The sequence below is a fragment of the Hibiscus syriacus genome, unplaced genomic scaffold (assembly GCF_006381635.1).
Source record: "Hibiscus syriacus cultivar Baekdansim isolate YM2019G1 unplaced genomic scaffold, ASM638163v2 tig00000003_pilon, whole genome shotgun sequence".
Lineage (NCBI taxonomy): Eukaryota > Viridiplantae > Streptophyta > Magnoliopsida > Malvales > Malvaceae > Hibiscus > Hibiscus syriacus.
Window position 1 is genome coordinate 583,854 of NW_024061753.1, and position 72,089 is coordinate 655,942.

The 72,089-nt window shown below is 35.6% G+C and overlaps 1 protein-coding gene across 1 annotated transcript; it reads left to right on the forward strand.

Moving 5' to 3' along the window:
- Nucleotides 1–28,848: 28,848 nt before the first annotated feature.
- LOC120219397 lies at nt 28,849–31,130 on the forward strand. The gene is made up of 2 exons (XM_039216246.1): nt 28,849–28,885; nt 29,037–31,130. Exon 2 carries the CDS (start codon nt 29,089–29,091, stop codon nt 30,256–30,258), a length of 1,170 nt encoding a protein of 389 aa, XP_039072177.1. The 5' UTR covers nt 28,849–28,885; nt 29,037–29,088; the 3' UTR covers nt 30,259–31,130.
- Nucleotides 31,131–72,089: the final 40,959 nt, after the last annotated feature.

The window sequence follows — 72,089 nt, forward strand, 5'->3', positions numbered from 1 at the left end:
AGTAACCTTCAATTCTTCATTGCCATACAACCATTGCAATTCATATGGGCTGGAATGTTTAATCGTTATAAGCCCCAATTTGTTCACCATGTATGTACTTGCAATGTTTGTACAACTTCCTCCGTCAATAGCTACAAGACACACTTTACCATTTACATGGCAACGAGTGTGAAATGTGTTTGTTCTTTGCTGTTCGTTCTCCATTGTTTGGAAAGATGAAAGATCATAAGACATTGTTATTAGAAAGAAAGAAAAAAAAAACCTTACCAGCACACTCTCAAAGCCTCACAATCTTCACTCCAAAGAAAATTAAGAGATCACTCCACTCAACACTCGTGTTTACTATCGGGAATATAATTTGGCTTTTAACAATTCCCCTTCTGATCTCACTCTCTCAGTTAGCCTTTTTCCACTCAATTACTCTTGTTAAGTCCTTTGAGGAATTTACTCAAGATTATAACAAGTTAATTCTTTCCTTGTGTGCGTCGGCTGCAAATAGGTTAGGGTAGAAAGGAATAGAAATGGAAAGGTAGAAGAAAGGATTCAAAGGTATTTAAAAGAAAGAAATGGTTGAAGACAAGGAAAATAAAAGGATAGAAAAGGAAGAGGTGACTTACAATTCAAGAAACAACACTTACTGCAACCTTTCACAAGAAACAATAAGGTTATCTTCTCTTAGTGTAGATGGCCTCTTTGATGTACTTTGCAATGGTAGAGCACTTTCCTTGGCTTGCTTTATCTTTTTGAACTTCTCTTTTTCTTTTCTTTTCTTTTCTTCTTTTCTGATTTTTCTCTTCTTTTTGCACTCCAATTTGTTGAAGGAGTCTTTTTCTCTTTTGAATTTCTTTTTGCTTTGTACGCCAATGACACTTTTGTTGTCAATCCAACTATGCTCTGATTACCGCTTGATGTAAGGCGAATCTACACACTTTGGTGAGAAGAGTAGATAGCCTTATTGTGTCTCGATCTAGGATTGACAAGTACTGATGTCCTTGAATTAATAAGCTTGGGCTGCAAAATAATAAGACAGAAATATGATTAATAATGGGTTTAAGAAATGAATAATAATATAAGTAATGGAATGAAAGAATAAGAATAGAGATGGCTGCGGAATTATGGTATTGATGATGGTCTTGATGAAGGATGTTGATGATGTTGATGATGAAATGAAGATGGTGGTGATGTTGTATCTCAAACTCGCCAAAGAGGAAACAATGCTAACGAGCACAATCCCGGTCTTCACAAACTAGTTTGAGGGGTGGTGATAGTGTCTTCAACCCACTAGATAATAATCTAGGAATTTAGGAATCAAGTTGGAAAGAATGACGCCACAAGTATAAAATTATACTTGCTTAATCGATAAAGTTCACAAAGAACTTTGAAGAGAAATTAACTCACAAGAGTATGTTTTATATAAGAGATGAGATGAGTACAAATGATGGCAAACCACTCTATTTATAGGAAATGAGAGGGTTGGCCGAATGATTACAAGTTGTTTCGGCTAGATACATGTCTCTAGGAAAAATACATAATGCTTGAGATGAATGAATAAGTCCTTTAGGCTTGTGATGGTTCGGCTAACTCTTCATGAAAGGCCTTAATGATTCGGCTAAGGATGGGAAGACATCTCCCTTGGCCGAATATGTATGTTGGTTCATCTTGGCGCCATTTTCTCCCTTTGGCCGAATGGTTGTGTGTCTCTTCATGCTTGGCGCCAAATGTTCTCATGTGCATGGCATGTGATGTGGCTGAATAGTCATGGAGCTCTATCTCATGTCTTTTGGTGATTTAAGCCTCCATGGATAGCAAACTCTTCACCAACGTGCTCCTAGATGAAAAGGCATCTTTATGGGCAACATCATTCATGAAAGGTCACAATGTTTGAGAAAGGTAACCCTTCATGTTTGAGCTACTTCGGGTGTGAATGAGCTGGTGGTGAGCTGGCCTTAGATGACTTGTAACATGATGGACGTTTGGGCAGCTCCTTGTGAAAAGGTACCTCTTGAGGTGGCAACTATTCGTGAAAAGGTACGATTTCACAAATTTTGACGTAGGACATATTTGAAGTGTCCTAAGTGGTGATGATGATGGTGTAACTCCCCAGCTGAAATGAGTTCATCTTGTAGCTCAAATCTTCAGCTCAATCCAGCTATGAGCTCATGGCCTCAAAAACAACTTTTCATCAATGAATCCTTATGATCTCTTAAGCATCCCTATGTGAGTTTTCTTGTTGTTTCATGCTCCATTTAGCTCTAATGCAGCTCCCAAGTATTGGTCGAATGTGCCCATATGCATAATATAAAGAAATAAACTAAGTAAATGAACTTATACAATGTATTATATAATAATGTGGACTATAGGTTATTTAATATTCAATATGTAACATATTAAACAACCTATTATCTGATGGTTCTTTCTCATTAAAAGATTTAATAACATTAAGGCACTTATGAGAAAGTACTTCCCTGAATTGCTTTGCCTTTGCACGAGTGATAGGTCCAATGGGCATGACTTCAGGATCTATTTGTGTAGTTGGGATTACATCATAAGATAACATGTATATAAGCTAGATAAAAGGCATAGGACGTTTATGAGCTTTAAGAAAACATATATGAGCTAGAAAATAGATGCATGCATGCAAATGAGCTAAAGAATCATGGATTTAAAGCTAGTGAGCTAATGTAAACATAACATGAGCTAGAATAACATGATATGAGTTAATGAATGAATGAATACATGCTGCCATGATATCTAAATGAAATGAAAACATAATAAATTAATCTAAAACATATGTAAACATAATATAAAGCTAAGTAAAGATGTGAAAACATATGTTATGCATGAAAATCATATAGTTGCAAGTGAATGATAACATATGATTATTCAAGCATAGTTTAAGATGCAAATGTATGCTCATAATAATATATAGTGCATAAATGAGTAAATATAATATAAAGTAAGGTATAACTCCCTTATATTGAGCATGATGAATCTTCAATGATGTGAGTGTGTCATGAAGAAAGTTGGTGCAAAACATGATCACATCAATTCTTTAGGGTTTTTTCAAGGCAATAAGATTAGAACAAAATAAACAAAAGATAAAGAAATTGAAAATAAAATAAGATAATAAAGAAATCAAAAGATCTCCCTTACGAAGGTGGACGGTAAAGATGATTGATGGTGCAGATGGATTTGTGGAAAAATAGATGGATAAATGTCCTATCGAACCCTCCTAGTCACAATGAAAAGGCAAACTCGATAAATGACTCTAACCAACCCTCCTAGTCGTAATGAAAAGGCAAATTGGAGTGTGAAGATTAATCTCCCTCACAAGAACTTGAAAGAACCCCAGGAGAAGAAGCTTCGAAGGTACAAGGCAATCAGCACTTGCAAAAATGAACTCTCGTTGTATTATTAATCAAAGAAATCTTGAATTACAAAGTTGAATGAAGCCTCCTTTATATAGGGGCTGAGTTCTAAAGGTCCTAGATAACTAATGAATAAAATAATAATAAACTAAACATGTCTTAACTCTAATTCCTAATAAAATAATAATAACTAAAGATAATATTTTAACCCACCCTTAATTCCTAATAAAATAATAAATCTAATCCTAAAAGATAATGCATCATCCTATATTAAGTTATATTACAAATAATCAATAAAAATATTGAAAATTCGTAATATTTACAAAATCCCGTATAGGATTTTCTGCATGCACCGTCTTCAATAAAATGGCTATATCTTGAGTTCCCGATATCGGATTCATGTGATTCAAGAACCGTTGGAAAGATAAGGGACTTACGGTTGTATATCCATAAGACATGTCGACCAAATAAGATCAGGATCCCATTCAAAAAGTCGTCGCAAGTCTGCTGCTGTTCTGATCTTCTTTTCCAAAGCTTGGACGAGTGGATCATTTGGAAGAGTTATTACTTCTTCATTTGATTTGAACCTTGTGATGTATGTATCATCCTCCCTTTCTTCAAAAAAGATTTGACCTCGAATCTGAAACATTAAAGGGAGCAACATTAGAATAGTTTAATAATTCATTCACATTATGCTTACCGAATAAATATGCTTTGAATCTTCGAGACTTTGTTCTTCTAATAGGTTCGAGTAGAAACATTAGTCCAAAGAAGCATGTATTATGGATTCTGGTGCATGTATCAATAGAAAAATCATGAAAGTTCGTGAATGGAATTTGTCCATTGACATTCTCAAGAATCAAATTAATTGAAACTTCCCTTTTATGAGGTTCTTCGAATGGATGGAATAAACTTGGAATGCAAATGAACATGTCCCTTGGAATTTCAAGCGATTCAATCTTTGAAACTTCAAGTGTCACTCCTTTTGGAACTTAAATGGACATGCTTCATGAATAATAATTTTGTAAAGATATGACTCTTGGAACATCCTGTAAATCAAGAGAATGAGTAGGAAGAAAATATTGGATAGTAGAAAACAAATTTCCAACTTTTCATTTTATTTTCTCTCACTTTCATGCTTCTTTTGACCTATCTCATCAATACCACACTCTTGTTTTTCAATGTGCTCATTTTCACTCTCAATTCTCTTTTCAATGCTCTCAATGTCTTTTTCAACACTCGTTTCTTTTTCTTTTCTGCAAACACTTTCTTTTTGTAGTTGTTCTTGCAATTGTGTTTCATTGATAAAATTATCAAAACAAACTTGAAGACGAGATAGACTTTTCGGATTGAAAGATGAAAAATTCCTTGGCTCACTGCATGTTAAACTTTTGACATTGCTTCTTGTTAGAAAATTGGGGTCGTCCTTGTAAGATCTTCTACTGCAATTAGGTGTACAACTAGAAAATGATCGAGTATCATCTCTCATTTTTAGTTGTGGTTTGATCTTCAATGGACGCGTTTGTGAACAAGAAGGTCATTCGATCATTCGCTCTAATTTCTTTGAGATTGGGTCAAGATGCTTTTGAAAAAAACTCCTTATCTCTAGTGTCATAGATTGCATTTGAAAGTTTGGTGCACTAGCATCATTTTGGTCGTCGCCTCCTGAATTATGAGAATTGTCTCTAGAAGTACGAGACATTATTAGTAATAAAAAATGAAAAATAGACCTCGCAAACAAAAAACCTTACTAATACACTCCAAATAAAAAAAATTAATGTCACTCAACTCGTGTTTCACTCGGGATAGCTTTTACCCTTAATGTACACTCTTGCCTTTTACCGCTCTTTCTTTCTTTTAAAGTTCCTGTGGAACTCCCTTGAGGTTTACAAGGCGTATCATAGACTTTGGCTGAAACAATTGGGGTTTGGTTAGAAAAATGATGTGAGTAAAAAAATGGCTACAAGAAAGAACAAAGATGAGAATAGGCAATGAAATCGTAAAGATAATACAAGAAATGATGAAACGAATATGAAACATTCTTAATTATTTTTTTTCAAAGATGAAAAGAATTGCTCTCGCCCTCTTTAAATTTTCTTTTTTTTATTTTATTTTATTTTTCTTTCTTTTTATTTTTTTTATTTTTTTACTAAGCCGAGAGAGAGAAAACTATAATCTTACTGAATCGGCTCGCTCTGATACCAAATTATATGATCTCGATTATGTGTTCCGAGTCATATACGATGTTGCATGGTCATAATTCTAGTAAGAACTTCGCAATGCTTTGATTGAAGACTGAAAATGCACAAACAACGTTACAAGAAAGAAATTGATATAAGTAAATTAAAAAAATGAAAGGTTCTAGGTTATGATAAAGTGGTTTGAAGGTGATGGAAGAGTGATGGTTGTTGTGGTTTAATGAAATGAAGGAAAGTGGGGAAAGCGTAGAGGTGATAATACTTTATAGTGTGGAAAGAATTGAAGTATGGTGAAGGTAAAATATGTTATGGCGTGGGAGATGAATGATGAAATAAAAGGTATGGATTGTGACCCGCTAGCTATATGGAGCTAGGAACCAACAATATACAAAGATGAAATCGAAGTGATAGAGGGTGGAACGTGACCCACTAGCTATAGGTGAGCTAGGAACCAACGTTATAAAAAAAGGAAAGGGAGGAAGGCTTCAAGACTGACAAAAAACTGATAGAGTTATAATCCAAGAACTAAAATGAAAGCAACCTTTCAAAGAGTATATTATGCAAAAAGTTCTTTCTACAAATGCAATTGAGGTGCCTATTTATAGTGTTGATAGGCACCATATTAAGAGTTTTTATAATTAAAATGAAACAATCACCTAAATGTTATTGAACTCAATTAAATGACTTGTCATTCTTCTTATCCTTTGATGGCTGGCCATGTAGATTGAAAATGGATGAATTAAGCTATAATTCCAGCATTAAATTCGTCCAAAAAGGAGGGGTGATTCTTGGGCTGCCTTGCTTTGCTTGCAAATGGAAGAAAAGAGGATAAATGAATTCATAGGATGAATGTGGACATCCTACATGTCCAAATCAGCTTGTCTCTTCAAATTCCTTGCTTATTTTATCACTTAATTTGGTGGCTAAATGAAATAAAATCAACCTTCATTGTTTGTTCCCTTGAAGAATATGATCAGCCTTCAAAAGATGATAAAGACCTTGAATGCTAAGTTGAATGATGGTTATTGCATGTCCCCTTACTTGAACATGAATGGCCTTCAATGGGTGATAACATCAACCTTGAATGCCTTGAATTAGTGAATTAAGATGGCCATCAATTGCTTGTATCTTGGTAGAAGATTAAAGGACTCTTCCTTTGCTCAAACTTATCCAAATCATCCTTGTATAAAATTCCCGTAATGAAAATTCCAGCCTGCACTGTCTTCAGTAAATCGATCATATCTCAAGCTCCCGATATCAGATTGAGGTGATTCAAAAAGAAATGGAAGGTTAAGAGATAGAGGAATAATTTCCAATTGATTTATGGAATCAAACACGTCTGTATTGAATACATAATTAGAAGACATTCTGACTGATATTCTTGCATCTGTTGAGATTGTTCAGTTCCCTCTTGTACCTAGACACAAATGTGAATTTTATTCAATCTTCAATTGAAACCATGAATGAAACAATTAAGAGTTAGTTAAATAAATGAACTACTTTGATGAATGAACTATTTTAATTAATGAACTAACTTTTTTCAATGAACTAGAACTTTATTCAATGAACTAGATGCATGAATGAAGTAGCTTACTAAATGATCTAAATATGCATAAATGAACTACTTCCTTAAATGAACTAGATGCTTTAAATGCAATGGGTGTTTAAATGAACATCACACTTACTAAATGCAATAAATGTCATACAACTAATAAAACTCATGCAAATTCATGCAATGAATGATATCGTATGATAAACATATCCTAAGAGGTAAATACAAACATATGCTAAAATATAGTGCATAAATGAGCAAGTATATGATGAAGTAAGGTAGATGATACAGTTCAACCTAGCCTCACTTGGATGGATGGTGAAGTTAGGGTTGTACCTTTGATTGTTTCGATCTAGGAAAGCAACAAGGATCCTGCACAAGCAAGAAAGCTCAAAAAAATAGTTAAATGGAAGTAATGAAATGGAAAGATAAATATGGTAGCGGAATATATATATATATATATATATAAGTTGGTGATATGTTTAAAGGAAATGATTAAGTATGGTAATGGAAGTAGAATGAAGGTGATGGATATGAATATTAAAGGTAGTATCTCAAAGAATACTCAAAGAAGAACCAATGTTAAAGAACAAAGACCCAGACTTTATATTGCTTCTTTAAGGGGTGGTAAACAAGGACTTTGACCCAATATCTATAAAGAGACAGGAACCAGAAGTATCAGGGTGAAATAGATAGGGGTGACGCCACAAGCATAATCTTGATAAGTTGATAAAGTTCACTTAAGAACTAAAGAGAGAAACTCTCACAAATATTTGATTAAACAAAAGTTAATTGCCTTTTACAATTGAAATAGAAAGATATTTATAGGCCTAACAGATGACTAGGATGCACATACAAGATTTAATGATTGAACATTCATGGATGAATGTTCATCCTTAAGTAGATACAATGTACGTCCCCTATGCAAGTTCATGGACTAATAAAATAAATGAATGTTCATCCATTTAAGTGAATACATCTTCATAGCCGAATTCATCCTCTCTTAATGTGAACATGTTGGTTCATTTCGTTGCATGAAATTGGAGGAATGTTTCATTTTATGTTCGGCCCCCTTTGGAATGCATGCACCAAGTGTGAACGTGACTCAAAGGCTCCCTTCATGCACTTGGATTTGGTGAATGAGTTTGAAAATAATGCATCCATCTCCCTTAAATGTGAACAAGTCCTTTAGCCTCCTTGTATGATTTTACACGCCATAAATGGATTCATGAAGGTGGAAATGCATCAGGTGTGAACATGGCTCTTCATTTGGTTGTAAATCTCGTACTTATTTCCAGCATGCACTATCTTCAGTAATCTGGGCATATCTTGGGTTCCTAATATCAGATTGATACAATTAAAAGTTTGTTGGAAATATAATAGACAAGGGATTAAATTTTAAGAAGACTTCATCACCCAAAGATGCTTGGAACATGTTCAAAAATGACGATCAATCTGACTGACGTGAACTGTCCATCCAACTCTTCAATTGCCTTTAGTCTACTTAGCATCCAATGTACCTAGACAAAGTATGTAAACAAATAATTAGATAGGAATTGAGCTATTATAATTATGAATGCATTCTGCCACCTATGTTATGAATGCAAATGAGCTAACTATGAATGCATATGCATTGAAAGAGTTATATAAAGATGTGAATTAATAAGTCATGCATGAATATCATATATTATACATATGAATGACAGCATATAACATTCAAGCATAATTAAGAATAAGATAAACATATTCACATGACATGTAATGCATAAATAAGTAAATAAATAATAAAATAAGGCAAGACTCCCTTAGAATCAACAAGGTAGAATGTCCATAAAGTGATCATGTGTTGAAGAAGTTTGGTCCTTGGCATGATCGCATCATTCCCCCCTTCTTTAGAGCGATTTGTCCTAAAATTGAATGCTTCTGTCATTGATTGATTGATTGGTGTAAGAAAGGATGAATGAAGATCATTATGCCTTTTAGGGTATGCATAAATTTCTTTGAATCCTTCAAGTAGGTAAGTCACCCCAACTTTAGTCTTTGTACCCTTCCACATTATGAATCTTGAATAGTTGGATAATGCTCGTTTCTTTTCCTTGAATTGATGATCACAAGCAAGAACACTTCCATGTAAATGATTCAATGTGCTTTAAAATAGAAATAAGTTAGAACATGAAGTATCATTAACAATGTGAATGAACGTACAAGATTCACTAAGGTTCATGAATGGAATTTGGTTCGTTCAAACTTCCCTTTCATAAGGTTCATTGAATATTGAATATGAAGTGAATGTACTTTGAATGTCAAAGAGCACATGCTTTGGAATACCAAATGTTCCAAACTTTGGAACTTCAATAGACAAATGTGATTCACCAATTTGCAATGATATGGGCTTTGGAATAACATGCAAATCAAATGAAAGAATAGGAAGAAAAGATTGATTAGTAGAAAGTAAAACTTCCTTCTCCTCACATTCTTTTCTCTCATGCTCATGTTTGTTTTGAATGCTCTCTTCAATCTCATCTTCAATTACTCTAATGGCTTTCTCACGAAAAATCACACTCTCATTTTCAACTCCAAATGTCTTTTTTTCTCACGATGTTCTTCTTTGATTTGTGCATGTTCAACTCCACCATATCTTTTAACCACAACCTCACTTGGAATCTTTTCATTTTCTCTTCCACACGTACTTCCCAATTTGCTCCCAAATTCAATCTTTTCAACTTTCTCATTTTTGACTCCAACGTTTCTCACATCAATTTTCTCATTTTCATTCTGATCTCCCTCCACTGTTATTTGTTTCTCACGTCAAACTTCTCTTTCAACTTTCTTCATGGCTTTAGTTTTCTTCCATTCCTCTATACGTGATTTGACGATAACTTGGCATTCATGGACTTGATTTGGGCACATTGGAACCAACACGATCTTTCTCCCTTGGTGTTTGAATGAATATTTGTTGGAGAACCCATCATACAATGCTCGTTTATCAAACTGCCAAGGACGTCCAATGAGTATTTGGCTTGAATTCATAGAAACAACATCACACAATACTTCATCTTCATATCTCCCAATTGAAAATGACACAAGTACTTGCTCTATGACTTCTAACTCTTCATCTTCATTTAATCCTTGCAAAACATATAGACTGAGATGTTTGAATGTTATAAGCCCCAAATTCTCAACCATGTATGTGCTTGCAAGATTTGCATAACTACCACCATCAATGGCTACAAGGCATACTTTATCATTCACGTGAAAACGAGTATGAAATGGATTCCTCCTTTGCTGTCCGTATTCCATTCGAAAGATGGGAGAATTGTTAGTGAAAAATTAATAGTTGAAATTGATGAAAGGACCTTCCCAATAATAACTCACAAATCCTCACGATCACTCCAAAAAAAATGATGATGCTCCACTCAACGCTCATATTTGCACTCGGAAATATAAATTGGCTTTTTCAATTCTCCTTCTGATCTCACACCTCGATTTGAATTTTTCCACTCATATCTCTCTTGTAAAGTTCTTAAAAGAACTAACTCGAGACCTTTCAAGTTCTATGGACGTCGGCTGAAAAATTCGTTAGTGTAGAGGGAAAAAATAGAAAGGTAGAAAGATTAAATAATGAATGGTGGACTTATAAAAGGAAGAAAAAGAAGGAAAGGTTCACTTACCATGCAAAGATACTCACCACCTTTCTAGAAAAAACAATAAAAGGTCTTGAAACTTCTTTAGGATCGGTTGGAATAATGATGTTACTTGTCACCTTGGGCACTTCTTTGCATTTTTCTTTCTTTGTTTCCTTTCTTTAGATTTTCTTCACTTGGAATCCCTTGTTGATGTTATCAACTTGCTGATTTTTCCCCTTTTGGTACGCCTCTTTTTTATTCTCTTTTTATTGAATGGTAGGATGTTGCTTTTTCTTGTTCTTGTTGCAATCCACCTTAGCTCTGATTACCATATGATACAGTTCAACCTAGCCTCACTTGGATGGATGGTGAAGTTAATGTTGTACCTTTGATTATTTCGATCTAGGAAAGCAACAAGGATCCTGCACAAATAAGAAAGCTCAAAAAATAGTTAAATGGAAGTAATGAAATGGAAAGATAAATATGGTAGCGGAATATATATATATATATATATATATATATATATATATATATAAGTTGGTGATATGTTTAAAGGAAATGATGAAGTGTGGTAATGGAAGTAGAATGAAGGTGATGGATATGAATATGAAAGGTAGTATCTCAAAGAAGACTCAAAGAAGAACCAATGTTAAAGAACAAAGACCCAGACTTTATATTGCTTCTTTAAGGGGTGGTAAACAAGGACTTTGACCCACTATCTATAAAGAGATAGGAACCATAAGTATCAGGGTGAAATAGATAGGGGTGACACCACAAGCATGAGCTTGATAAGTCGATAAAGTTCGCTTAAGAACTAAAGAGAGAAACTCTAAAAAATATTTGATTAAACAAAAGTTAATTGCCTTTTACAAATGAAATGGAAAGCTATTTATAGGCCTAACAGATGTCTAGGATGCACATACAAGATTTAATAATTGAACATTCATGGATGAATGTTCATCCTTAAGTAGATACAATGTACGTCCCCTATACAAGTTCATGGACTAATAAAATAAATGAATGTTCATCCATTTAAGTGAATACATCTTCATAGCCGAATTCATCCTCTCTTAATGTGAACATGTTGGTTCATTTCCTTGCATGAATTTTGAGGAATGTTTCATTGTATGTTCGGCTCCCTTTGGAATGCATGCACCAAGTGTGAATGTGACTCATTGGCTCCCTTCATACCCTTGGATTTGGTGAATGAGTTTGAAAATAATGCATCCATCTCCCTTGAATGTGAACAAGTCCTTTAGCCTCCTTTTATGATTTTACACACCATAAATGGATTCATGAAGGTGGAAATGCATCAGGTGTGAACATGGCTCTTCATTTGGTTGTAGATCTCGTACTTATTTCCAGCATGACTGTCTTCAGTAATCTAGGCATATCTTGGGCTCTAAATTTTAGATTGACATAACTAAAAGTGTGTTGGAAAGATAAAAGATAGGGGATTAAATGTTAAGAAGACTTCATCATCCAAAGATGATTGGAACATGTTCAAAAATGATGATCAATCTGACTGACGTGAACTGTCCATGCAACTCTTCAATTGCCTTTAGTCTACTTAGCATCCAATGTACCTAGACAAAGTATGTAAACAAATAATTAGATAGGAATTGAGCTATTATAATTATGAATGCATTCTTCCACCTATGTTATGAATGCAAATGAGCTAACTATGAATGCATATGCATTGAAAGAGTTATATAAAGATATGAATTAATAAGTCATGCATGAATATCATATATTACACGTATAAATGACAGCATAAGATAAACATATTCACATGACATGTAATGCATAAATAAGTAAATAAATAATAAAATAAGGCAAGACTCCCTTAGAATCAACAAGGTAGAATGTCCATGAAGTGATCATGTGTTGAAGAAGTTTGGTCCTTGGCATGATCGCATCAGTAGAACTCCCTTTGAATCGACCTTGGTGAACTTCAATGATTTAATAAGATCAAGAAAAAAGTTAGGGCTGATTGGGATCACATCACTTGTCTTTAATATTTAGTTTGTTCTTTCAAAGGACCTAACAAGATAGATTGAGTGGTAAAAGGCATACTGAGAGAGTGAGATCATGAAGGGAATTGATAAAAGCCAAACATATATTCTCGAGAGAAAACATGAGCGTGAGTGGAGTGATCATGTAAACTTTATTTGGAGTGAAGATTGTGAGGTTTTGTGAGTGTGCTAGTAAGGCTTTCTTTAATTATTATTATTACTAACCATGTCTCAAAGTCCTTTAGAAGAAAATATAGGTAGACCAAACTTGCAATTATAAGCATTAATTAGTGAAATGATGCGAATGTTTTGTGAAGAGTTTTATGCTCTTCATAAAAGGATGGATCAACAAGAAGGCTCACAACAAGGATGAAACAATGGTGTCCCCAGGAGATAACTACCTCTTCAAAAGATAACATTCCTGATAATTATGAGGAGGAAGAGCAAGCCTTATTACAAGGGACAAGGCGTGCCAACACAATCACATCAAAGTCAACATTCCATAATTTCAGGGAAAACGGATCCGGAAGCCTATTTAGATTGGGAAAGCAAAATGGAACATATCTTTAGTTTTCACGACTATTCACATTTAAATAAAGTAAGTTTGGCAGTCATGGAGTTCATAGACAATGCATAAATATGGTGGGACCAAGTAACCATGAATCGAATGAGGAATGGTGTGAGACTGATCTCTACTTGGTACAAAATGAAAGGTATAATGAGGAAACATTTCATTATCGTTCATTATCATATAGACTTGTTTCAAAAGTTGCTTAATCCAAACAAGGCAATAGGACCGTGGAGGAATACTATAAAAAAATGGAAGTGGAAATGATCCGAACCATCATTGAGGAGGATCGAGAAGTAACCATGGCAATGTTTCTTGCAAGACTCAATCAAGAGATTGCCAACACCTTTGTGATGCAAGCACGTTTTCACCTACAAAGGGAGTACTCTTGAACATTTTTATGTTATATTTACTTTATACTAGTTTAATGATAAATGCTATTATGATACATCTCATGTTAAGGTTACTGGTTATGTAGTTAATAAATAACTTAGCATGAACACATCTTCAAAATATATGCACTTTGTTATTTAGATATGTTAAGCATGTTAGAATAGTCTTGCAATCATATTAAGCATGATTCATCACATTTATATAATGGCAACATACTTATCATTCATTTTATTAGCTCATATGCATTCGTTTTAGATCTTAGGCTTTAAACACTAGCTCACACATATTATATGATGATATCCTTAGCTCATTACATGCAATAATAGCTCACAATACCATGATCATACATGGAAGAAAGGTAATTAGCTCATACCAGATCAATACCTTTGAATTACATTGTTTCCTTACAAATGTAGGTATATTGGAGCATGACACACGTTGGGGTAGCTTGGTGGATTATTTGGACATCATATGCATGATACAGTTCAACCTAGCCTCACTTAAATGGATGGTGAAGTCAAGGTTGTACCTTTGATTGTTTCGATCTAGGAAAGCAACAAGGATCCTGCACAAACAAGAAAGCTAAAAAAATAGTTAAATGGAAGTAATGAAATGGAAAGATAAATATGGTAGCGGAAAATATATATAAGTTGGTGATATGTTTAAAGGAAATGATGAAGTATGGTAATAGAAGTAGAATGAAGGTGATGGAGATGAATATGAAAAGTAGTATCTCAAAGAAGACTGATGTGAGCACACCAACACCATCTTCAAACGATATGGAAGTAATGCCACATGGACCAATAACTCGATCAAGAGCCAAACTATTCAAGGAAGCTCTTACTACCAAATGCATTAAAACCTTTGAATCATTTAAGAATGCATTCCCAAACAATAGATTATATAATATGTTTTATGTTGATATATAATATAATCTATGAACCACATATTTATATATTTATATTTTATATTACTTAGCTTATAAAAGCTTTCTTTTGTAGGTACATATTCGGCCACATGTTGGGAGCTAATTTAAAGCTAGCATGGGAGTCAATGAGCTAGGAAAACATCCATAAGATGACTCAGGAGATCATGAAGAACAAATGATGAAAAGTTGTCAACTGACCTCCGAGCTAATAGCTCACTTGAGTTGTACTTTTGAGCTAGCTAGAGACTTCTTTTCAGCTGGAGAGTTGCACCATCATCTTCACCACATAGAGCACTACAAATATGGTCTAGGTCGAATTTTGTGAATTCATACTTTTCGCGAAGAGTTTCTAATTCGAGAAGTGGCCTTTCACAAGGAGCTGTCCTAAGACTCATTGACATGTATTGCATCTATGGCCAGCTCATCTTCAGCTCAAACACATGGGAAGTAGCTCAAATGATGAAAGGTTGCCTTCCACAAATGTGACCTTTCATAAATAGTTGCTTCCCCATTGATGCCATGTCACCTATATGCAAGTTTGATGCCAAGTCATGCCTAAGTTGCTGCTCAAATTCACGCCAAGAAGAAGCAACACCATAAGCCCCTATGCCACCCATGTGAGTGCCTCATGAACAGACCACACATGTGCCATGCATGTGGATGAAATGGGCACCAAAATGAAGAGGCTTCTAACCATTCGGCCAAAGCATCATCTTGTTTGAAATTGGCACCAAGATGAAGAGACAAGGGAACCATTCGGTCAAAGACATCTCCCCTCATCCAAGCATCATTTATTTTCGTTTTAAGACATGTACTTTGCAGAAAAGGCATATATCTATTCGGCCAAGCCTTTACAAATCTATAAATAGGCTTTGGCATTCATTTGTAAACAGAACCCTTTTGATAACTAAAAATCCTTTGTGAGATTATTCTCTCTTTAAGTTATTTTTAGAACTATATCGATTAAGCAAGCCTTTCTAAAGCTTGTGGCGTCATTCCTTCACTTTGATACTTCTGGTTCCTATCTCCTATAGATAGAGGGTCAAAGTCCTTAATACCATCCCTTATAACGACTTATAAGAAACAGGTCTTTGCTCCTTTATAGCATTGGTTCCTTCTTAGTCTTATAAGATACTATCTATTCATTACCACCTTCAATCATCATTTTCACGCCAATTCCATCAACATTCCATTACTATTTCCATCACCATTATCCATATCCCTTCACACCCATATAATCATCCTTCATCATCAACAAGGCATTCGTCAATTACCACCATTGGAGGCCGAATCCATCATCACTTGAAGGATCATTCTACAACACTTCCGCAGCCCTTCTTTGATAACTATTCTATCCATTTCAATTCTTTCCATTTCCTTTCTTAATTATTCATTTACTTAACCAATTATTCTTCTTTTGTGCAGATTACTTTTCAATTCAAGGTGTAGCATTTGGTGTCTCTCCTAGATCGGGAAACAACAAGGTTACCAACTTCTCCATTATTGAAGAAGCCTGGTTTGCCTTACATCAAGCGATAATTAGAGCTTTGGTGGATTGACATTCAAAGTGCTATAACAAAAAAAAGCAACGAGAAAGAAGAAAAGAAAAATAAAAAAAAGATTCCTACAATAAAATTGGAGTGCAAAAGAAAGAAAAGAAAAGAAGAAAATCAAAAGCAAAGAAAAAGTGAAGAAAGTTGCAAATACACTCAAAGATAAGCATATTACAATCTGCCCCAACAACAAACTTGACAGTGGTATCCTTGTTGTTTCTTGTGAAGGAAGATAGTAAGTGTTGCAACTTGAGTTGTAAGTTATCTTCATTTTTTATCATTTCATTTCTTTATTCTTTCATCTTTTCTTATTTCATTACCATATCTTTTTCTAAACCTTTTTCTATACTACCCTTATCATAACCATTTTCTATTCCTAACCATTCTAAACCGACACAAACTAAAGAAACTTGCTTAATCTTGAGTTAGTTCTTAAAAATGACCCACAAGAGAGAATTGAGTGGTAAAAGGCAAACGAGAGGGTGAGATCAGAAGGGGGATCAAGAAAAAGCCAAGGAACATATCCCCGAGTGCAAACACAAGAGTGAGTGGAGTGCAATCTCAATTTTCTTGGAGAGATCAAGTGAGGTTTTTGTGAGTGTGTTGGTAAGGTTTTCAATTCATTTTATTTTACTAACCATGCCACAAGAATTGTTTGATTTCCATTTAGTTTCAAGACAAGCTTTTGTCATTAAAAAGGCTTTGAACACTCAAATCATAGAAGATGATCAAAGAGAAAACATATTCCATACTCGTTCTCATGTAAACAACAAAGTTTGTTTTATGATCATCGATGGAGGAAGTTGTACGAATGTTGCAAGCACTCTTATGGTGGAAAAACTTGGCCTGAAGACTTCCAAGCATCCGAATCCATATAAACTTCAATGGTTAAATGACGGAGGAGAAGTAAGAATCACAAAGCAAGTTGTCATTCCATTTTTAATTGGTAAATATCAAGATGAAGTTCTATGTGATGTTGTACCAATGGATGCTGGACATATACTTTTGGGAAGACCATGGCAATTCGACCGAAGAGCAATCCATGATGGTTTTACCAACAGATATACTATCATTCATAATGATAAGAAATTCACTTTGACGCCACTATCTCCTAGTCAAGTGAATGAAGATCAGATTCATTTGAAGAAAAGCATGGATTCATTCAAAAACAATGAAAAAGAGACGACTAAAGCATTGAACATCTATGCTGGAAGAAAGGAGATTCGGAAACACTTGTTGTCACATAAGGCTTTAATTGTACTAATGTACAAGGAAAGTCTATTTTTAACTAATCTCCAAGAAGGTTTGCCTTCTTCTGTTGTTTGTCTTTTACAGGAATTCGAAGCCATGTTTCCAGAAGATATACCAAGAGAACTTCCACCCCTTCAAGGAATTGAACATCAAATCGATTTCATTCCCGGTGCAACCATCCCAAACAAACCAGCCTATAGAAGTAATCCGGAGGAAACAAAGGAACTTCAAAAACAGGTTGGTGAGTTGATGGAAAAGGGGTATATTCGAGAAAGCCTAAGTCCATGCGTTATTCCCATTTTGCTTGTACCAAAGAAGGATGGATCATGGAGAATGTGTAGATTGTCGAGCAGTTAATCATATCACTATCAAATACCAACACCCAATTCCAAGGCTAGACGATATGCTGGATGAACTAAGTGGTGCCACCATCTTCTCCAAAATTGATCTTAAAAGTGGATATCATCAGATTAGGATGCGAGAAGGAGATGAATGGAAAACCTCTTTCAAAACAAAACAAGGATTGTACGAATGATTGGTTATGCCCTTTGGACTAACCAATGCACCTAGTATTTTCATGAGGTTGATGAACCATGTACTCTGAGCTTTTATTGGTAAGTTTTGTGTGGTATATTTTGATGATATTTTGATTTATAGCCATACTTTGGATGATCATGTGTAACATTTGAGGTCAGTACTTGAAACTCTCCAAAAAGAGAAACTTTATGCCAATCTTCAAAAATGTTCTTTTTGCACTAACAATCTTATATTCTTAGGATTTATTGTAAGTTCACAGGGACTTGAAGTAGATCCGAAAAAGATTAAAGCAATTCAAGACTGGCCGAGACCTACATCAATAAGTCAAGTCAAAAATTTCCATGGACTTGCAAGCTTTTACCAGAGATTTGTGCCCAACTTTAGTTTTATTGCCTCTCCCTAATTTTGATTAAGAATTACACCTTTGAATGGGGCAAAGAATAAGAAGAAGCATTCACGGCCATTAAGGAATGCTTGACTAAAGCACCACTTCTGGTACTTCATAATTTTGATAAAACTTTTGAAATAGAATGTGATGCTTCTGGAATTGGTATAGGTGCCGTTTTGATTCAAGAGGGACGACCAGTTGTGATGTAAGGCGAATCTACACACTTTGGTGAGAAGAGTAGATAGCCTTATTGTGTCCCGATCTAGGATTGACAAGTACTGATGTCCTTGAATTAATAAGCTTGGGCTGCAAAATAATAAGACAGAAATATGATTAATAATGGGTTTAAGAAATGAATAATAATATAAGTAATGGAATGAAAGAATAAGAATAGAGATGGCTGCGAAATTGATGGATTGATGGGTGTTGTTGATGATGGAAATGACGAAATGGAGATGGTGGTGATAGTATCCCAAACACGCCAAAGAGGAAACTATGTTATGTAGCACAATCCCGGTCTTTACAAACTTGCTTGAGGGGTGGTGATCGTGTCTTCAACCCACTAGATAACAATCTAGGAATTTAGGAATCAAAATGGAAGGAATGACGCCACAAGTATAGAAATTATACTTGCTTAATCGATAAAGTTCACAAAGAACTTTGAAGAGAAATTAACTCACAAGAGTATGTTTTATATATGAGATGAGATGCTTACAAATGAAATACACTAGCCTATTTATAGTTTTTCAAAGGGTTTAGGCCGAATAGACACATGATGGTTCGGCCAAGGTTGAAACCCCTTTGAAAATACATGATTTTTGATGAAAATACATGATTTTAATGAAGATACATGCTCTTGGCCGAATGGTTATGTGTTGGTTCGGCCCTAAGGATGATTTGAATGCATTTGGAAGTTATTTGGGCGCCAAAATGGAGAGGAAGGAGTATTTGGCCGAATAGGAAGCATCCCTTGGTGTTTTGGCGCCAATTTGATGTCACATGGAGTGCACATGCTTGAATGATGCACATGGCAGCCTACTTGAACGCACATGGGTCTTCTTGCAAGGCTTTGGTGAGGTTGCAACCATAGGATGATGTCTTGAAGTCCATGGGCAGCCTAGAGATGAACTAGCTTCAAGGTAAGCTAGGTGAGTGTCTTGGTAGCTAACTAGGTGAGTTATAGCTTGATGAACTCAAGCTAGTTAGCTTTGGTCTTCTCAGCTCCTCAGCTACTCTCCCAGCTACTTCCAGCTACCTTTAGTCCACTTTTCAACAATTTGGTCCAAAGCTCTCCTCCAACTAGGTTCAGCTACATGCTAGCTCCTCCAGCTAAGTTGAAGCTCCTTAAGTGATGAAATGAGCTGTCATAATGTTCAAGAGCTAGTGTGAGCTGCTATGCTTATCCTTTTAGCTAACCAAGCTACCATAATATGCCTTGCTTTGTGTTTCACCTATAGAAATTAACAAACAAACCAAGTAAGCAATGTGTGAGCTCATTTAAGGTAAAATGCATGCTGTCGTGAGGTGTTTGAATGATATAAGCTATGAATGATCATCTAGAAGCTAAGATAACATGTATATAAGCTAGATAAAAGGCATATGACGTTTATGAGCTTTAAGAAAACATATATGAGCTAGAAAATAGATGCATGCATGCAAATGAGCTAAAGAATCATGGATTTAAAGCTAGTGAGCTAATGTAAACATAACATGAGCTAGAATAACATGATATGAGTTAATGAATGAATGAATACATGCTGCCATGATATCTAAATGAAATGAAAACATAATAAATTAATCTAAAACATATGTAAACATAATATAAAGCCAAGTAAAGATGTGAAAACATATGTTATGCATGAAAATCATATAGTTGCAAGTGAATGATAACATATGATTATTCAAGCATAGTTTAAGATGCAAATGTATGCTCATAATAATATATAGTGCATAAATGAGTAAATATAATATAAAGTAAGGTATAACTCCCTTATATTGAGCATGATTAATCTTCAATGATGTGAGTGTGTCATGAAGAAAGTTGGTGCAAAACATGATCACATCATCCTCCCCTTCTTTTAGGCGATTTGTCCTCAAATCGTAAGGTAACTTCTCCTTAGTGTCTTTCCATTCAAATGTTACTGATTTGACTTCAAAATGTATCCATTCAATACCAAATTGTTCAAGACATTTCCTTTTGAAATGATCTATGAAAGGTTCCTCATGAAAGGTCATGAATCTTGAATAAGTGCTTTGAACCTCCTTGTCCTGAAAAGAAAGAAGACTTTCATAAGTAAGGGAAGTATTAATCATGAGAAAGTTAAAGGTATACTCCCTGTTCATATCTTTTGGATTGCCAAAAGTGATGTCTTTTGAATCACAAGATATGTTCCTTTGAACGACCATGTCCCCAAAAGTCATGTTCCTTGGTCCTCCAATAGGTGTATTCATTGAATCATGAAAGGTTATAACTCTTAGAATGGAAGTTTCCTTAGAATCCTCATAGGACACGTCCTTTGGATGATAAAATGTCTCCCTTTGCCTCGCATCTCTTGGCTCTTTGAATGTCACGTCCCCTAGCCTCCCAATTTGACAAGTTGTGTCGCTTGGAAAATTTGAAACATCAAAGAAAAAATCTATAATTACATGGTTAGAGTAATCATCCTTGATCTTTCGTTTCATCCATAGGCATTCTCGAATGACCTTGCCATCACCAAGTGATAAGATAATACCATAGATATGAATCGAATTTCTGCAAAATAAATCAAAACATGTAAATGAAAAACTATTGACAAGATGAAAGGAAATATCAAACCAGGGTGGATGTTTAATGGGAGTTGGTTGCTGAATTCTTTTCTGGATTGGCAATGTACTTGGAATGTCAACGAACACAACTCTTGGCACTTCAAGTGATACTTTTTTTAGAACTTCGAATGGCATAACCTTTGAAATATCAAGAGACATGTTTTGTGAATCATCTCCTTGAAAAGATATGTCTCTTGAATTATCCTGCAAAACAAAAGAGAGAATATGAGTAGAAGTAAGGTTAGATAAAAATTGTTCTTCACTCTCCTCTTTTCCTCCAAATTCATTCTTTTCAACTCCAACGATTTCTGCATCCACTCTCCGTTCATCATTTTCAACTCCAACATTTTGTTCAACTTCAAAATGCTTTTGTTCATTTGAATTTTTCTCCAAACAGTCTTCAGTTGCATTGTCTTTAAGTTGTTCTTTCATTGCTTCAATGTTCTTCTTCAAGGTGTTTTGATCTTCATTTACTCGGCTAGGAGATAGTGGAGTCAAGATGAGTTTCCTTTCATTGTGAAAGAAGGAGTATTGGTTTGTGAAACCATCATGAACAGTACGCTTGTCAAATTGCCATGGCCTCCCCAAGAGTAAATGACTAGTATTCATATGTACCACGTCACATAGAATCTCTTCTTTGTAACTTCCAAGTGAGAATGGAACAAATACTTGTTCAGTAACCTTCAATTCTTCATTGCCATACAACCATTGCAATTCATATGGGCTGGAATGTTTAATCGTTATAAGCCCCAATTTGTTCACCATGTATGTACTTGCAATGTTTGTACAACTTCCTCCGTCAATAGCTACAAGACACACTTTATCATTTACATGGCAACGAGTGTGAAATGTGTTTGTTCTTTGCTGTTCGTTCTCCATTGTTTGGAAAGATGAAAGATCATAAGACATTGTTAGTAGAAAGAAAGAAAAAATATTAAAAACCTTACCAGCACACTCTCAAAGCCTCACAATCTTCACTCCAAAGAAAATTAAGAGATCACTCCACTCAACACTCGTGTTTACTCTCGGGAATATAATTTGGCTTTTAACAATTCCCCTTCTGATCTCACTCTCTCAGTTAGCCTTTTTCCACTCAATTTCTCTTGTTAAGTCCTTTGAGGAACTTACTCAAGATTATAACAAATTTAATTCTTTCCTTGTGTGTGTCAGCTGCAAATAGGTTAGGGTAGAAGAAATAGAGGATATGGATAGGTGGAAGAAAGGATTAAAAGAATGAAATGGTTGAAGACAAGGAAAATGAAAGTATAAAAAAAGGAAGAGGTGACTTACAATTCAAGAAACAACACTTACTGCAACCTTTCTCAAGAAACAATAAGGTTATCTTCTCTTTAGTGTAGATGACCTCTTTGATGTTCTTGTAATGGTAGAGCACTTTCCTTGGCTTGTTTTCTCTTTTTGAACTTCACTTTTTCTTTTCTTTTCTTTTCTTCTTTTCTGATTTTTCTCTTCTTTTTTCACTCTAATTTGTTGAAGGAGTCTTTTTTTCTTTTGAACTTCTTTTTGCTTTGCACGCCAAATGACACTTTTGTTGTCAATCCAACTATGCTCTGATTACCGCTTGATGTAAGGCGAATCTACACACTTTGGTGAGAAGAGTAGATAGCCTTATTGTGTCCCGATCTAGGATTGACAAGTACTGATGTCCTTGAATTAATAAGCTTGGGCTGCAAAATAATAAGACAGAAATATGATTAATAATGGGTTTAAGAAATGAATAATAATATAAGTAATGGAATGAAAGAATAAGAATAGAGATGGCTGCGGAATTGATGGATTGATGGGTGTTGTTGATGATGGAAATGACGAAATGGAGATGGTGGTGATAGTATCCCAAACACGCCAAAGAGGAAACTATGCTATGTAGCACAATCCCGGTCTTTACAAACTTGCTTGAGGGGTGGTGATCGTGTCTTCAACCCACTAGATAACAATCTAGGAATTTAGGAATCAAAATGGAAGGAATGACGCCACAAGTATAGAAATTATACTTGCTTAATCGATAAAGTTCACAAAGAACTTTGAAGAGAAATTAACTCACAAGAGTATGTTTTATATATGAGATGAGATGCTTACAAATGAAATACACTAGCCTATTTATAGTTTTTCAAAGGGTTTAGGCCGAATAGACACATGATGGTTCGGCCAAGGTTGAAACCCCTTTGAAAATACATGATTTTTGATGAAAATACATGATTTTAATGAAGATACATGCTCTTGGCCGAATGGTTATGTGTTGGTTCGGCCCTAAGGATGATTTGAATGCATTTGGAAGTTATTTGGGCGCCAAAATGGAGAGGAAGGAGTATTTGGCCGAATAGAAAGCATCCCTTGGTGTTTTGGCGCCAATTTGATGTCACATGGAGTGCACATGCTTGAATGATGCACATGGCAGCCTACTTGAACGCACATGGGTCTTCTTGCAAGGCTTTGGTGAGGTTGCAACCATAGGATGATGTCTTGAAGTCCATGGGCAGCCTAGAGATGAACTAGCTTCAAGGTAAGCTAGGTGAGTGTCTTGGTAGCTAACTAGGTGAGTTATAGCTTGATGTGATCATGTTTTGGACCAACTTTCTTCATGACACACTCACATCATTGAAGATTCATCATGCTCAATATAAGGGAGTTATACCTTACTTTATATTATATTTACTCATTTATGCACTATATATTATTATGAGCATACATTTGCATATTAAACTATGCTTGAATAATCATATGTTATCATTCACTTGCAACTATATGATTTTCATGCATAACATATGTTTTCACATCTTTACTTAGCTTTATATTATGTTTACATATGTTTTAGATTAATTTATTATGTTTTCATTTCATTTAGATATCATGGCAGCATGTATTCATTCATTCATTAACTCATATCATGTTATTCTAGCTCATGTTATGTTTACATTAGCTCACTAGCTTTAAATCCATGATTCTTTAGCTCATTTGCATGCATGCATCTATTTTCTAGCTCATATATGTTTTCTTAAAGCTCATAAACGTCATATGCCTTTTATCTAGCTTATATACATGTTATCTTAGCTTCTAGATGATCATTCATAGCTTATATCATTCAAACACCTCACGACAGCATGCATTTTACCTTAAATGAGCTCACACGTTGCTTACTTGGTTTGTTTGTTAATTTCTATAGGTGAAACACAAAGCAAGGCATATTATGGTAGCTTGGTTAGCTAAAAGGATAAGCATAGCAGCTCACACTAGCTCTTGAACATTATGGCAGCTCATTTCATCACTTAAGGAGCTTCAACTTAGCTGGAGGAGCTAGCATGTAGCTGAACCTAGTTGGAGGAGAGCTTTGGACCAAATTGTTGAAAAGTGGACGAAAGGTAGCTGGAAGTAGCTGGGAGAGTAGCTGAGGAGCTGAGAAGACCAAAGCTAACTAGCTTGAGTTCATCAAGCTATAACTCACCTAGTTAGCTACCAAGACACTCACCTAGCTTACCTTGAAGCTAGTTCATCTCTAGGCTGCCCATGGACTTCAAGACATCATCCTATGGTTTCAACCTCACCAAAGCCTTGCAAGAAGACCCATGTGCGTTCAAGTAGGCTGCCATGTGCATCATTCAAGCATGTGCACTCCATGTGACATCAAATTGGCGCCAAAACACCAAGGGATGCTTCCTATTCGGCCAAATACTCCTTCCTCTCCATTTTGGCGCCCAAATAACTTCCAAATGCATTCAAATCATCCTTAGGGCCGAACCAACACATAACCATTCGGCCAAGAGCATGTATCTTCATTAAAATCATGTATTTTCATCAAAAATCATGTATTTTCAAAGGGGTTTCAACCTTGGCCGAACCATCATGTGTCTATTCGGCCTAAACCCTTTGAAAAAACTATAAATAGGCTAGTGTATTTCATTTGTAAGCATCTCATCTCATATATAAAACATACTCTTGTGAGTTAATTTCTCTTCAAAGTTCTTTGTGAACTTTATCGATTAAGCAAGTATAATTTCTATACTTGTGGCGTCATTCCTTCCATTTTGATTCCTAAATTCCTAGATTGTTATCTAGTGGGTTGAAGACACGATCACCACCCCTCAAGCAAGTTTGTAAAGACCGGGATTGTGCTATATAGCATAGTTTCCTCTTTGGCGTGTTTGGGATACTATCACCACCATCTCCATTTCGTCATTTCCATCATCAACAACACCCATCAATCCATCAATTCCGCAGCCATCTCTATTCTTATTCTTTTATTCCATTACTTATATTATTATTCATTTCTTAAACCCATTATTAATCATATTTATGTCTTATTATTTTGCAGCCCAAGCTTATTAATTCAAGGACATCAGTACTTGTCAATCCTAGATCGGGACACAATAAGGCTATCTACTCTTCTCACCAAAGTGTGTAGATTCGCCTTACATCAAGCGGTAATCAGAGCATAGTTGGATTGACAACAAAAGTGTCATTTGGCGTGCAAAGCAAAAAGAAGTTCAAAAGAAAAAAAGACTCCTTCAACAAATTAGAGTGAAAAAAGAAGAGAAAAATCAGAAAAGAAGAAAAGAAAAGAAAAGAAAAAGTGAAGTTCAAAAAGAGAAAACAAGCCAAGGAAAGTGCTCTACCATTACAAGAACATCAAAGAGGTCATCTACACTAAAGAGAAGATAACCTTATTGTTTCTTGAGAAAGGTTGCAGTAAGTGTTGTTTCTTGAATTGTAAGTCACCTCTTCCTTTTTTTATACTTTCATTTTCCTTGTCTTCAACCATTTCATTCTTTTAATCCTTTCTTCTACCTATCCATATCCTCTATTTCTTCTACCCTAACCTATTTGCAGCTGACACACACAAGGAAAGAATTAAATTTGTTATAATCTTGAGTAAGTTCCTCAAAGGACTTAACAAGAGAAATTGAGTGGAAAAAGGCTAACTGAGAGAGTGAGATCAGAAGGGGAATTGTTAAAAGCCAAATTATATTCCCGAGAGTAAACACGAGTGTTGAGTGGAGTGATCTCTTAATTTTCTTTGGAGTGAAGATTGTGAGGCTTTGAGAGTGTGCTGGTAAGGTTTTTAATTTTTTTTCTTTCTTTCTACTAACAATGTCTTATGATCTTTCATCTTTCCAAACAATGGAGAACGAACAGCAAAGAACAAACACATTTCACACTCGTTGCCATGTAAATGATAAAGTGTGTCTTGTAGCTATTGACGGAGGAAGTTGTACAAACATTGCAAGTACATACATGGTGAACAAATTGGGGCTTATAACGATTAAACATTCCAGCCCATATGAATTGCAATGGTTGTATGGCAATGAAGAATTGAAGGTTACTGAACAAGTATTTGTTCCATTCTCACTTGGAAGTTACAAAGAAGAGATTCTATGTGACGTGGTACATATGAATACTAGTCATTTACTCTTGGGGAGGCCATGGCAATTTGACAAGCGTGCTGTTCATGATGGTTTCACAAACCAATACTCCTTCTTTCACAATGAAAGGAAACTCATCTTGACTCCACTATCTCCTAGCCGAGTAAATGAAGATCAAAACACCTTGAAGAAGAACATTGAAGCAATGAAAGAACAACTTAAAGACAATGCAACTGAAGACTGTTTGGAGAAAAATTCAAATGAACAAAAGCATTTTGAAGTTGATGTGAGCACGTTTAGGGCCGGTTTTCTCCATGACGAAAACCCCTCAAGGACGTTCTACCTTATTAACTCTAAGGGAGTAATTCCTTACTTTATTACTTATTTACTTATTTATGCATTACATTGCATATTAGTAATTAAGTTGTTTAGTATGTTAGAGTAGCTTTGCATATCATGTTTCACAATTTCGTTCAAACATCAATTCATGTCATGCATATTATTAGTTTTTGCATTCCATCTTAGCATTTAAAATGTTCACATGTTATGTAGCATGTTTCCATAAACAGCATACACATCATATATATAACTAATGTGCATTCATCTTAGTTCCTAGGTTTTCAACTAAGTTCACGTGTTGTTCACACAATAAACATATCATAGTGCAAATCATTTGCATTCATATTTAATCGTTTGATTAGCTCATTAGCATTATCATATTAACATGTTTCATGTAAATCCATGCATTCATTTTTAATACTTATAGTTTTCACGTGTTTTTCATGTTTTTACTTCCATATGATTGCATAGCATTTATGTTGTTCATTGCATTCAACACTGTTCACGTGTTAAACAGCATATCCTTTATGAAGTTCATCAATTGCATTCATATTTAATTGACAGTACATTTCACTCATATTTACATCCAGCATCTTCACGAGTGGTTAATATAGTTAATAAACATGCACATGGTTTCACAAAACACAAGGTCATACATGGCAGTAAGTGTTTGAGCACTATATCATTATAATACTTGTTTATTCTTGCACTTATAGGGCATGCCCATGCTGGACGGTTTTTGAAGAGCTTTCTAACACATTTCCAGTACAAATACACGGCAACAAGCTATTATATTATGGAACCTATTTGGCAGAATATTGGAGCATTACTTTCAAACAATTCCAGCACAAGACACGACAATATGGGCATCATAAAAAATTCAAAGCATTTGGCAGCATGTTCAGCATTTAAGACATAAACAATTCATCAAGGGAACATCAAGCACATGCCCCATGATGCACGATTTTTAATGGAGAAATATCCAGCATTTCCAACTCACCAAATCACGTAAAAAAACTGGGCAGATTCATGAAACATCTTTGGAGAATCAAATGAGCTGGAAAATTCATCCCACTTGTCCTTATTATATTTCCACTTACTTGGGCATAGGATATAGACTTTTGTTTTAATGATAATTTGAGAGTTTTCTCTTAATTGAGTCCTTCGTGACTTTTATCGACTTATCAAGTAATTCGTTACTTGTGGCGTCATTCCTTTCACCTTGATACTTATGGTTCCTATCTCTTTATAGATAGCGGGTCAAAGTCTGATTTACCATCCCTTATCGAAGCAATATAAAGTCGGGGTCGTTGTTCTTTAACATCGGTTCTTCTTTGAGTCTTCTTTAAGATACTATCGTTTCACCATCCCATAATTCGTTATCCATATTATTACCAAATCCGAGTCTTCCGCTACTATCTCTTAAACCGACCATTTACCATCACATTTACCACCGTAAACTATCCATTTGTTACCATTATCTTATGCAGGTTGTTTCGCTTCCTTCCTAGATCCACAATCGATCGACGAGTCCGGACGTGATCGCGTCATTTGGCATCAGAGCTAGTTGGAAGAAGCACCGTACATCAAGCGAGATTATCGTATCATGCAGTAATCAGAGTTTTTAGTTGGAAGAAGCAACGTACAACGAAAATAAAAAAAATATATACAAAAAGAGAAGTGCAAGTATAGTGCAAAGTGAAAAACGAAAAAAAAATCAGCAAAAGAAGATTAAAACGTTCAACAACAAGACTTATCACCAAGCCATTCAAGTAAGCTTTGATTGATTGTGGTGATAGAAAGGTTGTGAATTAAATTTGTCCGACGCACATCGAGTAAAATCTACTTGATACGGTTTTGAGTAAAGTCATTTTAGGACTTGACATAAAGAGAATTGAGCGGTAAAAGGCAAGAGTGAACACCAAGGGTAAAAGCCATCCCGAGTTAAACACGAGTGTTGAGCGACATTCAAGTTTTCTTTGGAGTGAATTGGTGAGATTCTTTTTATGTTACTAACAGTTATTTTGATTATTTTTATTAATCTTTTTCTTTTCATTATGTCTCGAAAGTACACAAGATCAAATGATTATACAGTAGATGATGAACGAGATTTTTTATCAAATTCTCAATTTCAAGATTTCAGTCGAGAATTGAGGAGTTTGCTCAAAGAAAGTCTCAACCCAATCATAAAGACGATGGATCGTATAATCGAAAAACGTTCTTGTTCACAAACACCTCCGCCGAAGATCAGGGGCCAAATCAAGAGGAGAGACGACACTCGACCCGTTCCTACATCCAATTGGAACGAAAGATCTTACGAAGAGGATTCCAATTTCCGAAGCAATGTCAAAAGTTCAACGAGAAGAGAGCCAAGAAATTTTGCATGTTTTAATCCAGAAAGTCTAGCTCGTCTTCAAGAGTGTGTTGACAATTTCGTCAAAGAAACACAATTGCAAGAACAACTACAAAAAGAAAGTGTTTGCAAAAATAAAGAAGTGAAAGTTGAAAACGACATTGAGAGCAATGAAAATAAGAAAATCGATGTGAGAAATGTTGGAGTCGAAAATGAGAATGAGAGTGAAAATGAAGAATTTGAAAAAGAAATTGTTTGTGCAAAGGAGAAAGAGTGTCAAATTTCAATTTGCACTAACAACCTTAACCATTCTTCTTCTATTTTTGGATCTTCATTGTTGCAGGAGGACAAGACGAGTACTTCCAGAAACATGATAAACACATCGCCAACCCTATTGATGATCGAGCATCGTCCATGCTCTAGCAATGTTTCAAAGAAGGACTTAATGAAAATTTCTATTCCCAAGGAACTGGTACCCAATGATATCATCAAGTATCATCCAAGGTTTAATCTTTCTAACTCTTTTGTTATTGATTTACCTACTAACTTTTATTTACTATTTGGAGGGACGATACAAAAACGTGGAATTGATGTATTGAGTTGCGAGGATAAGTATCTTTGCAATCTTGATAAGAAATTGCCACTCTCCAATTTGCAAATAAACGATTTGAAGGAAAAGCTATCCCACCATCCTCATGATGATTCAAGGAAATATGAAGTTACCAAATATGAAGTCAAGAGGTTGACCATTGGAGAAAGGTATGAGGATTCCATCCATCCTACATCAAGAAGGTCTTCAATGAGAAATCATTTCGATTTGAGGACAAATCGCCAAAAAGAAAGGGAGGATGATGTGAGCACGTTTAGGGCCGGTTTTCTCCATGACGAAAACCCCTCAAGGACGTTCTACCTTATTAACTCTAAGGGAGTAATTCCTTACTTTATTACTTATTTACTTATTTATGCATTACATTGCATATTAGTAATTAAGTTGTTTAGTATGTTAGAGTAGCTTTGCATATCATGTTTCACAATTTCGTTCAAACATCAATTCATGTCATGCATATTATTAGTTTTTGCATTCCATCTTAGCATTTAAAATGTTCACATGTTATGTAGCATGTTTCCATAAACAGCATACACATCATATATATAACTAATGTGCATTCATCTTAGTTCCTAGGTTTTCAACTAAGTTCACGTGTTGTTCACACAATAAACATATCATAGTGCAAATCATTTGCATTCATATTTAATCGTTTGATTAGCTCATTAGCATTATCATATTAACATGTTTCATGTAAATCCATGCATTCATTTTTAATACTTATAGTTTTCACGTGTTTTTCATGTTTTTACTTCCATATGATTGCATAGCATTTATGTTGTTCATTGCATTCAACACTGTTCACGTGTTAAACAGCATATCCTTTATGAAGTTCATCAATTGCATTCATATTTAATTGACAGTACATTTCACTCATATTTACATCCAGCATCTTCACGAGTGGTTAATATAGTTAATAAACATGCACATGGTTTCACAAAACACAAGGTCATACATGGCAGTAAGTGTTTGAGCACTATATCATTATAATACTTGTTTATTCTTGCACTTATAGGGCATGCCCATGCTGGACGGTTTTTGAAGAGCTTTCTAACACATTTCCAGTACAAATACACGGCAACAAGCTATTATATTATGGAACCTATTTGGCAGAATATTGGAGCATTACTTTCAAACAATTCCAGCACAAGACACGACAATATGGGCATCATAAAAAATTCAAAGCATTTGGCAGCATGTTCAGCATTTAAGACATAAACAATTCATCAAGGGAACATCAAGCACATGCCCCATGATGCACGATTTTTAATGGAGAAATATCCAGCATTTCCAACCGGTTCCACTATGCCCATATTTGCCATGAATTAATGCACGAATTTGTGAGCATAATTGATGCCTTCAATTGTTTATGATACCTTTCTCTCCACTCATCCTTGTTTTCCGTGAGGTGTGCTGGAAATGGTTGAAAGAACTCCATTGAAAACCGTCCAGCATGGGGCATTTCCCTTGTGTTCCTACAAGTGCACATAAACAAGTAATTTAATGATCTTGAATCTTTATAATCTGATTACTTGCTGTGTAAACGTCCTTGTGCTTTGTGAACCATGATTGTATGTTTATTTAAATGATATGAGCAACACGTGAAAGTGCCTAGATGAAAATGAATGCATTGAATCAAAAAAAACGAATGCAAATCCGTATTTTTTTCCAGCATGTACTGTCTTCGGTAATCTGTGAATATCTCAAGTTTCCAGTATCGGATTGACACGATTCAAAATGCGTTGGAAAGCTAAGAGATAGGGGTATAAATTTTAAGAGACTACATCACCCAATTATGCTTGTAACATGTTCAAAACTGGAGATTAATATGAGTGACGTGAACTGTCCACTGGAATGAATCAAATACCTTGTTGCTGTGCATGTATGTGTCCTTGTGAGCTATGAATGCATGATATAGTGAACTTTAATATTTAAATATTAAAACTAAAATGAGTGCACATGAATTAATTAAAAATAAATGATAACATGCTGTTATGTTTAATATGAATACAAAAACGTGCTCAACAATATGAATGCACATGAATGGTAATTATAATTAAAAGAAAACATGATGTTGTGCTTAACAATGTGAAAATTACTAGCATTAAAATGGATGCATGGAATCACACGAATGCATGTTGCTTATTATTAAAATATGCTTAGATGAATGCATATGCAAATATAACAATATGGATATGATGATGATAAGTATGCTAAATGATGTTCATTCAAAATTAACATGAAATAATTAATATGCATGAATGATATGCAAAACTTATCCTACATGTTGATCATACTTAAATACTTATATGCAAGACATGTAATGCATAAATAAGTAAATATAAAATAAAATAAGGAAGAGCTCCCTTAGATTGATCTTGATAGAACTTCCTTGACGTGTTTACGTTGTGGAGGAAGTCGGAGCTAAACAGGATCGTATCATCCTCCCTTTCTTTGAAGCGATTTGTCCTCAAATCGAAGGGTGACTTCTCCTTAGCTTCTTCCCATTCAAATGTTGCTGATTCGTCTTGAACCAGCTTGTCGTCTTTTGGTCGGTCAAGAGTGATGTCTTTGGAATCGTCCCAAGGTGGATCTTTAATGAGCGTTGGTTGCATAATGATGGAAAACTCCTTTGGTTGTGGAATTTCCTTCAATATGTGCAATGTACATGGATTGTCAAATATCCCATTCCTTTGCAACTGAAGTGGTATATCCTTTGGAACGTCATAGGGCATAACTGTTGTTTCTTCAAAAGACATGTTTATTGAATCTTCAATTTGGAGTGGCATGTCTATTGGACTGTCCTGCAAAACAAAAGAATTAATTGGAGGAAAAGAGTTGTTAGTTGAATCATGTTCTCCATTCTCCTTTTCTTCTCCATTGTTTCTCGAATCAATCTGATTTTCTGCTTGTTCTTCTTGTTGTTCTTGCAAGACTTCTCTTTCAACACTAACAGTTTTATTTACAATGATTCTTGTCTCCTCGAAACGTTCTTTTTCAAGGATTACTTCCATGGCCTTCGTTTTCTCCCATTCTTCTATGCGTGATTTCAGTTGAATTTGGTCCTCATGCACTTGATTTGGCAACATTGGCGCCAAAGCGATCTTCTTTTCATTATGGATGAATGAAAATCGATTGGTGAAGCAATTATGTGTTGCTCTTTTATCAAACTGCCAAGGTCGACCAAAAAGAAGGTGGCTCGAACTCATGGAGACAACATCGCACAAGACCTCATCTCCATATCTTCCGATTGAGAATGGTACAAGTACTTGCTCTATGACTTCTAACTCTTCATTTTCGTTAAATCCTCGCAAAACATATGGATTGGGATGTTTAATCGTTGTAAGTCCCAACTTCTCGACCATGTATGTGCTAGCCAGATTTGCACAACTTCCACTATCAATGGTTACAAGACATACTTTACCATTGCTTACATGGCAACGAGTATGAAATGTATTCATCCTTTGTTGTTCGTACTCCATGAAAAAAAAAATGTTAGTGAAATAAAGAATGGAAAATGTGTAAAAGGACCTTACCAAGAATGATTTAACAAAATCTTTGGAGTGAATTGGTGAGATTCTTTTTATGTTACTAACAGTTATTTTGATTATTTTTATTAATCTTTTTCTTTTCATTATGTCTCGAAAGTACACAAGATCAAATGATTATACAGTAGATGATGAACGAGATTTTTTATCAAATTCTCAATTTCAAGATTTCAGTCGAGAATTGAGGAGTTTGCTCAAAGAAAGTCTCAACCCAATCATAAAGACGATGGATCGTATAATCGAAAAACGTTCTTGTTCACAAACACCTCCGCCGAAGATCAGGGGCCAAATCAAGAGGAGAGACGACACTCGACCCGTTCCTACATCCAATTGGAACGAAAGATCTTACGAAGAGGATTCCAATTTCCGAAGCAATGTCAAAAGTTCAACGAGAAGAGAGCCAAGAAATTTTGCATGTTTTAATCCAGAAAGTCTAGCTCGTCTTCAAGAGTGTGTTGACAATTTCGTCAAAGAAACACAATTGCAAGAACAACTACAAAAAGAAAGTGTTTGCAAAAATAAAGAAGTGAAAGTTGAAAACGACATTGAGAGCAATGAAAATAAGAAAATCGATGTGAGAAATGTTGGAGTCGAAAATGAGAATGAGAGTGAAAATGAAGAATTTGAAAAAGAAATTGTTTGTGCAAAGGAGAAAGAGTGTCAAATTTCAATTTGCACTAACAACCTTAACCATTCTTCTTCTATTTTTGGATCTTCATTGTTGCAGGAGGACAAGACGAGTACTTCCAGAAACATGATAAACACATCGCCAACCCTATTGATGATCGAGCATCGTCCATGCTCTAGCAATGTTTCAAAGAAGGACTTAATGAAAATTTCTATTCCCAAGGAACTGGTACCCAATGATATCATCAAGTATCATCCAAGGTTTAATCTTTCTAACTCTTTTGTTATTGATTTACCTACTAACTTTTATTTACTATTTGGAGGGACGATACAAAAACGTGGAATTGATGTATTGAGTTGCGAGGATAAGTATCTTTGCAATCTTGATAAGAAATTGCCACTCTCCAATTTGCAAATAAACGATTTGAAGGAAAAGCTATCCCACCATCCTCATGATGATTCAAGGAAATATGAAGTTACCAAATATGAAGTCAAGAGGTTGACCATTGGAGAAAGGTATGAGGATTCCATCCATCCTACATCAAGAAGGTCTTCAATGAGAAATCATTTCGATTTGAGGACAAATCGCCAAAAAGAAAGGGAGGATGATGTGAGCACGTTTAGGGCCGGTTTTCTCCATGACGAAAACCCCTCAAGGACGTTCTACCTTATTAACTCTAAGGGAGTAATTCCTTACTTTATTACTTATTTACTTATTTATGCATTACATTGCATATTAGTAATTAAGTTGTTTAGTATGTTAGAGTAGCTTTGCATATCATGTTTCACAATTTCGTTCAAACATCAATTCATGTCATGCATATTATTAGTTTTTGCATTCCATCTTAGCATTTAAAATGTTCACATGTTATGTAGCATGTTTCCATAAACAGCATACACATCATATATATAACTAATGTGCATTCATCTTAGTTCCTAGGTTTTCAACTAAGTTCACGTGTTGTTCACACAATAAACATATCATAGTGCAAATCATTTGCATTCATATTTAATCGTTTGATTAGCTCATTAGCATTATCATATTAACATGTTTCATGTAAATCCATGCATTCATTTTTAATACTTATAGTTTTCACGTGTTTTTCATGTTTTTACTTCCATATGATTGCATAGCATTTATGTTGTTCATTGCATTCAACACTGTTCACGTGTTAAACAGCATATCCTTTATGAAGTTCATCAATTGCATTCATATTTAATTGACAGTACATTTCACTCATATTTACATCCAGCATCTTCACGAGTGGTTAATATAGTTAATAAACATGCACATGGTTTCACAAAACACAAGGTCATACATGGCAGTAAGTGTTTGAGCACTATATCATTATAATACTTGTTTATTCTTGCACTTATAGGGCATGCCCATGCTGGACGGTTTTTGAAGAGCTTTCTAACACATTTCCAGTACAAATACACGGCAACAAGCTATTATATTATGGAACCTATTTGGCAGAATATTGGAGCATTACTTTCAAACAATTCCAGCACAAGACACGACAATATGGGCATCATAAAAAATTCAAAGCATTTGGCAGCATGTTCAGCATTTAAGACATAAACAATTCATCAAGGGAACATCAAGCACATGCCCCATGATGCACGATTTTTAATGGAGAAATATCCAGCATTTCCAACTCACCAAATCACGTAAAAAAACTGGGCAGATTCATGAAACATCTTTGGAGAATCAAATGAGCTGGAAAATTCATCCCACTTGTCCTTATTATATTTCCACTTACTTGGGCATAGGATATAGACTTTTGTTTTAATGATAATTTGAGAGTTTTCTCTTAATTGAGTCCTTCGTGACTTTTATCGACTTATCAAGTAATTCGTTACTTGTGGCGTCATTCCTTTCACCTTGATACTTATGGTTCCTATCTCTTTATAGATAGCGGGTCAAAGTCTGATTTACCATCCCTTATCGAAGCAATATAAAGTCGGGGTCATTGTTCTTTAACATCGGTTCTTCTTTGAGTCTTCTTTAAGATACTATCGTTTCACCATCCCATAATTCGTTATCCATATTATTACCAAATCCGAGTCTTCCGCTACTATCTCTTAAACCGACCATTTACCATCACATTTACCACCGTAAACTATCCATTTGTTACCATTATCTTATGCAGGTTGTTTCGCTTCCTTCCTAGATCCACAATCGATCGTCGAGGCCCGACGTGATCGCGTCAGAAGTTGAACAAAATGTTGGAGTTGAAAATGATGAACAGAGAGTGGATGCAGAAATCGTTGGAGTTGAAAAGAATGAATTTGGAGGAAAAGAGGAGAGTGAAGAACAATTTTTATCTAACCTTACTTCTACTCCTATTCTCTCTTTTGTTTTGCAGGATAATTCAAGAGACATATCTTTTCAAGGAGATGATTCACAAAACATGTCTCTTGATATTTCAAAGGTTATGCCATTCGAAGTTCTAAAAAGAGTATCACTTGAAGTGCCAAGAGTTGTGTTCGTTGACATTCCAAGTACATTGCCAATCCAGAAAAGAATTCAGCAACCAACTCCCATTAAACATCCACCCTGGTTTGATATTTCCTTTCATCTTGCCAATAGTTTTTCATTTACATGTTTTGATTTATTTTGCAGAAATTCGATTCATATCTATGGTATTATCTTATCACTTGGTGATGGCAAGGTCATTCGAGAATGCCTATGGATGAAACGAAAGATCAAGGATGATTACTCTAACCATGTAATTATAGATTTTTTCTTTGATGTTTCAAATTTTCCAAGCGACACAACTTGTCAAATTGGGAGGCTAGGGGACGTGACATTCAAAGAGCCAAGAGATGCGAGGCAAAGGGAGACATTTTATCATCCAAAGGACGTGTCCTATGAGGATTCTAAGGAAACTTCCATTCTAAGAGTTATAACCTTTCATGATTCAATGAATACACCTATTGGAGGACCAAGGAACATGACTTTTGGGGACATGGTCGTTCAAAGGAACATATCTTGTGATTCAAAAGACATCACTTTTGGCAATCCAAAAGATATGAACAGGGAGTATACCTTTAACTTTCTCATGATTAATACTTCCCTTACTTATGAAAGTCTTCTTTCTTTTCAGGACAAGGAGGTTCAAAGCACTTATTCAAGATTCATGACCTTTCATGAGGAACCTTTCATAGATCATTTCAAAAGGAAATGTCTTGAACAATTTGGTATTGAATGGATACATTTTGAAGTCAAATCAGTAACATTTGAATGGAAAGACACTAAGGAGAAGTTACCTTACGATTTGAGGACAAATCGCCTAAAAGAAGGGGAGGATGATGTGATCATGTTTTGCACCAACTTTCTTCATGACACACTCACATCATTGAAGATTAATCATGCTCAATATAAGGGAGTTATACCTTACTTTATATTATATTTACTCATTTATGCACTATATATTATTATGAGCATACATTTGCATCTTAAACTATGCTTGAATAATCATATGTTATCATTCACTTGCAACTATATGATTTTCATGCATAACATATGTTTTCACATCTTTACTTAGCTTTATATTATGTTTACATATGTTTTAGATTAATTTATTATGTTTTCATTTCATTTAGATATCATGGCAGCATGTATTCATTCATTCATTAACTCATATCATGTTATTCTAGCTCATGTTATGTTTACATTAGCTCACTAGCTTTAAATCCATGATTCTTTAGCTCATTTGCATGCATGCATCTATTTTCTAGCTCATATATGTTTTCTTAAAGCTCATAAACGTCATATGCCTTTTATCTAGCTTATATACATGTTATCTTAGCTTCTAGATGATCATTCATAGCTTATATCATTCAAACACCTCACGACAGCATGCATTTTACCTTAAATGAGCTCACACATTGCTTACTTGGTTTGTTTGTTAATTTCTATAGGTGAAACACAAAGCAAGGCATATTATGGTAGCTTGGTTAGCTAAAAGGATAAGCATAGCAGCTCACACTAGCTCTTGAACATTATGACAGCTCATTTCATCACTTAAGGAGCTTCAACTTAGCTGGAGGAGCTAGCATGTAGCTGAACCTAGTTGGAGGAGAGCTTTGGACCAAATTGTTGAAAAGTGGACTAAAGGTAGCTGGAAGTAGCTGGGAGAGTAGCTGAGGAGCTGAGAAGACCAAAGCTAACTAGCTTGAGTTCATCAAGCTATAACTCACCTAGTTAGCTACCAAGACACTCACCTAGCTTACCTTGAAGCTAGTTCATCTCTAGGCTGCCCATGGACTTCAAGACATCATCCTATGGTTGCAACCTCACCAAAGCCTTGCAAGAAGACCCATGTGCGTTCAAGTAGGCTGCCATGTGCATCATTCAAGCATGTGCACTCCATGTGACATCAAATTGGCGCCAAAACACCAAGGGATGCTTCCTATTCGGCCAAATACTCCTTCCTCTCCATTTTGGCGCCCAAATAACTTCCAAATGCATTCAAATCATCCTTAGGGCCGAACCAACACATAACCATTCGGCCAAGAGCATGTATCTTCATTAAAATCATGTATTTTCATCAAAAATCATGTATTTTCAAAGGGGTTTCAACCTTGGCCGAACCATCATGTGTCTATTCGGCCTAAACCCTTTGAAAAAACTATAAATAGGCTAGTGTATTTCATTTGTAAGCATCTCATCTCATATATAAAACATACTCTTGTGAGTTAATTTCTCTTCAAAGTTCTTTGTGAACTTTATCGATTAAGCAAGTATAATTTCTATACTTGTGGCGTCATTCCTTCCATTTTGATTCCTAAATTCCTAGATTGTTATCTAGTGGGTTGAAGACACGATCACCACCCCTCAAGCAAGTTTGTAAAGACCGGGATTGTGCTACATAGCATAGTTTCCTCTTTGGCGTGTTTGGGATACTATCACCACCATCTCCATTTCGTCATTTCCATCATCAACAACACCCATCAATCCATCAATTCCGCAGCCATCTCTATTCTTATTCTTTCATTCCATTACTTATATTATTATTCATTTCTTAAACCCATTATTAATCATATTTCTGTCTTATTATTTTGCAGCCCAAGCTTATTAATTCAAGGACATCAGTACTTGTCAATCCTAGATCGGGACACAATAAGGCTATCTACTCTTCTCACCAAAGTGTGTAGATTCGCCTTACATCAGGTAATAACTTGAATCTCCATCTCCCATGGATGAATGAATAATGATTTAAAAACCCATCATGCAATGCTCGTTTATCACAGTGCCAAGGACGTCCGAGAAGTAGATGGCTTGAATTCACGGAAGCAAAATCAATGAAGACTTCATCTTCATATCTCCCAATTGAAAAGGGCGCAGGTACTTGATGTAAGGCGAATCTACACACTTTGGTGAGAAGAGTAGATAGCCTTATTGTGTCCCGATCTAGGATTGACAAGTACTGATGTCCTTGAATGATATAAGCTATGAATGATCATCTAGAAGCTAAGATAACATGTATATAAGCTAGATAAAAGGCATATGACGTTTATGAGCTTTAAGAAAACATATATGAGCTAGAAAATAGATGCATGCATGCAAATGAGCTAAAGAATCATGGATTTAAAGCTAGTGAGCTAATGTAAACATAACATGAGCTAGAATAACATGATATGAGTTAATGAATGAATGAATACATGCTGCCATGATATCTAAATGAAATGAAAACATAATAAATTAATCTAAAACATATGTAAACATAATATAAAGCTAAGTAAAGATGTGAAAACATATGTTATGCATGAAAATCATATAGTTGCAAGTGAATGATAACATATGATTATTCAAGCATAGTTTAAGATGCAAATGTATGCTCATAATAATATATAGTGCATAAATGAGTAAATATAATATAAAGTAAGGTATAACTCCCTTATATTGAGCATGATGAATCTTCAATGATGTGAGTGTGTCATGAAGAAAGTTGGTGCAAAACATGATCACATCATCCTCCCCTTCTTTTAGGCGATTTGTCCTCAAATCGTAAGGTAACTTCTCCTTAGTGTCTTTCCATTCAAATGTTACTGATTTGACTTCAAAATGTATCCATTCAATACCAAATTGTTCAAGACATTTCCTTTTGAAATGATCTATGAAAGGTTCCTCATGAAAGGTCATGAATCTTGAATAAGTGCTTTGAACCTCCTTGTCCTGAAAAGAAAGAAGACTTTCATAAGTAAGGGAAGTATTAATCATGAGAAAGTTAAAGGTATACTCCCTGTTCATATCTTTTGGATTGCCAAAAGTGATGTCTTTTGAATCACAAGATATGTTCCTTTGAACGACCATGTCCCCAAAAGTCATGTTCCTTGGTCCTCCAATAGGTGTATTCATTGAATCATGAAAGGTTATAACTCTTAGAATGGAAGTTTCCTTAGAATCCTCATAGGACACGTCCTTTGGATGATAAAATGTCTCCCTTTGCCTCGCATCTCTTGGCTCTTTGAATGTCACGTCCCCTAGCCTCCCAATTTGACAAGTTGTGTCGCTTGGAAAATTTGAAACATCAAAGAAAAAATCTATAATTACATGGTTAGAGTAATCATCCTTGATCTTTCGTTTCATCCATAGGCATTCTCGAATGACCTTGCCATCACCAAGTGATAAGATAATACCATAGATATGAATCGAATTTCTGCAAAATAAATCAAAACATGTAAATGAAAAACTATTGACAAGATGAAAGGAAATATCAAACCAGGGTGGATGTTTAATGGGAGTTGGTTGCTGAATTCTTTTCTGGATTGGCAATGTACTTGGAATGTCAACGAACACAACTCTTGGCACTTCAAGTGATACTTTTTTAGAACTTCGAATGGCATAACCTTTGAAATATCAAGAGACATGTTTTGTGAATCATCTCCTTGAAAAGATATGTCTCTTGAATTATCCTGCAAAACAAAAGAGAGAATAGGAGTAGAAGTAAGGTTAGATAAAAATTGTTCTTCACTCTCCTCTTTTCCTCCAAATTCATTCTTTTCAACTCCAACGATTTCTGCATCCACTCTCCGTTCATCATTTTCAACTCCAACATTTTGTTCAACTTCAAAATGCTTTTGTTCATTTGAATTTTTCTCCAAACAGTCTTCAGTTGCATTGTCTTTAAGTTGTTCTTTCATTGCTTCAATGTTCTTCTTCAAGGTGTTTTGATCTTCATTTACTCGGCTAGGAGATAGTGGAGTCAAGATGAGTTTCCTTTCATTGTGAAAGAAGGAGTATTGGTTTGTGAAACCATCATGAACAGCACGCTTGTCAAATTGCCATGGCCTCCCCAAGAGTAAATGACTAGTATTCATATGTACCACGTCACATAGAATCTCTTCTTTGTAACTTCCAAGTGAGAATGGAACAAATACTTGTTCAGTAACCTTCAATTCTTCATTGCCATACAACCATTGCAATTCATATGGGCTGGAATGTTTAATCGTTATAAGCCCCAATTTGTTCACCATGTATGTACTTGCAATGTTTGTACAACTTCCTCCGTCAATAGCTACAAGACACACTTTATCATTTACATGGCAACGAGTGTGAAATGTGTTTGTTCTTTGCTGTTCATTCTCCATTGTTTGGAAAGATGAAAGATCATAAGACATTGTTAGTAGAAAGAAAGAAAAAAAATTAAAAACCTTACCAGCACACTCTCAAAGCCTCACAATCTTCACTCCAAAGAAAATTAAGAGATCACTCCACTCAACACTCGTGTTTACTCTCGGGAATATAATTTGGCTTTTAACAATTCCCCGTCTGATCTCACTCTCTCAGTTAGCCTTTTTCCACTCAATTTCTCTTGTTAAGTCCTTTGAGGAACTTACTCAAGATTATAACAAATTTAATTCTTTCCTTGTGTGTGTCAGCTGCAAATAGGTTAGGGTAGAAGAAATAGAGGATATGGATAGGTAGAAGAAAGGATTAAAAGAATGAAATGGTTGAAGACAAGGAAAATGAAAGTATAAAAAAAGGAAGAGGTGACTTACAATTCAAGAAACAACACTTACTGCAACCTTTCTCAAGAAACAATAAGGTTATCTTCTCTTTAGTGTAGATGACCTCTTTGATGTTCTTGTAATGGTAGAGCACTTTCCTTGGCTTGTTTTCTCTTTTTGAACTTCACTTTTTCTTTTCTTTTCTTTTCTTCTTTTCTGATTTTTCTCTTCTTTTTTCACTCTAATTTGTTGAAGGAGTCTTTTTTTCTTTTGAACTTCTTTTTGCTTTGCACGCCAAATGACACTTTTGTTATCAATCCAACTATGCTCTGATTACCGCTTGATGTAAGGCGAATCTACACACTTTGGTGAGAAGAGTAGATAGCCTTATTGTGTCCCGATCTAGGATTGACAAGTACTGATGTCCTTGAATTAATAAGCTTGGGCTGCAAAATAATAAGACAGAAATATGATTAATAATGGGTTTAAGAAATAATAATATAAGTAATGGAATGAAAGAATAAGAATAGAGATGGCTGCGGAATTGATGGATTGATGGGTGTTGTTGATGATGGAAATGACGAAATGGAGATGGTGGTGATAGTATCCCAAACACGCCAAAGAGGAAACTATGCTATGTAGCACAATCCCGGTCTTTACAAACTTGCTTGAGGGGTGGTGATCGTGTCTTCAACCCACTAGATAACAATCTAGGAATTTAGGAATCAAAATGGAAGGAATGACGCCACAAGTATAGAAATTATACTTGCTTAATCGATAAAGTTCACAAAGAACTTTGAAGAGAAATTAACTCACAAGAGTATGTTTTATATATGAGATGAGATGCTTACAAATGAAATACACTAGCCTATTTATAGTTTTTCAAAGGGTTTAGGCCGAATAGACACATGATGGTTCGGCCAAGGTTGAAACCCCTTTGAAAATACATGATTTTTGATGAAAATACATGATTTTAATGAAGATACATGCTCTTGGCCGAATGGTTATGTGTTGGTTCGGCCCTAAGGATGATTTGAATGCATTTGGAAGTTATTTGGGCGCCAAAATGGAGAGGAAAGAGTATTTGGCCGAATAGGAAGCATCCCTTGGTGTTTTGGCGCCAATTTGATGTCATATGGAGTGCACATGCTTGAATGATGCACATGGCAGCCTACTTGAACGCACATGGGTCTTCTTGCAAGGCTTTGGTGAGGTTGCAACCATAGGATGATGTCTTGAAGTCCATGGGCAGCCTAGAGATGAACTAGCTTCAAGGTAAGCTAGGTGAGTGTCTTGGTAGCTAACTAGGTGAGTTATAGCTTGATGAACTCAAGCTAGTTAGCTTTGGTCTTCTCAGCTCCTCAGCTACTCTCCCAGCTACTTCCAGCTACCTTTAGTCCACTTTTCAACAATTTGGTCCAAAGCTCTCCTCCAACTAGGTTCAGCTACATGCTAGCTCCTCCAGCTAAGTTGAAGCTCCTTAAGTGATGAAATGAGCTGCCATAATGTTCAAGAGGTAGTGTGAGCTGCTATGCTTATCCTTTTAGCTAACCAAGCTACCATAATATGCCTTGCTTTGTGTTTCACCTATAGAAATTAACAAACAAACCAAGTAAGCAATGTGTGAGCTCATTTAAGGTAAAATGCATGCTGTCGTGAGGTGTTTGAATGATATAAGCTATGAATGATCATCTAGAAGCTAAGATAACATGTATATAAGCTAGATAAAAGGCATATGACGTTTATGAGCTTTAAGAAAACATATATGAGCTAGAAAATAGATGCATGCATGCAAATGAGCTAAAGAATCATGGATTTAAAGCTAGTGAGCTAATGTAAACATAACATGAGCTAGAATAACATGATATGAGTTAATGAATGAATGAATACATGCTGCCATGATATCTAAATGAAATGAAAACATAATAAATTAATCTAAAACATATGTAAACATAATATAAAGCTAAGTAAAGATGTGAAAACATATGTTATGCATGAAAATCATATAGTTGCAAGTGAATGATAACATATGATTATTCAAGCATAGTTTAAGATGCAAATGTATGCTCATAATAATATATAGTGCATAAATGAGTAAATATAATATAAAGTAAGGTATAACTCCCTTATATTGAGCATGATGAATCTTCAATGATGTGAGTGTGTCATGAAGAAAGTTGGTGCAAAACATGATCACATCAAGTTGCATACTTTAGTGAAAAGTTAAGTGGTGCTTCACTAAACTACCCCATTTATGACAAATAGATGTATTCTCTTATAAGGGCTTTAGAAACGTGGTAACACTATCTATGGCCCAAGGAGTTTGTCATCCATACTGATCATGAAGCATTGAAACATATTAAAGGCCAACACAAATGACATGCCAAGTGGGTAGAATTTCTTGAATCCTTTCCATACGTCATTCATTACAAGAAAGGAAAAGAGAATGTTGTTGCAGATGCCCTTTCGCGAAGGTATGTTCTTCTTAACACCTTGAACTCTAAATTACTTGGTTTTTCTTTCCTTAAAGATTGTTATGCTAATGACCATGATTTTGGAGAGAAATACAAGTCTTGTGAAAAAGGTGCAGTGGAGAAATTCTATAGACATGATGGGTACCTATTCAAGGAAGAAAGGCTGTGTATTCCACAAGGTTTCTTTCGAGAAGTATTGGTACGAGAAGCACATGAAGGAGGACTCATGGGGCATTTTGGAATCGGTAAGACATTGGAAATCTTGAAAGAGCATCTCTATTGGCCTAAGATGAAAAGGGATGTTGAACGGGTTTGTAATAGATGCATCGTTTGCAAAAAGGCTAAGTCAAAGGCCATGCCTCATGGACTTTACACACCTCTTCCCATTCCTATAGTACCATGGGTTGATATTTCCATGGATTTTGTTATGGGTCTGCCAAAAACAAGAAATGGGCGAGATTCTATATTTGTGGTGGTTGATCGGTTCTCAAAAATGGCTCATTTTATACCATGTCACAAAACCGATGATGCAACCCATGTGGCTAATCTATTCTTCAAAGAAGTTATGAGATTACACGGCATACCAAGGACCATTGTTTCTGATCGAGATGTTAAGTTCCTTAGCCATTTATGGAGGACATTATGGAACAAAATTGGAACTAAATTGTTGTTTTCAACAACCTGTCACCCCCAAACTGATGGGCAAACGGAGGTAGTCAATAGAGTACTATCAACATTATTGAGAGCCATCATTAAGAAAAACATAAAGACTTGGGAAGACTGCCTACCACATGTTGAATTTGGTTAAAATCGGTCAGTTCATTCAGCCACAAAAACTTCACCATTCGAGGTAGTGTATGGATTCAATCCCTTAACTCCTTTGGATCTTCTCCCTCTACCCCAAGAACAAATGGTTAACAAGGATGGCAAGAACAAGGCTGAGTTCACAAGAAATTACATGAACAAGTTCGGCACAATATTAAGAGAAGAATAAAACAGTATAAGCAACAAGCAAATAACGGACGTAAACCACTCCATTTGGAAGTTGGAGATTGGGTATGGGTGCATTTGCGAAAAGAAAGGTTTCCTGCTAAAAGGAAATCTAAGCTTTTACCAAGAGGAGACAGTCCCTTTCAAATCATTGAGAAAATTAATGACAATGCATACAAGTTGGATCTTCCCGGATAATACAATGTAAGTGCCACCTTCAATATAGTAGATCTATCTCCAATCAAGGATGATGACAATTTGGGGACAAATCGCATAAAAGAAGGGGGGATGATGTGAGCACACCAACACCATCTTCAAAGGATATGGAAGTAATGCCACATGGACCAATAACTCGATCAAGAGCCAAACTATTCAGGGAAGCTCTTACTACCAAATGCATTAAAACCTTTGAATCATTTAAGAATGCATTCCCAAACAATAGATTATATAATATGTTTTATGTTGACATATAATATAATCTATGAACCATATATTTATATATTTATATTTTATATTACTTAGCTTATAAAAGCTTTCTTTTGTAGGTACATGTTCGGCCACATGTTGGGAGCTGATTTAAAGCTAGCATGGGAGTCAATGAGCTAGGAAAACTTCCATAAGATGACTCGGGAGATCATGAAGAACAAATGATGAAAAGTTGTCAGCTGACCTTCGAGCTCATAGCTCACTTGAGCTGGACTTTTGAGCTAGCTAGAGACTTCTTTTCATCTGGAGAGTTGCACCATCATCTTCACCACATAGAGCACTACAAATATGGTCTAGGTCGAATTTATTGAATTCGTAGTTTTTCACGAAGAGTTTCCAATCCGAGAAGTGCCCTTTCAAAAGGAGCTTTCCTAAGACTCATTGACATGTAATGCTTCTATGGCCAGCTCATCTTCAGCTCAAACACATGCGAAGTAGCTCAAATGATAAAAGGTTTCCTTCCACAAATGTGACCTTTCATAAATAGTTGCTGCCCCATTGATTCCATGTCACCTAGATGCAAGTTTGATGCCAAGTCATGCCTAAGTTGCTGCTTAAATTCACGCCAAGAAGAAGCCACACCGTAAGCCCCTATGCCACCCATGTGAGTGCCTCATGAACAGCCCACACATGTGCCATGCATGTGGATGAAATGGGCGCCAAAATGAAGAGGCTTCTAACCATTCGGCCAAAGCATCATCTTGTTTCAAATTGGCGCCAAGATGAAGAGACAAGGGAACCATTCGGCCAAAGACATCTCCCCTCATCCAAGCATCATTTATTTTCGTTTTAAGACATGTACTTTGCCGAAAAGGCATATATCTATTTGGCCAAGCCATTACAAATCTATAAATAGGCTTTGACATTCATTTGTAAACAGAACCCTTTTGATAATTAAAAATCCTTTGTGAGATTATTATCTCTTTAAGTTCTTTTTAGAACTATATCGATTAACCAAGCCTTTCTAAAGCTTGTGGCGTCATTCCTTCACCTTGATACTTCTGGTTCCTATCTCCTATAGATAGAGGGTCAAAGTCCTTAATACCATCCTTTATAACGACTTATAAGAAACGAGTCTTTTCTCCTTTATAGCATTGGTTCCTTCTTAGTCTTATAAGATACTATTTATTCATTACCTCCTTCCATCATCACTTTCACGCCAACTCCATCAACATTCCATTACTATTTCCATCATCATTATCCATATCCCTTCACACCCATATAATCATCCTTCATCATCAACAAGGCATTCGTCCATTACCACCATTGGAGGTCGAATCCATCATCACTTGAAGGATCATTCTACAACACTTCTGCAGCCGTTCTTTGATAACTATTCTATCCATTTCAATTGTTTCCATTTCCTTTCTTAATTATTCATTTACTTAACCAATTATTCTTCTTTTGTACAGATTACTTTTCAATTCAAGGTGTAGCATTTGGTGTCTCTCCTAGATCGGGAAAAAACAAGGTTACTAACTTCTCCATTATTGAAGAAGCCTGGTAGCCTTACATCAAAGATTCAAAGAAGAACCAATGTTAAAGAACAAAGACCCAGACTTTATATTGCTTCTTTAAGGGATGGTAAACAAGGAATTTGACCCACTATCTATAAAGAGATAGGAACCAGAAGTATCAGGGTGACATAGATAGGGGTGATGCCACAAGCATAAGCTTGATAAGTCGATAAAGTTCACTTAAGAACTAAAGAGAGAAACTCTCACAAATATTTGATTAAACAAAGTGAACTTGTTTCTTTTACAAATGAATGGAAAGCTATTTATAGTCCTAAGAGTGCATGGTGTGAGTACAAAACATTTAATGAGTGAACCTTCATGGATGAGTGTTCATACTTTAAGTAGATACAAAGCATGGCTTAGGTGAATGAATTTTGATGAATGGATATTCATCTTTTAATGGAATACATCCTTCGGCCGAATTTATCCCACCTTATGTGAACTTGTTGATTTGTCTTCTATGGATGAATGTTCATGAATGTATCTTGGCTGAAATTCTTCCCCCTTGTGTGAACATGACTATTTGGCTTCTTGCATGAATGGATGAATTTAAAAGCCTTTGAATGAATCCTTGCACCTCCTCACAAATGTTCTGATTCATTTAATATTCTTTTCTCGTCCATGCATGTCTTCATTAATTCCTCCCATGCATAAGTCCTTTGAAGGAGATGAATGGTTGCAAATCCCGTATTAATTTTCAGCCTGCACTGTCTTCAGTAATATGGGCATATCTCAAGCTCCCGATATCGGATTAATGTGATTCAAAATGCATTGGAAATCTACGAGATATGGGATTAAATGTTAAGAAGACTTCATCACCCAAAGATGCTTGGAACATGTTCAAAAATGTAGATCAATCTGACTGACGTGAACTGTCCAACCAACTCTTCAATTGCCTTTAGTCTTCTTAGCATCCAATGAACCTAGACAAAGTATGTAAACAAATAATTAGATAGGAATTGAGCTATGATAATTATGAATGCATGCTTCCACCTATGTTAATAATGCAAATGAGTTAACTATGAATGCATATGCATTGAATGAGTTATATAAAGATGTGAATTAATAAGTCATGCATGAATATCATATATTATACATATAAATGACATCATATAATATTCAAGCAAAAATTAAGAATAAGATAAACATATTCACGTGACATGTAATGCATAAATGAGTAAATAAAAAATAAAATAAGGCAAGAATCCCTTAGAATCATCTTGGAAGAACTTCAAAGTTGTGAGCATGTTTTGTTTGAACTTGGTGGTTGGTAGGATCACATCATCCCACCCTTTTTGAAGGCGATTTGTCCCCAAATCGATGCTTGGTACATAAGGGAACAACTTTGATGTTCGTTTGAATGGAAATTCTTTCATTCTCATCTTGCATCATTTTCTTTGCTCAAAATGCTTCACATGTTCAAGTCTTTGCTTTTGAATCAACAATCTGAAAAATAGAACAAAGTTAGAAGTAGATAATTTAGAATCAAATGAAAGGAAAGGATTAAATTCATGAATGAATGAGTTTGGACTCTTAATGTTCTCCATTGTTAGGTTCATTGAATCTTCCCTTTTAGAAGGTTCATTCGATCTTGAGTATGAGGTGAATGTACTTTGAAGGTTAATGAACATGTTCTTTATAATTTCAAGTGACACATCTTTTGGAATTTCAAAAGAAATGATGCTTAAATCATATTGAATGTCCCTTGGAATAACCTGCAAATTCAAAGAATGAATAGAAGAAAAAAATTTATTAGTATAAAGCAAAACTTCCTTCTCCTCGTATTCGTTCCTTTCATGCTCATGTTTTTCAACACACTCATCTTCACTCTCATTTTCAACTCCAAATGTCTTGGTTTTCTCACAATGTTCTTCTTTGATTTGTGCATGTTCAACTTCATCATATCTTTTAACCACAACCTCACTTGTAATCTTTTCATTTTCTCTTCTACACGCACTTCCCCCTTTGCTCCCAAATTCAATCTTTTCAACTTTCTCATTTTTGACTCCAACATTTCTCACATCAATTTTCTCATTTTCATTTTGATCTCCCTCCACTATTATTTGTTTCTCACGTGAAACTTCTATTTCAACTTTCTTCATGGCTTTAGTTTTCTTCCATTCCTATATACGTGATTTGACGATAACTTGGCATTCATAGACTTGATTTGGGCATATTGGAACCAACGCAATCTTTCTCCCTTGGTGTTTGAATGAATATTTGTTGGAGAACCCATTATACAATGTTCGTTTATCAAACTGCCAAGGATGTCCAATGAGTAGATGGCTTGAATTCATAGAAACAACATCACACAAGACTTTATCTTCATATCTCCCAATTGAAAATGACACAAGTACTTGCTCTATGACTTCTAACTCTTCATCTTCATTTAATCCTTGCAAAATATATGGACTGGGATGTTTGAATGTTATAAAACCCAACTTCTCAACCATGTATGTGCTTGCAAGATTTGCACAACTACCACCATCAATGCCTACAAGGCATACTTTATCATTCACATGAAAACGAGTATGAAATGGATTCCTCCTTTATTGTCCGTAATCCATTTGAAAGATGGGAGAATTGTTAGTGAAAAATTAATAGTTGAATAAGATGAAAGGACCTTACCAATAATCACTCACAAATCCTCACGATCACTGCAAAAAAATGATGATGCTCCACTCAACGCTCGTGTTTGCACTCGGGAATATAAATTGACTTTTTCAATTCCCCTTCTGATCTCACACACTCGATTAGCCTTTTTCCACTCGTTCCTCTCTTGTAAAGTTCTTAAAAGAACTAACTCGAGAGCTTTCAAGTGCTATGGACATCGGCTAAAAAATTCGTTAGTGTAGAGGAAAAAAAATAGAAAGGTAGAAAGATTCAATAATGAAGGGTGGTCTTATAAAAAGAAGAAAAATAAAGAAAGGTTCACTTACTATGCAAAGATACTCACCGCCTTCCTAGAAGAACAATCAAAAGTCTTGAAGTCTTCCTTAGGATTGGTTGAAATAATGATGTTGCTTGTCACCTTTGGCACTTCTTTGCATTTTGATTTCTTTGTTTCCTTTCTTTAGTTTTTCTTCACTTGGAATCCCCTGTTGATGTTGGTATTAACTTGCTGATTTTTTTGGCACTTCTCTTTTTGATTTTCTTTTTATTGAATGGTAGGATGTGGCTTTTGCTTGTTCTTGTTGCAATTCGCCTAAGCTCTGATACCACATGATACAGTTCAACCTAGCCTCACTTAAATGGATGGTGAAGTCAAGGTTGTACCTTTGATTGTTTCGATCTAGGAAAGCAACAAGGATCCTGCATGAACAAGAAAACTAAAAAAATAGTTAAATGGAAGTAATGAAATGGAAAGATAAATATGGTAGAGGAAAATATATATAAGTTGGTGATATGTTTAAAGGAAATGATGAAGTATGGTTATGGAAGTAGAATGAAGGTGATGGAGATGAATATGAAAAGTAGTATCTCAAAGAAGACTCAAAGAAGAACCAATGTTAAAGAACAAAGACCCAGACTTTATATTGCTTCTTTAAGGGATGGTAAACAAGGACTTTGACCCACTATCTATAAAGAGATAGGAACCAAAAGTATCAAGGTGACATAGATAGGGGTGATGCCACAAGCATAAGCTTGATAAGTCGATAAAGTTCACTTAAGAACTAAAGAGAGAAACTCTCACAAATATTTGATTAAACAAAGTGAATTGGTTTCTTTTACAAATGAATGGAAAGCTATTTATAAGCCTAAGAGTGAATGGTGCGAATACAAAACATTTAATGAGTGAACCTTCATGGATGAGTGTTCATACTTTAAGTAGATACAAAGCATGATGTAAGGATAACCAGGCTTCTTCAATAATGGAGAAGTTGGTACCTTGTTGTTTCCCGATCTAGGAGAGACACCAAATGCCACAATTGAATCAATAAGTAATTTGCACTAAATTAAAAGAAAGAAATGATTAAAATGGAATATGGAAGAAGAAAGGAAATGATAAGAAAGAAAATGGATAGAAATGTTATAAAAGATGGGCTGCGGAAGTGTTGAATAAATCTCCTTCAAGTGATGTTGACTTCAGCCTCCAATGGTGGTGATGAAGTATGCCTTGTTGATGAATGAAGGATGATTTAATGGTGATGAAATGGTAATGGAAGGATGATGTTATTGGCGTGATATGGAAGATGATGATGTTATAGATAGTATCTTATAAAACTAAGAAGGAATCAATGCTATAAAGGAGCAAAGACCCGTTTATTATAAGTCTTATAATGGATGGTATGAAAGGACATTGACCAACTAGTTATAGGAACTAGGAACCAGAAGTATCAATGGAAGGCATGACGCCACAAACTTTAGAAAAGCTTGCTTAATCGATATAGTTCTAAAAAGAACTTGAAGAGAGAATAATCTCACAAGAGTTTAATTTATTAAAAGGGTTGTTTTACAAATGAAATGCAATAGCCTATTTATAGTTTTCAAAGGGTTTAGGTCGAATATATACTTGATGGTTCGGCCAAGGTTGAAACCCCTTTGAAAATACATGTTTTTTTATGAAAATACATGATTTAAATGAAGATACATGCTCTTCGCCGAATGGTTATGTGTTGGTTCGGCCCTAAGGATGATTTGAGTTTCCATTCTTGGACTCCAATGCTAGCTTTAAGTCAGCTCCCATCATATGGCCGAACATGCACCTACAAAAGAAAGCATAATATAAGCTAAGTATATGAATTATTATAAAGTAATAAAAATGTGCATATTATAAAGATGTGAACTATAGGTTATAATAATAACTCATGCATCATATGATAATGAATGAATATTATTATTATAACTATAGATTATATGCATGAATATCAATCAATGATGCAAACCATAGGACATAATGAATGAATGCACATGTTATGATAATTCAAGCATAGTCTAATATGAAAATGTATGCTCATAATAATATATAGTGCATAAATGAGTAAATATAATATAAAGTAAGGTAGACTCCCTTATATTGAGCTTGATGGATTTCAATGATGTGAGTATGTCATGCAGAAAGTTGGTGCTAGACAGGATCACATCAAAGCATGTCTTAGGTGAATGAATTTTGATGAATGGATATTCATCTTTTAATGGAATATATCCTTTGGCCATATTCATCCCACCTTGTGTGAACTTTTTGATTTGTCTTCTATGGATGAATGTTCATGAATGTATCTTGGCTGAAATTCTTCCCCCTTGTGCGAACATGACTATTTGGCTTCTTGCATGAATAGATGAATTTAAAAGCCTTCGAATGAATCCTTGCACCTCCTCACAAATGTTCTGATTCATTTTAATATTCTTTTCTCGTCCATGCATGTCTTCATTAATTCCTCCCATGCATAAGTCCTTCGAAGGAGATGAATGGTTGCAAATCCCGTATTAATTTCCAGCATGCACTGTCTTCAGTAATCTGGGCATATCTCAAGCTCCCAATATCGGATTAATGTGATTCAAAATGCGTTGATAATCTACGAGATAGGGGATTAAATTTTAAGAGACTTTATCACCCAAAGATGCTTGGAATATGTTCAAAATTTTATATCAATCTGACTAACGTGAACTATCCAACCAACTCTTTAATTGCCTTTAGTCTTCTTAGCATCCAATGAACCTAGACAAAGTATGTAAACAAATAATTAGATGGGAATTGAGCTATGATAATTATGAATGCATGCTTCCACCTATGTTAATAATGCAAATGAGCTAACTATGAATGCATATGCATTGAATGAGTTATATAAAGATGTGAATTAATAAGTCATGCATGAATATCATATATTATACATATAAATGACAGCATATAATATTCAAGCAAAAATTAAGAATAAGATAAACATATTCACGTGACATGTAATGCATAAATGAGTAAATGAATAATAAAATAAGGCAAGACTCCCTTAGAATCATCTTGGAAGAACTTCAAAGTTGTGAGCATGTTTTGTTTGAACTTGGTGGTCGGTAGGATCACATCAACGTAGCTCACAAATAGGTCACAAAGTACATGGCAGCTCATGAAACACTAAGGAAAGATCAACTCAGCTGGAGGAGCTCAAGGCCAGTTAATCTCAGCTAGTTGGACCATTTGAAGCCAAATTATTAAAAGTGACATCAACTGTAGCCGAATGTAGTTGAATGCGTTGTTATGAAGCTTGCAAGGTGATATGATCTCGGTTATGCGTTCCGAGACATATAAGATGTTGCCCGATCGTGATTCTAGTAAGAACTTCGCAGTGCTTTGATTGAAGACTGAAAATGCACAAACAACGTTATAAGAAGTGAAATATGTATATATTAATATGTGTATGAAAGTAATGGAAATGATAGAATGAAAATGAAGTGGATTGTAAATGAAAGAAGTGTGGTGGTGATAGTAGTTGAATGGATGTGACGAAAATGGTGAAAGATGTTTACGGTTGACGTGGAGAATGATAGTAATTCAAAAGGATGCATTCTGACCCTCTAACTATATATGAGTTAGGAGCCAACAATATAATAAAGATGGAATCGAAGTGATAGAGGGTGGAACGTGACCCACTAGCTATAGTAAAGCTAGGAACCAACACTATAACAAGATGAAATGGATGAAGGCTTCAAGACCAACAAGAAACCAATAGAGTTCTAATCCAAGAACTAAAATGAAAGCAATCTTTCAAAGTATTTTCATAAATCAAATGGTGTTTCTTTGATAAAATTATTAAAACACACTTAAAGACGAGCTAGACTTTCTGGATTGAAAGATGCAAAATTCATTGGCTCACTTCGCGTTGAACTTTTGACATTACTTCTTATTAGAAAACTGGGGTCCTCCTCGTAAGATCTTCTACTGCAATTAAGTGTAGAACTAGAAAAGGATCGAGTATTATCTCTCCTTGGAGGTTGTGTTTTGATCTTCGATGAACGTATTTGTGAACAAGAAGGTCTTTCAATCATTCACTCCAATTTCTTTGAGATTGGGTCGAGATGCTTTTGAAACAAACTCCTTATCTATAGTTTCACTTCTTGCATTAGCAAGTTTGGTGCACCACCATCATTTTGGACGTCACCTCCTAAAATATGAGAATTGTCTCTAGAAGTGCGAGACATGATTAGCAATAAAAAATGAAAGATAGACCTCACCAACACAAAACCTCACCAATACACTCCAAAGAAAAGTATCTCATCTCGTGTTTCACTCGGAATGGATTTTACCCTTAATGCACACTCTTGCCTTTTACCGCTCTTGCTTTCCTTTAAAGTTCTTATGGAACTCCCTCGAGGTTTACAAGGTGTCTCGTAGACTTCGGCTAAAACAATTGGGGCTTCATTGGAAAAAATAATGTGAGAAAAGAAATAATTGGCTACAAGAAAGAACGAATATGAGAATAGGCAATGAAATCGTAAAGATAATAAAAGAAACGATGAAACAAATGTGAAACCTTCTTAATTTTTTTTTTCAAAGATGAAAAGAATTTCTCCCCCTCTTTAAATTTTTCTTTTTTTCTTTTTTTTAATTTTTCTTTTTTTACTAACCTGTGAGAGAGAAAACTATAATCTTACTGAATCGGTTAGCTCTAATACCAAATGATATGATCTCGATTATTTGTTTCGAGTCATATATGAGAATGCTTGAATGCCTTTAATAGGTGAATTAAGAGTCCTTCAATGGCTTGTCACTTGGCTGAAGTTGAAAAGACTCTCCCTTGTCTTAAACTCATCCAAATCATCCATGCATAAAATTCCCGTAACAATTCCATCCTGCACTATCTTCAATAAATCGATCATATCTCAAGCTCCCAATATCGGATTAAGGTGATTCAAAAGGTATTGGAAAGCTAAGAGATAGAGGAATACTGTCAAATTGATTTCTAGAACCAAACACATCTGTATCGCATCCAGAATTGGAATACATTCTGATGTAAGGTAATTCTACCTTCTCGTTTGATTGTGGATCTAGGAAGGAAGCAAAACAACCTGCACAAGTGAATGGCTCAAAAAAGAATGGGAAAGGGTGGTAAACGTAAGGTTTAATAGATAGGCTATTTAATAAATGAGAGATGAAAGCGGAAGATGATTGAAATGGTTATGGTTATGGCGATGAAACAAAAAGGATGGTTGTGAGGATAGTATCTTGAAGAACACTCAAAGAAGAACCAATGCTATAGAGAGCAAAGACCCAATCTTTATATTGTTTCTTCAAGGGGTGGTGTTAAGTACTTTGACCCACTAGTTATATGAACTAGGAACCAAAAGTATCAAGATGAAAGAAGAGGGTTGATGCCACAAGTATAAAATACTTGATAAGTCGATAAAAAGTCACCAGGACTTAAGAAAGAGAATAATCTCACTTCAATTAAAATAAATGTTCTGTTTACAAATGGTGAATGCTTTCCTATTTATAGGAAATAGAGAGACATGGCCGAATGGTTACAAGAGTATTCGGCCAGCCTTGTGCCTTCTTATAGAGACATAATTTAATTACAAATAGAGATGATTGTTTGATTTAAATGGAGGGAAATATCCCTTGGCCGAATAGTTCTTGTATCTCTTCAAGTTGGCGCCAAATTGGAGAGAAAGGAGTGCTTGGCCGAATGGTGAGAGGACTCTTCATCTTGGCGCCTAAATGAAGTCACACTCCTAGCACATGGTGGGCTGGTCACAAGGCGTGCACATGGCTCCTCTAGGATGCTTGTGGTGCATCCTTGCGCATGGAATGATGGATGGTCATGTGCTCTCTCTTGGGCATGCATGTGTCTCCTCCAAGCTAGCTTGAGTTGTGGAGCTAGCTAGCAATCATGGGCTGTTTTTGAACAAGCTTCCTAGCTAAGTCCTTATAAGCTCCATAACATCATATTCAGCTAAATTCAACTACCTTTGACATCACTTTTGGCAACTCAGCTCCAAATAGTCCAACTAGCTAAGTTTAGCTAGCCTTAAGCTCCTCCAGCTGAATCGAGCTTCCCTTAGTGTTCCATGAGCTGCCTTGTACTTTGTAAGCTGTTTGTGAGCTGCATATGACGTCCAAATCATTCACCAAGCTACCTCAACGTTCATTATGCTCCAATGTACCTACATGTGCAAGGAAACAAGGTAATTCCATGGTAATAAGCTAATATGAGCTAATCACCTTGCTCCCATGTTTGATTATGGTAATGTGAGCTAAGTTTGAATGTCATGAGCTAATTATATCATCTCCTAATATGTGTAAGGTAAGGTATAAAGCCTAAGAGCTAATATGAATGCAAATGAACTAATGAAATGCATTATAAGTATGCTGCCTTGATGTATAAATAATAATCATGCTTAATATGATTATAAAGCTATCCTAACATGCTTAACTTAATAAAATAACAACGTGCAAGATGTATTCATACTAAGTTATTATTTATCTATTAAACATTATATAACTTAACATAGGAGGGTGTTAAGTTATCAAATGAATCAAAAGCTTCTAAACACTTAGTTAAGAGAACTTCCTTGAATTGTTTGGCTCTTGACCTAGTAATGGGACCATGTGGCATGACTTCCGGATCTGGTGTAGGTGTGATTATATCATCCCCCTTCTTTTAAGTGATTTGTCCCCAAATCGTGTCTATCCTCAAAGGGAGATAAGTCGGTGATGTTGAATGAAGTGCTAACACCACCAAACTCACTGGGCAATTCAAGTTTATAAGCATTGTCATTGATCTTTTCTATAATATGAAATGGACCATCTCCTCGGGGTAGTAGTTTAGACTTCCTTTGGTTTGGGAATCTTTCCTTCCTAAAGTGTACCCAAACCCAATCTCCCACGTCAAAAGTTACCTTCTTCCTTCCTTTGTTTGCTTGCTGTTCATATTGTCTCGTTCTTCTATCAATATTGTCCTTAACTTGTTGATGGAGTCTTTTAACAAATTCTGCTTTGTCCTTTCCATCTTTTTTCACTAATTGATCATAAGGTAAAGGAAGTAAGTCCAAAAGAGTTAAAGGATTGAAACCATACACTACCTCAAATAGAGAGAATTTGGTTGCCGAATGAATGGTTCGATTGTATGCAAACTCTACGTGTGGTACGCATTCTTCCCACGTCTTGATGTTTTTCTTGATGATGGATCGTAGTAGTGTTGATAAAACTCTATTAACTACTTCAGTTTGACCATCCGTTTGAGGATGACATGTAGTAGAGAATAGTAGTTTTGTGCCGATTTTACTCCACAAAGTCCTCCAAAAGTGACTTAAGAACTTAACGTCTCTATCTGACACAATGGTTCGAGGAAGTCCTTGTAATCTTACCACTTCTCAAAAAAATAGGTTAGCAACATGAATACCATCATCGGTCTTGTGGCATGGAATAAAGTGAGCCATCTTGGAGAATCGATCAACCACCACAAATATTGAATCATTTCCACTCTTTGTTTTTGGTAAGCCCAAAACAAAGTCCATTGAGATATCTATCCATGGCATGGTCGGTATTGGAAAAGGCATATATAATCCATGAGGCATGACTCTTGATTTTGCCCTTTTACATACTAAACACCTTTCACATACCTTTTCAACATACCTTTTCATCTTTGGCAAAAAGAGATGTTCCTTCAAAATGCTAAGAGTCCTTTCAACTCCAAAGTGACCCATGAGTCCTCCTTCATGCGCTTCTTTGGTTAGTACTTCTCTTATGGAACCTTGTGGAATACATAGTCATCATTCTTTGAAAAGATATCCATCATGCTGATAATATTTATCATTAGCACCTGTTTCACATAACTTATACCTTTCTCCAAAGTCCAAATCAATAGCATAATGTTCCTTAATGAATGAAAAACCAAGAAGTTTGGAATCCAAAGTCTTAAGTAAGATATACCTACGTGAAAGAGCATCTTCCACGACATTATCCTTTCCTCTCTTATAGTGGATGACATAGGGAAAAGACTCGAGAAATTCAACCCATTTGGCATGTCTCTTGTTGAGTTTGTGTTGTCCTTTGATATGCTTTAATGCTTCATGGTCAGTGTGTATCACGAATTCTTTTGGCAATAAGTAGTGCTGCCAAGTCTCCAATGCTCGAATGAGTGCATACATTTCTTTGTCATATGTTGGATAGTTCAAAGTTGTACCATTTAGTGTTTCACTAAAGTAGGCAATGGGCTTTACTTCTTGACTTAAAACAGTACCAATTCCAATTCTGAAGGCATCACATTCAACTTCAAATGTTTTATCAAAGTTTGGCAAGACTAGTAGTGGAGCCTTTGTCAAACATCCCTTGAGTTCGTTGAATGCTTCTTCTTGTTCTTTGCCCCAAGAGAAGTTTGAATTCTTCTTAATAATCCCTGTTAAGGGGGCGGCAATAGAACTAAAATTTGGTACGAACCTTCTATAAAAATTGGCTAATCCATGGAAACTCTGGACTTGGCTTACATTGATAAGTTTTGGCCACTCTTGTATTGCCTTAATCTTTTCTGGATCCAGTGATAATCCCTGTGAACTTAAAATGAAACCTAAGAAAGTAACTTGATTAGTACAAAAATCACACTTCTTGAGATTAGCATATAGGTGCTCTTCTCTCAAAGTGCTAAGAATGGAACGTAAATGTTCAACATGATCTTCTAGTGACTTACTGTATATCAAGATATCATCAAAGTAAACAACACAAAACTTACCAATGTAGGGCCGAAGAACATGATTCATGAGTCGCAAAAAGGTACTAGGAGCATTAGTCAAACCAAAAGGCATGACTAACCATTCATACAAACCTTGTTTGGTCTTGAATGTAGTTTTCCACTCGTCACCTTCCTTCATTCTTATTTGATGATAGCCACTTTTAAAATCAATTTTGGAGAAGATGTTGGCTCCACTAAGTTCATCGAGCATATCATCCAACTGAGGTATAGGGTGCCTATATTTGATAGTGATTTTATTCACTGCCCTACAATCCACACACATTCTCCAAGTTCCATCTTTCTTTGGTACTAACAAAACGGGTACAACACAAGGACTTAAACTTTCCCGAATGTAACCTTTGTCGAGGAGTCCTTTGACTTGTCTTTGTAATTCCTTTGTTTCCTCAGGATTGCTCCTATATGCTGGTCTATTGGGAATGGTGGCTCCAGGAATGAAATCAATTTGATGTTCAATTCCTCTAATTGGTGGCAATCCATCGGGAATTTCTTCGGGAAACATATCCTCAAATTCCTACAAAAGATTAGAAATAGAAGAAGGCAAACCTTCAAGAGGGTTAGTAATAAGAAAATTTTCCTTATACATAAGTATAAGTAAAGCCTTCTTAGTTGATAAATATTTTTGGATATCTCCTCTGCTAGTATAAATATTCATCTTTGGAGTATGAATTTCTTTGGCCTTCTTTTCTTTCTCCCAGTCTTCTATGCTTGATTTGAGGGTCACTTGGCATTCATGAACTTGGCTTGGTAGCAAGGGTGCGAATATAATTTTCTTTCCTTGATGCTGGATAGAGTATTTATTAGAGAATCCGTCATGGGTAACTTTCTTATCATACTGCCAAGGACGTCCTAGTATAAGGTGGCTTGCACTCATGGGCACCACATCACAAAGGACTTCATCATTGTATCTTCCAATTGAAAAAGGTACAACAACTTGTTTGGTTTCCTTGGCTTCACCCACATCGTTGAGCCACTAAAGTTTGTAAGGATGAGGATGCTTGGAAGTCTTGAGACCCAACTTTTCAACCATATGAGTACTTGCTACGTTTTTGCAACTTCCTCCATCAATGATAACCACACAAACTTTATCTCCCACGTGACATTTGGTGTGGAAGATGTTCTCTCTTTGTTCATCCTCTTGACTTTGAATGCTCAAAGTCATTTTGACTACAAGAATGTTGGATGGAAGAGACATGTTAGCAAATAAGGAAAAATTTGAAATGTGTATAGGACCTTACCAGAGTATACTCTAACAAAACCTCACGAGTCACTCCAAGAAAATTTGATTTCACTCAATCCGCTCGTGTTTGCACTCTAGGACTTTAATGGCTTTTACTTGTCCTCTTCTGATCTCACACACGCTCTAGCCTTTTTCCTCTCGATTCTCTTGTCTCATGTTCTAGAAAACTTTTACTCAAGACTATATCGAGTAAATTTTACTTGTTTGGTGTCGGCTGCAAATGGGCTAGTAGGAATGGAAAGCAAAATATAGTTGAAAGGGTGGCTTAGAAAAAATAGAAAAAAGAGAATAAAGGGGTTACTTACACAAGTCACTTTACAACCTTCTATCACCACAATCAAATTTATAGGCTTACTTGAATGGCTTGGTGATGATAATTGTTGATGAGTGCTTCCAACTTTTCTTTCTTTCTTTTCTTCTTTTGAGTGTTTTCAATTTCTTCTTTTTGAGTGCTTCTTTTCTGATTTTTCTTGCTTTCTTTGACTTTGCACTTCACTTTGCATTACTTCTTTTTGTATTTTTATTTTTGTTGCACGTTACTTCTTCCACCAAAGCTCTGATTACCTCTTGATGTAAGGTAATTCTACCTTCTCGTTTGATTGTGGATCTAGGAAGGAAGCAAAACAACCAGCACAAGTGAATGGCTCAAAACAGAATGGGTAAGGGTGGTAAACGTAAGGTTTAATAGGTAGGCTATTTAATAAATGAGAGATGGAAGCGGAAGATGATTGAAATGGTTATGGTTATGGCGATGAAACAAAAAGGATGGTTGTGAGGATAGTATCTTGAACAACGCTCAAAGAAGAACCAATGCTATAGAGAGCAAAGACCCAATCTTTATATTGTTTCTTTAAGGGGTGGTGTTAAGTACTTTGACCCACTAGTTATATGAACTAGAAACCAGAAGTATCAAGATGAAATAATAGGGTTGACGCCACAAGTATAAAATACTTGATAAGTCGATAAAAAGTCACCAGGACTTAAGAAAGAGAATAATCTCACTTCAATTAAAATAAATGGTCTGTTTACAAATGGTGAATGCTTTCCTATTTATAGGAAATAGAGAGACATGGCCGAATGGTTACAAGAGTATTCGGCCAGCCTTGTGCCTTCCTATAGAGACATAATTTAATTACAAATAGAGATGACTGTTTGATTTAAATGGAGGGAAATATCCCTTGGCCGAATAGTTCTTGTATCTCTTCAAGTTGACACCAAATTGGAGAGAAATGAGTGCTTGGCCGAATGGTGAGAGGACTCTTCATCTTGGCGCCTAAATGAAGTCACACACCTAGCACATGGTGGGCTGGTCACAAGGAGTGCACATGGCTCCTCTAGGATGCTTGTGGTGCATCCTTGCGCATGGAATGATGGCTGGTCATGTGCTCTCTCTTGGGCGTGCATGTGTCTCCTCCAAGCTAGCTTGAGTTGTGGCTAGCTAGCAATCATGGGCTATTTGTGAACAAGATTCCTAGCTAAGTCCTTATAAGCTCCATAACAGCATATTCAGCTACATTCAGCTACCTTTGACATCACTTTTGGCAACTCAACTCCAAATAGTCCAACTAGCTAAGTTTAGCTAGCCTTAAGCTCCTCCAGCTGAATCGAGCTTCCCTTAGTGTTCCATGAGCTGCCTTGTATTTTGTAAGTTGTTTGTGAGCTGCATATGACGTCCAAATCATTCACCAAGGTACCTCAACGTTCATTATGCTCCAATGTACCTACATGTCATGAGCTAATTATATCATCTCCTAATATGTGTAAGGTAAGGTATAAAGCCTAAGAGCTAATATGAATGCAAATGATCTAATGAAATGCATTATAAGTATGCTGCCTTGATGTATAAATAATAATCATGCTTAATATGATTATAAAGCTATCCTAACATGCTTAACATAATAAAATAACAACGTGCAAGATGTATTCATACTAAGTTATTCTTTATCTATTAAAACATTATATAACTTAACATAGGAGGGTGTTAAGTTATCAAATGAATCAAAAGCTTCTAAACACTTAGTTAAGAGAACTTCCCTGAATTGTTTGGCTCTTGACCTAGTAATGGGACCATGTGGCATGACTTTCGGATCTAGTGTAGGTGTGATTATATCACATTCTGACTAACATACTTCCATATGATGAAACCATTCAACTTCTCTCATGCACCTAAACACAAAGGTGAACTTTATTCAATATTTAATTAATAACATGCATGAAACAATTAAGATTTAATCTAATAAATGAACTAATTTGACGAATGAACTAGATGATTTAAATGCAATACATACTTGAATGAACAACACACTTATTAAATGCAATGAATGTTATGCAAACTTTAAATTATCATGCAAATTCATGCATAAGCAAAGTAAAGTGTTCCTCCCTTATTATTCCTTCTTCATCACGTTCCAAACATGATGTGAACATACTCTCCATGGCTGCTTGAAACTCCTTAGCCCTTGCTCGTGTACTAGGGCCACTTGGGGTACTTTTCCAGGTCTTTGCTATTGGCGATTATATCACAAGGTCTCGGCTACGAAGCTTATTCACAACCAGCCCCTTGCTTGCTAGCTAGCTACACACTCAAGCAAGCTTGGAGGAAGACACATGCATGCCCAAGATGATGCACATGACTAACCTTCATCCTATGCACAAGGCTGCACCACAAGGCTCCCTAGAAAACCCATGTGCGTGCCATATGACCAGCCACCATATGCCTTGCATGTGGTCTCATTTAGGCGCCAATATGAAGAGCCATCTAACCATTTGGCCAAGCATCATTTCCTCTCCCATTTGACGCCAACTTGAAGGGATACAAGTGCTATTCGGCCATGAGATATGTTCCTACATTTCAACCGAACCAGCACCTATTTATTCAAGTTAATTATGTCTTTATAGGGAGACACAAGGGCTGGCCGAAACTCTTTGTAACCATTCGGCCATGCCCCACCAAAACCTATAAATAAGCTATCATATTTCATTTGTAAGAAGACCTTTTTGATTAATTAAAGCAGCATTATTCTCTTTGCTTAAGTCCTTGTGACTTTTATCGACTTATCAAGTAAATCATTTACTTGTGGCGTCAACCTCTTCCCTTTGATACTTGTGGTTCCTATCTCAATGTAGATAGTGGGTTCAAGTCCTTTCTACCACCCCTTAAAGAAGCAATATAAAGTATGGGTCTTTGCTCTCTATAGCATTGGTTCTTCTTTGAGTCTTCTTTAAGATACTATCCTCACAACCATTCCATTTTTTTCATCAACCAAACCCATAGCCATATCATCAATCTTCCGCTACCATCTCTTATATCATAAATAGTCTACCTATTTACCTTTACATCTACCACCAAACCATCTATTTGATCCATTCACTTATGTAGGTTATTTTGCTTCCTTCCTAGATCCACAATCAATCGAGAAGGTAGAATTCTCTTACATTAAGCGGTAATCAGAGCTTCGGTGGAAGAAGCAACGTGCAATAACAACAACAACAAAAATACCAAAAAGAAGTGCAAGTGAAAGAAAAATCAGAAATCAACAAATAAATTGAAGCACTCCAAAAAGAAGAAAATTAAAGAACTCAAAAAGAAGAAAAAAAGAAGAAAAGTAAAGAATGAAAGAAAAGTTGAAAGCACACAACAATTCTCATCATCAAGCCATTCAAGTAAGTCTTTAAATTAATTATGGTGATAGAAGGTTGTGAAGTGACTTTGTGTAAGTAACCCCTTTTTGTTCTCTTCTTTCTATTTCTAGTTAATGATAAATGCTATTATGATACATCTCATGTTAAGGTTACTGGTTATCAAGTTAATAAATAACTTAGCATGAACACAACTTCAAAATATATGCACATTGTTATTTAGATATGTTAAGCATGTTAGAATAGTCTTGTAATCATATTAAGCATGATTCATCACATTTATATAATGGCAGCATACTTATCATTCATTTTATTAGCTCATATGCATTCGTTTTAGCTCTTAGGCTTTAAACACTAGCTCACACATATTATATGATGATATCCTTAGCTCAATACATGTAATCATAGCTCACAATACCATGATCATACACGAAAACAAGGTAATTAGATCATACCAGCTCTATACCATTGAATTACCTTGTTTTCTTGCACATGTAGGTATATTGGATCATGAAACACGTTGGGGTAGCTTGATGGATTATTTGGACATCATATGCAGCTCACAAATAGCTTTACAAAGTACATGGAAGCTCGTGGAATACTAAGGAAAGCTCAACTCAACTGAAGGAGCTCAAGGCCAGCTAATCTCAGCTAGTTGGATCATTTGAAACCAAATTACTAAAAGTGACATCAAGTGTAGCTGAATGTAGCTGAATATGTTTCTATAAAACTTGCAAGGTCTCAGCTAAGAACCTCATTCACAACCAGCCCCTTGCTTGCTAGCTAGCTAGACACTCAAGCATGCTTGGAGGAAGACACATGCACGCCCAAGATGATGCACATGACCAGCCTTCATCCTATGGACAAGGCTGCACCATAAGGCTCCCTAGAACACCCATGTGCGTTCCATATGACCAGCCACCATATACCTTGCATGTGGTCTCATTTAGGTGCCAAGATGAATAGACATCTAACCATTCGGCCAAGCATCATTTTCTCTCCCATTTGGCGCCAACTTGAAGGAATACAAGTGTTATTTGGCCATGAGACATGTTCCTACATTTCAACCGAACCAACACCTATTTATTCAAGTTAATTATGTATTAAATTATGTCTTTATAGGGAGACACAAGGGCTGACCAAAACCCTTTGTAAGCATTCGGCCATGCCCCTCCAAACCTATAAATAGGCTATCATATTTCATTTGTAAAAAGACCTTTTTGATTAATTAAAGGGAGATTATTCTCCTTTCTTATGTCCTTGTGACTTTTATCGACTTATCAAGTAAATCTTTTACTTGTGGCGTCAACCCCTTTCCTTTGATACTTATGGTTCCTATCTCCATATAGATAGTGGGTCCAAGTCCTTTCTACCACCCCTTAAAGAAGCAATATAAAATTTGGGTCTTTGCTCTCTATAGCATTGGTTCTTCTTTGAGTCTTGTTTAAGATACTATCCTCACAACCATTCCATTTTTTTCATCAACCAAACCGATAGCCATATCGTCAATCTTCCGCTACCATCTCTTATATCATAAATAGCCTACCTATTCACGTTTACATCTACCACCAAACCATCTATTTGATCCATTCACTTATGCATGTTATTTTTCTTCCTTCCTAGATCCACAATCAATCGAGAAGGTAGAATTGCCTTACATCACTTTGAGTTGTACCATTACATTGAATTTGATGAAACGGTGAAAATGGTGATAAAAATTGAAAGGCAACTTAAGAGAAGGCACACATATTGCAATGTCATGTCTACCAATCTAAGATAGAAGTAAAACAGTGTGAAGAAGTCCATTCCTACTCATGACAAAGAACAAGCCAGATATTCCAAGACCAAGTAGGTGAACAGTGACAATAACCGAGGAAAGCAAACAACTGAGTGTTCAAGAGACATTAAGTGTTTTAAATGTCTTTGGAGAGGACATGTCTCTACACAATGCCCCAACTGAAATACTATTCTATTACTTGGTAATGGCTACATTGAATCTGAACATGAAGAAGAAGATATGAAGGATGAAGTCGTTGAGGAAGAAGATGAAGAGATTGAGGCTCCTATTGATGGAGAAATTTTGGTGATCAAAAGGATATTGAATACAAAATTGTTGAGGATAATGCATAAAGAGAAACACATTTCACACCCGGTGCAATGTGAATGACAAGGTATGTTTCATGATCATAGATGGAGGAAGTTGTACCAACATGGCAAGCACTATCATGTTAAAAAAGCTTGGATTGAAAACTATAAAGCACCATAGTCCATACAAACTACAATGGCTAAATGAAAATGGAGAACTCAACGACAACAAGCAGGTGAAGGTTCACTTTTAATTAAAAGATATAAAGATTAAGTTTTACGTGATGTAGTGCCAATGCATACTAGCCATATACTTCTTGGAAGGCCATGGCAGTATGACAAGTGTACTATTCACTTTTGCTTCACAAAACAATATTCTTTCAATCATGAAGGCAAGAAGATCATCCTTACTCCTTTGATGCCAAAACAAGTTCATAATGACAAACTCAAGAAACATGTCTTTTGAAGAACCAATAGGTGTGACCTTTGGTAAGGACATGTCCTTTGAAGTTACAACAGTTATGCGATTAAACATCCACCCTGGTTTAATATTTTCATTCATCTTGTCAATATTTTTTCATTTACTTATTTTGATTTATTTTGCAGCAATTCGATTCATGTCTGTGGTATTATCTTATCAATTTGTGCGGCAAGGATGATTCAAAGAACATAATTTGTTAAGGAAAAGAGCCAAAGGACGTGACTCTTCTAGAATCTAAGGTTGTGACTCTTCAATCAAAGGACATGATCTTTGGAGGACCAAAGAATGTGTCTTTTAGAATGCCAAAAGTTATGAAAGTTCAAAGCAATATCTCTTTTGATTCAAAAGATATCACTCATGGCCATCCAAAATATGTGAACAGGGAGTATACTTTTAACCTAACAAAGATTCAAAATTCAGTTACTTATGAAAGTTTTCTTTCTTTTCAGGACAAGGAGGTTCAAGGTACTTATTCAAGGTTCATGACTTTTCACAAAGATCCTTTCATAGATCTTTTCGAAAGGGAATGTCTTAAACAAGTTTCTATTGAATGGATATATTTTGAATACATATCAACAACGATTGAAGGGGTGTACAATTTGGATAAGTCGCATTTCGATTTGAGGACAAATTGCATTAAAGAAGGGGAGGATGATGTGATCCTGTCTAGCTCCAATTTTCTCCATGACTTGATCACACCATGGATGTTATTCAAATATGGTTCTAAGGGAGTTCTACCTTACTTTATTTTATATTTACTTATTTATACATTATATATTATTATGAGCATACATTTGCATATTAGACTATACTTGAATTATCATAACATGTGCATTCATTCAATATATGGTTTGCATCATTGCTTGATATTCAAGCATATAATCTATAGTTATAATAATAATAATCATTCATTAACATATGATGTATGAGTTATTATTATAACTTATAGTCCACATCTTTATATTATAAGTTATTTAATTTAAATATTTAGCTTATATTATGCTTTCTTTTGTAGGTGCATATTCGTCCACATGATGGGAGCTGACTTAAAGCTAGAATTGGAGTCCAATAGCTATGTAAACTTGACTAGGACAACTCCGGGATAGCTCAAGAACATTTTGGACAAAGTTGCCAGCTGACTTGAGATGGACTTTTGAGCTAGCTAGAGGTCTCATTTAAGCTAGAGAGTTGCACCATCATCTTCACCACACTGAGCACTACAAATATGGTCTAGGTCGAATTTTATGGATTCGTACCTTTTCGTGAAGAGTTGCCATTCTGAGAAGTGCCTTTTCACAAGGAGCTGCCTAAGACTTATACATATGTCCTTCATCTATGGCCAGCTCAACTACAGCTCAAATGATGAAAGGATGCTTCACAAAAATGTGCCTTTTCATAATTCGTTGCTGCCCCATTTATGACATGCCACCTGAACGCTAGATGAATGCCAAGTCACACCTAATAGCTGATCATATTCACACCAAGGAGGAACCACATCATAAAGTCCCTATTCCACCCATGTGAGTGCCTCATGACCAGCCCACACATGTGCCATGCGTGTGGATGAAATGAGCGCCAAAATGAAGAGGGTTCTCACTATTTGCCCAAAGCATCATCTTTGTTCAAAGTTGGCGCCAAGATGAAGAGCAAGGAGACCATTCGGCCAAGGACATCTCTATTCATTAAAACAACATGTATTTACATTTAAAAGTCATGTATCTAGTGGAATGGACACCTATTTATTCGACCAAACCTATGCAAGCCTATAAATAGAGCTTTGATATTCATTTGTAACAGAACCCTTTGATAATATAAAATCCTTGTGAGATTATTCTCTGTTCAAATTCTTTTTAGAACTATATCGATTAAGCAAGCTTTTCTAAAGTTTGTGGCGTCATTCTTTCCCCTTGATACTTCTGGTTCCTAGTTCATATAACTAGCGGGTCAAAGTCCTTGCTACCATCCCTTATAAAACTAATAAGAAATGGGTCTTTGTTCTTTATAACATTGGTTCCTTCTTAGTTTTATAAGATACTATTTTCATCACCATATTCCATCACCATTGCATGCCTATATCATCACCATCTTCTATCACCATTTCACGCCTATATCATCACCATTCCCTTACCATCTATTCACCATTAAATCATCCTTCATTCATCAACAAGGCATACGTCCATTTCATCACCATTGGAGGCCGAATTCATCAGCAATTGAAGGATATTTATTCAACACTTCCGCAGCCTACTTTGATATCAAATCTTTCCACATTTCCATTTCTTTCAATCCTTATTTTCATTTAATCATTTCTTCTTTTCAATTGTGCAGATTACTTTCAATTTAAAGTGTAGCATTTGGTGTCTCTCCTAGATCGATAAACAATAAGGTTGCCAACTTCTCCATTATTGAAAAAGCCTGGTTAGCCTTACATCAAGTGGTAATCAGAGCTCTTATCCTGCATATGCTTACATCAATTTAACTAGGTCATTGAACAAACTAGCTTTAATTGTTTTCATGCATGTTTTTAATTAGAGTTTGAATAAAGTTTATCTTTGTGTCTAGGTACATTCACGTGGAATTGAAGCTTGAACAAAGGAAAAGTCCTTAAAAGAAATTCAAAGGCATTTTAATTTCATCGTATCTAGCACCAACTTCCTTTATGGCATGTTCACATCATTAAAGATCCACCAAATTCAATCTAAGGGAGATTTATCTTACTTTATCTTATATTTACTCTTTTATGCTTTATATATTTATTATGAGCATACAATTGCAAATTAGACTATGCTTGAATTATCATAACACGTGCATTCATTAATTATATCCAATGGTTTGCATCATTGATTGATAGTCAACATATAATCTATAGTCCACATCTTTATTATATGTTTATTATTTTAATTACTTAACTTATATTATGATTTTTGTGAAGGTACATAGGCGACCACATATTGGGAGCTGACTTAAGCTAGAAAATGAAGTCCAAAGCTATAGTAACTTGACTAGGACAACACCGGAAAGCTAAGGATCAAATTAGAGAAAAGTTATTAGCTGCACTCTGAGCTCATAGCTAGATTGACTTGGACTTTTGAGCTAGGTAGGCTACTCAAATCAACTGGAGAGCTGCATTAATGTCACCAGCCATCCGAATACTTCAATTATAGGCCAAGTCAATTTTTCACAGTTCATACCTTTTCGCGAAGAGGTGCCTTTACAGTAAGTAACTTTTCACAAGGAGCTACCAAAATGTTCATCAAGTCCTAACTGATGTGATCCGATTCAGCGTCAAAAATGGACTTGCATCTCCAACCTTTCACAATAATCAAAGGGGGATTTTCTTCAACTTAATCTTTCTTTATACCATAGTTATGACAATAGCTTACATACATTATATTTATAGTTATGATGATGATATTATGAATGCATGAAGTTATTGTTATGAACCATATATTTATATATTTATATTTATATATATTTTATATTACTTAGCTTATAAAAGCTTTCTTTTGTAGGTACATGTTTTGCCACATGATAGGAGCTGATTTATAGCTAGTATGAGAGTCAATGAGCTAGAAAAACATCCATAAGATGACTCGGGAGATCATGAAGAACAAATGATGAAAAGTTATCAGCTGACCTCCGAGCTCATAGCTCACTTGAGCTGGACTTTTGAGCTAGCTAGAGACTTCTTTTCAGCTGGAGAGTTGCAGCATCATCTTCACCTCATAGAGCACTACAAATATAGTCTAGGTCGAATTTTGTGAATTCGTACCTTTTCGCGAAGAGTTTCCAATCCGAGAAGTGCCTTTTCACAAGGAGCTGTCCTAAGACTCATTGACATGTATTGCATCTATGGCCAGCTCATCTTCAGCTCAAACACATGGGAAGTATCTCAAATGATGAAAGGTTTCCTTCCACAAATATGACATTTCATAAATAGTTGCTGCCCCATTGATGCCATGTCACCTTGATGCAAGTTTGATGCCAAGTCATGCCTAAGTTGCTACTCAAATTCACGCCAAGAAGAAGCCACACCATAAGCCCCTATGCCACCCATGTGAGTGCCTCATGAACAGCCCACACATGTGCCATGCATGTGGATGAAATGGGCGCCAAAATGAAGAGACAAGGGAACCATTCGGCCAAAGACATCTCCCCTCATCCAAGCATCATTTATTTTCGTTTTAAGACATGTACTTTGCCAAAAAGGCATATATCTATTCGGACAAGCCTTTACAAATCTATAAATAGGCTTTGGCATTCATTTGTAAGATAACCCTTTGATCAATTAAAAATCCTTTGTGAGATTATTCTCTCTTTAAGTTCTTTTTAGAACTATATCGATTAAGCAAGCCTTTCTAAAGCTTGTGGTGTCATTCCTTCACCTTGATACTTCTGGTTCCTAGTTTAAATAACTAGAGGATCAAAGTCCTTTCATACCATCCCTTATAAAACTTATAAGAAACAAGTCTTTGATCCTTTATAGCATTAGTTCCTTCTTAGTTTTATAAGATACAATTTGTCCATCACCATTATCACGCCTATATCATCACCATAGTCCATCACCATTATCACGCCTATATCATCACCATATTCCATCACCATATCACGCCTATATTATCACCAACTTATAAATTTCCATTTCTTCATCTTTGAATTATCCTTCATCCTCAACAAGGCATTCGTCCATCACCACCATTGGAGGCCGAATCCATCATCGCTTGAAGGATCATTCTACAACACTTCCGCAGCCCTTCTTTGATAACTATTCTATCCATTTCAATTCTTTCCATTTCATTTCTTAATTACTCATTTACTTAACCAATCATTCTTCTTTGTGCATATTACTTTTCAATTCAAGGTGTAGCATTTGGTGTGTCTCCTAGATCGGGAAATAACAAGGTTGCCATCTTCTCCATTATTGAAGAAGTCTGGTTAGCCTTACATCAAGCGGTAATCAGAGCTTTGGTGGATTGACATTCAAAGTGCTACAACAAAAAGCAACAAGAAAGAAGAAAAAAAAAACAAAAAGAAAAGAAAAAGACTCCTACATCAAATTTGGAGTGCAAAAGAAAGAAAAGAAAAAGAAGAATCAAAAAGCAAAGAAAAAGTGAAGCAAAATTGAAAATACACTCAAAGAGAAGCATAATACAATCTGCCCCAATATCAAACTTGAAGGAGGTATCCTTGTTGTTTCTTGTGAAGGAAGATAGTAAGTGTTGCAACTTGAGTTGTAAGTTATCTTTACTTTCTTACTATTTCATTTCCTTTTCTTTCATCTTTTCTTATTTCATTACTTTATCCTTTTCTTAATCTTTTCTATCCTACCTTTACCATAACCATTTCTATACCCTAACCATATTGTTTTAAGCCAACGTACAAACTAAGAAACTTGCTCAATCTTGAGTTAGTTCTTAAAAAGGACCCACAAGAGAGAATCGAGCGGTAAAAGGCAAACGAGAGGGTGAGATCAGAAGGGGGACCAAAAAAAGCCAAGGAACATATCCCCGAGTGC

Bases quoted from the DNA above. Each gene is read 5' to 3' on its own strand.
- LOC120219397 (XM_039216246.1), top strand. From the start codon at position 29,089: ATGGATCGTATAATCGAAAAACGTTCTTGTTCACAAACACCTCCGCCG.